Raw genomic sequence first — 72,089 nt, 5'->3', positions numbered from 1 at the left:
GGAGAAGGGCGATCGATCGCGCGAGCCGGTGAACCCTATCTCACGCGCATGCACACGGCAGCTGTCAGCACTGGGAAGCCTCAGCATTGATTGCATCCGAATAAATATTGTATAATTCTGCCAGATTTTATTTTGAATGGAGGACATAATTCCCCAATTACAAGTTGATTTTTCATATCGACGGACAGGTTATGTACTTGGGGCCCAACCTTACGCTTATTGATTGTGTTCCTTGATGATCGCGCGTTATCAAAATCAAAGCAGTTTTACAATGAATTAGTATAAAGCAAATAGGAAAATTATATACATGTATAATTATCTGTTACATACGTGGGTGTTTATATTTGTTTGGGCGTTTGAAGATTTGCGTTAATTGGTTGCCTTTAATTTTAAATTGTTTTGATTTGAAATGATACCTAACTTTAAATATTTTTTTAAAAAGATGGTTAGGGTTTCGCCAGAAAAACCTTCGACAAATAGCTTTCAAAGAGAAAAATCCATATAGAATTCGGGAGCAAAACGAAAAATGTTTTCAAATTGGACTATTTCGTGCCAAAGCCAATTTAGTGTTGCAAAACCATTCCTTACGGCATCGGGTTTGTGGTCTCGTGATATGACCTGACATTTTTTGAGTGGTCTGTGGGTTGCAACAGCCTCTTCCGAGATCATAACGAACTATCTGTATATAGAACAGAGTCAACGGCGGGGGCCTTGCGAAAGGATTAGATAACTTCTCGACATGATGTTAAACAACAAACAAACGAAATTTATTAAACATATTTCTATATTTGTATTATTTTTTTGCATACATTCGCTTTGATTTCAAATTTATAAAAAAAATTCCAGACATTAATAACTTATTTTTATGCTGTCCTCGTTTTCAGTGACATCAAGCGACCCCGGTAAGTTGTTCTCAGTCTCACATGTACAATGCTGATAATGAATCTATATAATTTTCATCTGATCCAGTCTTTCCACAGACATAGGACCAAATTTTTCGAACAACCTCATCAAATTTTTGCACTTCAAATTGATATCTGTCATTTGTGATAATCGTGTTACATTTATTTTAATTTTATCACAGTATATTTACATTTTCCAGTGTCTTTACCTGTGATAACGCTACGTATCGATCTTGTACTATATAACTCATAAAGCCAAATTGAGGCGCCAGCGGGGTTTGCTTATTTATATTTAAATATTTAATCGTACGATGGTTTAAAGTTTTATAAATGTAAGTAATAATGAATCATTCCTTGAATATTATGAGGTGATAATTTTGGTCGGGGCATGATCAAATCTGTCATAAAGCCCTTTGGGCTTTATTGGATTTGATCACGCCCCGACCAAAATTATCACCTCATAATACTCAAAGAATGATTCCTTATTCCTTATATATTCCATATAAACTATATAACTATATAAACTCCTTTGACGTTTACTATTGATGACTCTGGGAGTTTGTGCCAGATTAGTGTTAAATGAACCTCCAATTCAGGCACATAGCTTAATGGGGGGAGGGGCACTTTTTCTCGCGGCAACTAATTTTCTTAGAATTTTAGATTTACCTATAAAAATTGAATTATGATGGGGTTGCCCCCCCCCCCCCACTTTTTGGGAGTATGAAAAAATGGAATGAAAATAAGGAAATGAAGAGTGAAATTCAAGTTATAGATATACTACACTACCCCCCACCCCCCCCCCCCCCCCCCCACTTTAAAAAACGATGCTACGTGTCTGCAATTTTCGACAATCATTGGCGTATGTAAGACAAATAAGATGGAGTTATCATTGGGTAAAATCCAGTTCAACTTAATATAAATGACCAATTTTTTTTATTCTTAAAAATGAATAACGGTATGTAGAGAACTTGAAAACCAACAAATCATTTCATCGACAAAAACGAAAACTAGAAGAAAAATTAAGCTAGATGTTCCTCTTCCAAAAAATAATTATTAGTCTCATATCATTATAGCAATTCTTACAGGCTATCGATCACATCTTAACTAATTTCCCGTTTGTTTTTACCAGACGCCTGGAAGCGACACCTGAAATATGTAATGTACAGTTACTTCATCAATTTCTGTGTGTTCCTCGCCTTGGTCTTCGTCAAACACTGGCACCGCCAGGTCCAGACCGTCACCGGATACAAGCACCACGCGCTCCACAAAGACGACCTGGACAACAACTATACGGAGGAGGGGGGCAGGCCAGACACTAACGTCAATGCTTGGGACCCGGGCGATAGTACGGCGGAACTTAACGAGTCTGACGTCAGTGCCCAAAGTTATTGTGAGCACGTGCACGGGTTCCACGAACTGCCGACGTCGGGTGGTGACGGACAGGCGTTTTACATAAGGCACTATTAGAGGAAAATATTTATTGTGATATTTACGTTGTTTTTTTTGGTCCAGATTGGAAATTATGAACGTAATTAACCTTTAAATAAACTTAAGTTACGTCTGTCTTATTCTTGTTTTTTAAATAATTCATCTGAGCTGGACTGAAGGATATACATGTGGTCTTTTTTATACACACACACACACACACACACACACCGGTATATCGATTGGTCGACACCTTCATCGATCTAAGAAAAATCACAGACTGCACGAAATAATTATGATGATGTCAGACTTGAATTCATATATAGAGGACGATTTAGTTGTTTCTTTAAACTACCGTACTGATGTAATGTACATTAACAATAATTTAGTTAATTATAATTATTTTATGCTATCAATTTATTAAATGTAATTTGTTAAATGAAGGATGTAAATATAAAGAATAAAATGCTTTCTCTGATGATGCATGCGGGTTATGAAGATAGGGACTAGCGATCATTGCAGATAAAATGTACATACCCCGCAATCGCAGATGCAATTTTCGCTACATTCATTACCCGAAAGAATCACCAAAGAAGCATTTCATTGTTTTTTAAAAATGATTTAATCCAGACCCTCCCTCTTTTCAAGTTATGGTGTGGCCGCAACAGGGGATCAGAGTTTTATATAGAAAAATTAACTTATAGGGAACTGTTAATATTGAGCAACACGGGCAGATTTCAAGTGTTGAATTTCTAGCATTACGGTATTTACCATTCCTCTCAATATAAACTTGACTGTATTGTATGACAACAAAAACACAATGGATAAATCTGTTTCTCTATTTAATCGTTGCTATCGGAGTCTAGCTCTATAGCATCAACCATTGAATTTCCCACACCATTAGTCTCACTACATACTCCATTTTCTCCGTTCTCTTGAGAGGAAGGGGAATGACCAATGTACCGTTTTTTTACAACCAAACTCTCTGAACTATGTTCTCCAAAGTCAAGGTCACTGTCATCTGAATCAATTATAACAGGCTTCTTCCTCTTTAATGGCATCTTTTTCTTCTCAGGTACCTTTTCTCTCTCTGTGCTTGGACCAGGCTCACTAGAATTCTGTGACTTCACTATAACAAGTTTAGGTTTTGTGCTGCTGTTCTGTTTTTCACTTTTACTGAGTCCCGTTTTGCTTTGGGGTTTTGAATTGTCCTTCGTGGACTTCTGTCTTTGAATACACTCCAATAAAACTGTCGTGGAATCACACTTCAGTAAACTCCTCTTGTCACCTAAAACATACACAGAATTCAAACTGATATGCTAACCAATGTAGAGTATAGGATACAACATGATCAATCCATTGTGAAACTGATTTTTTTCCAATAGAGAAGTAATATGCGAGCAATTTCATCATGATTATCTTGCAGGGATAAAAATCAACCAAAATAGATCCTTGACAGTTCTTAATGTGAATAGTGATTAATCTCTGCAAGAGTTTTCTCTCTTTTCAGATGGACCTTTTACCATAATCTTTATCTCACAATTGAATTTACTTAGTAAGTAGGATATATCTCAAATATATTTTTCTTTTACAGCTTAATGTGAGCTAGCCCATATGCAGAAAGGCCTTTAAAAGCCAAAAAAGAAAACAAAAACACAAAAATGGAGGCTAGCTCTAAACGCTTTTTCCTCAATGACATTTTGTAATTGTTGGTTCTGGTGCTTATGTCTTCACAAGTATTTATATTCACAGTATATTTTTCTGGTATATCAAGTAGAATTAAAAGCAACAGCCACATGTACCTGGCAGCAGATAGCTGATGGTGGTGTAAGCTGTGAAATGGAAGTCCTCCCTCAGGTAGCCTTTGATCAACATCAGGGCGATGATTCTCTCCAGTACGTCCCTAGTGACCGGAGCCAGGTTGAGGCCACTTGCACGGAATCCCCCCACCTTCTTCCCTTGGTAGGCATCCATTAGTTTGATTGCAGTTAACCTCTCCTCCAATCCAGAAGCCTGATTTAGAATCTCTATCAACTGCTGGCATATCTGTTTGACATTCTTCTTCTCAGTCTCAACTGTGTAGAAGTTGAGAAAAGATAAAAAGATAATTCTACACAATAGCTGGATGTTTTGTGGGAGGAGACTTTTTTTAAGGCTTTCATTATTTAACATTGTTTAATCTCATTTAGTATAGCAGTTTATTTTGGTGGGGTGCTACATTTTGGCAGTAAATACATAATGTAGATTCCTTATTTTACGCAAGTATTTAATTCCGCGATTCAGCTGTTTTCTATCAAATCGCGAGAACATAAAGTTGTGAATGCCGAATTTTTATCATAGTTTCATGTAGTTTAAAATGTTCAAAAATTAAAAGCCAGATTTTTAAATTTGAGAGACACGCTTCTTGCGATTTTACGCAGATATTAATTCCTCTCGCTTAATTAGGAATCTACAGTTAACTTAATTGCCAAATTTAATACTACCAAAATCAAATTACCGACAAGCTTGATATTTTCTCACTGACCTGGATTTTGACAATGGTCACACATTTCTTTGCAGTGAGATCTGTCCCACGATTCTCCGAAGTGTTGTGCAATTACTGATCTCCTACACCTGAAATTTTTTAAATGTGTTAATCAGGTATTTGCATCTACCCGTATTTACATTCAAATGTCAGCTTGAATACAAATTATCCAATAATGTTAGTATCAGAATTTATTTTATGAATATTTAAATTCATATGAATATTTAACAGCATAGTGATAAATATTTCCTGAGAACCTTGTAAGATCTGTACAGTAGGCCATTATTCCATACAGATTATCCAGGCCTGTTTGTTCCGTGAACACCATGCAGCTCTGTCTGAATATGTCTGCCAGTCTGTAATAGACGATGCAGTGGGACTTCTGGTTGTCTCGGCCAGCCCGCCCACTCTCCTGGTACAAATTCTCCATGGACTTGCTCACAGAGTAGTGGATCACAAAGCGGACATTGGGCTTATCAATGCCCATACCAAACGCTGTGGTGGCCACCACTACCTGTCACAAACACATAATGAGTAAAATGTCTAATATTATAAATATATACACTGTCAGGATTAAAAGATGGTTGGCAATGGGTAGTATGCCTACAGTAGGAAGGATATGAAACTGTTTTAAAAATGGGCTTTAACAATATTCCAATTCTTTTTTAATCCGCTCTTTAGCATCCTCATAAGTGTAAACATTGAAGCCTATTGATACAAAGTGGATTAAACATATTAAAATCTTCAAATAATGTCATTTTTATTAGAATTTCAATGCTCTAAGTAACTATGCTTGCATGCTTCCAAAGCTGACTGATCTAATTGATTTTTTTTTATTACAGTATAATTAATCATTGAATGATGCACTAGCTAAGCGAAACTTTGAAAAAAATTATGCAGACATTACAAAATTGATCAAAGAATTGCAAATCATTTCATTCCAAACATAAATCATTATGTTTGTCTTACATGCAAATGAAATTTGTTTTACAGAGGCGTGTTCAGCAGAGCAAGTGCTCACAAGCGCTTGCCAAAATTTGTGTTGCTATTTGCTTTATTTGGAATTTTGGAGAACAGTGTCACAAGTACCTGCCCTGTTGAACAAGCCTCTGTATCCACATTTAAAAAATCTTGTGATGAGAACAGATTTAAGACTCTGGTGCCTCTCTACCTTAATTTGGTCTCTGAGTCACATTTTGTGTACCTTGATTTGGTCTTTGAGCCACAGTTTGTGTACCTTGAATGGTCATTGAGCCAGTGTGTGTACCTTGATTTGGTCTTTGAGCCACAGTTTGTGTACCTTGATTTTGGTCTCTGAGACAGTTTGTGTACCTTGATTTTGGTCTCTGAGACAGTTTGTGTACCTTGATTTTGGTCTCTGAGACAGTTTGTGTACCTTGATTTGGTCTTTGAGCCACAGTTTGTGGACCCGGCTCCTCTCCTGTCCGCTAAGGTCAGCATGATAACACCCAGTCTTTATCCCCCTCTGTTGTAAATCCATGGTAACATCTTGAGATTCTTTGCGGGAAAGGCAATAAATAATTCCTACAAAATGATTTAACAATTTACATTTCAATGCACTCAAATATCAAAACTACCTTTACTTGTCTGACTAATCACATTTTTACCTGATTGATTAATTACCTTTTTACCTGGCTAACTAATTACCTTTTTACCTGACTGTTTTGTGAAGCTCTTACCTGACTGGTTGGTGAACCTCCTCTGGATAAGCTGCTGAATATTATCCATGGCTTCTTTATGTTCAGAGGACTTCTGTTTTATCTAGATCAAATATATCAATTATACATTATAAATGTATACAAAATATTTAAAGAGACAGTACGGCACATCTTATAAAAAAACCGACTTGAAAAATTTTTCCGTATTTTTGTACTACTCATGAATGTATAAACTTTTAGAAAATTACAAAGTTCTCCATGAAATAAATCTAATTATTTCATTATAATTAATAATTACGTATAACCTATACATAATATCATCGCAACGTGTTACAGCGTTCAGCATTCTATACTAATACGCATGCATATTTACTGTAAACAAAACACATGCAGGGCTCGCGATGATGTTTGTCGATATAAATATGTCATTTCTACTTCTCTCAGGTAATAATTGTTCAAAGATTTTAAAAATAACCACAATTATTATTTTGTAAGCATGTATTTTGCGTGTTTATCATAGGAGTTGCTACAACCTAAATTCATTTTTGTAAATGAGGCCCCTTGAGGGGTTATTCAACATATCTATGTCTGTTCATTTTAATATGAACCGAAATTGATAAACCATCAATAAATTATCGTGGGAGTGATGATGTGTTCTGTTTAGAGAGTCCCTTTAACCTCGTATACCATGATGACCGTAGTCGGACGAAGATCTTGTAGTTTTCAGCATGTGTCAATTACTGTCAATCCAAGTCCATGTGGTACAAATAAATGATATACGATTATTCCGGTTTGAACAACCCTTAAATTTCCGGAAGCTCATACATGTAATTATGTTAATTAGGTATGTGAAAGGGATTTTAATGTATTTCAACTATTACAATCAACATTATTTCTTATTTCCTAACGATACAATGGGTAAATCTGAAGTTATTCACACATGTGTTTTCAGCTGTACTATCTGTTTAAATGTGTACACTGACCATTTTAAAAAGACCTTGGACTTTCGTTAAGATGTAACTATCTTTTTCTTAGTCACAACTACCCAAAGACCAAGCTCCTGTTAAAATGGTTCTATCTTAAATCATCTGTTCTCTAATAAGTTTATCCATTATATTCAGCAAGTTCTAAAATGTGAATACACACTTTCAAATTAATAAAATTGATGCTCTCAATTAATGACATGTTGCTTTATGACCTCATAATGACATATCATTACAATGTAATCAGGAGTAATAAAAATCTCATTTTAACAAGATTGTGTAAATACAGATACCTGGTATGTTAATTGAAAAAGAACCCTTTTTGTGTTTACCTCATAAAATAGATTGGGTCTGTTAAAAGATGCTTTGAATAATGTGCAGACAGGAATATTGAGGATTTTTTTCACGTCCTCAATAACATTTTTTGTGGCTGTTGCAGTGAGTCCAAGAATTGGTACTTCTGGAAATTGCCTTTTCATAATGCCCAAAAACTTGTAATCTTAAAAGAAATCAGAAATGACAGAATGCCAGTAGGAGTTTTAGTTTGCAAATACAATTTATAAACAAAGTATTAACAAACAAACCAAATCTATTTTTTTTTTTTAATTTTTGAGTTAATACATTAAATAATCCTTTATGCTAGTAGAACAGACAACATGTACATGCATGTATCAATGCAGATACAAATATTAAAAGATTTGATATGCATTTAATACATAAACAAGATTTGAATATAATTTCTCTTTTTATGTGCAATTCAAATTTTTCTGTGATGCTGGCTTTCCCAAGTTACATTTCATCAATCCCGAAAATCTCCATCAAAGGGTATCAGAAACGTTAATTTTCTACAGAAATCATAAAATACAGCAAACAGATTTGATTACACTATGCATAGCATCTGTTACCTGGTCGAAAGTCATGCCCCCACTGGGAACAGCAATGAACTTCATCTATAACAAGGCGAGAAAATCTGCCCATTGCGTACATCTTCTCTAGCTTTGCCATGAAGCGTTTACTTTTGGCCAGCTTTTCCGGGGTCACATACAGAAGTTTCATGGTCGCTGTTTTATCTGTCATGGCGTTCTGGACTGCCGTCACTCGATTTCTGTCTGTGGAGGCATTCAACATCACCGCATCAACGTTGTAGTTTTCCAGCGCGATAACTTGATCCTCCATGAGTGAAACCAAAGGGGAGACAACCAGTGTCACACCTGGCAAAAGATTTTTTTTTCCAGTTTCAGATTAAAAGTGATACTGATATTTCAGGTGTTTATTTTTATTCTGATGAGAAAATAACTATAAACAAAAAACATGCCCATGTATTGTTTTCTTTGTGACTTATAACCACTGAAAGTTTTATATGCATCTTGAAGACGAGATCTAGGTAAGCATAGAGCTTAAAATCAACAATACATGTATTAAATGGGTATGATTTGTTATACAAAACTCAACTGCAAAACTTTTTTTCAGCTCAGTCTTTGTTTTCAACCAAGCTTTATGAATTTTTATCATAATCATCTAAAATTGGCCCTCAATTTCAAACATTTTTTGATGCTAAATTCTTGTGAATTTATTGATAACCGATTATTGATTATCGATAAGTTATTGTCTTTCTGACAACATTTATCTAATTAATCTACAGAAAGTAATTCGTTTTAGGTTAAGTTCAATAGAAATCTACTGAAGTACATGTTTCAAAACAAGTACCGGTACCGGTAGTCCCTACGCTTTAAGAATAACCAAACAATAATATTGAAAAACCTTTGCTGAGCAGAGCAGGCAATTGGAAACACAAGCTCTTTCCTCCCCCAGTTGGCATGATCAGAATGCAGTCTTTACCGGACATTGTCACATTCATGGTCTGTAGCTGCATGGGTCTCAGTTCACTGATACCAAACACTGACTTCATCTTTTGTTTCAAAGCAGCACTCCACTGAAAATCTGAAAGAGAAGATTTTTTCCTTTTTAAATCATCCATACAAGAATAATGATTATCACCAATCATGAATAACAGGCATCTAGCTACATAATCTAACCAAAGTTAAACATTCAATTTGTTTCAAAATTATGGTGCAAACTCGGAAATGTTCATCTTTCCCTACAATTCTACATTGCTTATGTGATGGTCAGTTAAGTTTAAATACTCCGTTGGTAGAGTATCCGACGTCAGATTCTGGGGGTCCAGGTTAGAATTCTGGTCAGGTTCATCATTATTTATTGCTTCCATCAATTTTTGATGATTTTTAATAAAAGTAAACATACCTGTGAAAGAAATACAATTGAAATCGATAAAAGGGAATATATCCAAGATATCTTCATTGAACAATTATCCCTTTTCACTCATAAAATTTCACAGGAACGAAAACAATTTTCTTACGGAGATTTGTAATGGGAAATGATTACATCTTTTCTCCATTCGGAATACACTCGGAATACATCGCGCAATTTTTTAACATTATCATCCGGGCTTATTAATGGCTGATGCAATGCAAAATCTCCGTAGACTTTCAATTTTTGGATGTGTATTGAAACCTGAAGCGGTAGAGGGGGCGTTTCAAAACAGATAATCTGGACATTTTTCAGTGGATGAACGTAGTTTGAGCACAAAGGTATTTACTATTATTGAAATATCAAGCAAAAAGTGGTGGAAGCAAAAACTCGGGACAGAGTATAGTGAGTGTGGCAGTACTGAGCCAATATTATACACTCTATCAGAATTACTACCTTCTGAGTCCCATCTTTGTGAGTTATCCTGTGACTGTGGGGCTGTGCTGACACTGCTGGTCTGGATCAACGACTCTAGTTGCTCCTTCCTGGCCGCTAGGTCAGACTGGGTCTGTAGAAGAGCCTCAATCTGAATCTCTATGTCATCAAGCTGCTCTTTTATTTCTTCAAGTTCCTTTTTGTGCCCTAAGTCACCATAACGTTAAACAATCAAAATATAGATATATCTCAGTACGTTTCATGTTGTTTGATTTTATACACTGAGTAATAACAGTAAATTAAATCATAAGTCTACGATCAAGATATGCATTATAACAAATTCTGATCTACATCATTCCATAAAATTGGCACCTGTCGAATATAGTTTTCATTAACATGATTAATTTGCTTTCACAATGTATCAAAAATTGAACTTGCCTATTGTATGTCACATAATGTTCTACCTACCTTCCATTGCAACATTAATCAGAAAATTGTCTGTTTTATTTTTTTCTTACAAGGGCGCATCCATGTTAAAATTTCCCGGATTTCTTCTAGACTAAATTTAGGTTTTCTAAGATCGGAATTGTGAATTCCGGATTTCAATGGAATTGATTTAATCATTTTAATAGATACATTGTAGATTTAAAAAGTGATTCTGATATTTCTATACTCTGTGACTGTCCAAATATATATTTGCGTCACATTTTGAATTATTCGATATCAATGCCTCTGTGGTTAAAATCAAATTCAAGAAAGCATAAAAATCACAAGATTTCTCCTTTAACAATTTGCATAAGAAGTCCCTAATGTTACTTACAAGGTTGGCCAAAAATAAAAGTCTACAGAAATTTTGCTTTCATGGAACAAAAAAGTACTAAACCTGGATAATAATATATGCAAAATGTTCTGCACATGTACTTCTGAATAAATACTAGACCTGCATAAATGAAAACCGCAACTGGACATCGATTTCAGGAGGTGATCTGTTTTCCCTCTTGTCAAATTCTCAAGGTGGAAAGAGATGATTTGTCAATGAAAAATCTAATTCGTCGATTTTATATCATTTATTGAAATCAATTGTAGTCCTTTAACCGGTACATGCATGTATATTTCTGGCAAAAATTTTATTTAATTAAATTACAGAACTTTAGATAATTTAAATACATAAATCAAATTAATTATATAGCTTCTTGTTTTCCCTTATCAATAACTTCAAAACATAGAAATTAAAACATATTACTTTCAATATATATTAATTCATTGCAACATTCTGTTGATATAGCTATACAAGCATCTTTCAGTAGAAAATTAGAGTAATCATAAATTATAAAAAAAATTCAATACAATTTACATATTTTAGGTAAATATACATCATTTATTGGATAGTTCTGCAGAAATCATAAAAATAATAAATGTAGTTGATAAATTAAAATTGGATACACCTAACCATGTTAACCTATACTTTGGTCCAAATCATGTTGTAATGGTGAGTATTTTGATGGAGTAAAGGAATTAATCAGTGCACATTCTGAGCCGTACTGTCTTAACGAGGCCGAGTACAGAACGAGTACGCACGCTTTCGCGCAGCGTTTCATTTGTATTGTGACGTCATCTTTTTGCTTGTTTGACGCCATGGCGTGATAGTTTTATCTGCAGATATTCAGCGAAATTTGTTGAAAATGGCTCGTTTAATGCGTAAAATTAATGTTATATTGTGGAATAAACATAACTGTCTCGAAGTATAAGCTATATTTGGGCTCGGGTCGAAAAAGTGAAGAGGGTTCAGCAGGCCAAACCCTCTGTCACGTTTTCTTAACCCGCCTAAATATAGCTTAATTCATATATTTCAAGACAGTAACCATGTATTTTATATTAATGACCCTTAATATGTGATGTTATATATTTTTTTATTACTTAAATATGTCTGAAGGCTTTAATGATACTATGAAGATCACCTTTTCCGCCTTTGTCAAATAAAAAATAGCCATTATCTGACAAATCTGGGAAATTGGGCATACAAAAATCAACTTTGATAAGAACCCTGGAACAAACCAGGAGGTAAAAGGTTTTTTTTATTTGACCATTTGATGTCTGTTAGCAATAACTTTAATATGTAGAAAGGAAAAAGAAATTCCTAGGGCAGAAGTTTAAAAAAATGTGCAAAATTGATACATTTCAAGCAAAATCCCATAGGGTCCTATGTTAAAGATTAACAAACTTTGAGATGACCCCCTAAACAAACGGTGTGGTAAATGTCTTATTTTTTAATCTTAAAATAATAATTATATCAGTAGAAATTCAGGTAAAAAATTTCATTAAAAAATCTAGGGCAGAACTAATTAGACCCGGCCTCGTTAAGTCAGCACTTTACAGCCGAGGGAGCAACAAAGACCTTGATATCCTATATTACATGAAGTAGTAGTTGTCAACATCTTTCCTAGCTATTCTTCCTATAACAGATAAATCAATCACAATATTCTATTGACCTCAAAGGGAATCATATACATGGATCAGTATTTGGGGGGGGGGGGGGGTGAAGGGATTTCGAGGAATGATCTTTATCATTTTCTTTGCCAAGGGGGTCGGGTCAAAGGCCTATTTTATTCATTTACAATTTGAATACAGTGTATAAGAAATTTGAATTTTTCTAGGGATTTGGACACCCCCAGGGAGAATTTTGTCATAATACGGTAACAAGATTGAATCATGCAATCATTCATCTTCTCTAGCCAAGGGTGACGAAGATGACATTCATTTCCTAATGATAAAATTGAGTACTGTTGATGAAAGAAGAGAGAATAAATTAGTATTTGTATAGTTGAACTACAAGTATTTGTTTTACTTCTGAGACAGTGCTCATGCACCTACAGTACTTGAAAACAGTATAAGCTCTCTTGTGCATGGTCCAATAGCAAATCATGATCAAACAACATTTTCTTTAAAATCAGTATAAACACCCAATAAAGTTCACACCCATTTCCTGCATACTGGCTGATTTGAAGATTGTTAGTACATGTACAAGCTATAGTAGATTGTATTTACTACTTGATCAATAAACATAAAGATCAATAAACATATACATAAAAGGACAAATGTTATTGAAAACATGCAGAAAGGGTCTATATACATGTATTGTTAAACATCTCAAGTCAGTAAACAATTCAAGAACAATAACTACTTGTATAATTATATCAATTTGGTACCAGTATAAACATATTAAAATGCTGGAAAAAATATTTCATTTCATTTTAAAATTTAAAAAAAAAAATACACTACAATATTATTCAAACACATGTATTGCAATCTTAGCTTTATTACATATCAAAATTAATGGTGCTTAAAGCTAACATAGGAATTATCTATTTAACACATACACAGTAACATAACACAAGAATCTAGAAATAAAATCTCCTTAGTGCAAAAACAAAGCAGTCCACATTGGGGAACCATTTTGTTACTTTAAAATGAATTCTAGACCCAGCTGTCTAAATGGCAGCTAATTACGCATTTCTGGGATTGTGATCACAGAAGGAAAAGCCAAAATTTGTGAAGGTCATTCTAAGATGAAGAATATAGGAAAGATGAATATCCATTTGTATGTACTCATATGGAGTTGGATACATTTTCAGATATGACACATATTTAGGTTTTACCCTTTATGTATATTGCTTATTGTTGCCAAGTGTTGACAGGAAAGCTGTGACTGAGTTATACAAATGTAGTTGATAACTGGTTCTTGTACTTAATACAGATACTTATGACATTAACATTTAAACTGTCTGACAGTTGACTTTTTATTAATTATAGAAGTGTCATTCTACGGTATTAAAACAAAGAAATACATTTTTTAAGTTTTGTGTACAGAATTGTTCCCTTAAAACATATAGTTTACATCTGAAAGACAGACGTATAAGGTAATCATGTTCTGGAATTCACAAGGTAATTCCTCTCATTTTCTACCATTTAGTGTATGTTCTTATCACAGTGCCAGAGTGGCAGTCTGTTCCTTGAAAATTACATTGAACATAAGTGTGCAAACACTGGACCTAAAATTATCACAGAGTTTGTTGCATCAACATTTGAATGTGCATCAGCTGATGGCCTTGACATTTTCAGTGTCCTTGGCCTCTGTGACCCCAGCAGTGTCCCTCTCTGTATTCTCTGTAATGTCACCGGTCTTCTCATTTGTCTCCATCTCCGACTCCTCAGATGAATCATCACTTGATGGCACCTGTTTTTCATCTAATCGTCTCTTTATTTCATCCAGCCTTTTTTCAATGGATTCATAATTAAAACAGCCTCTCTTTTCCCCAAATGGATCCTTTAAAATATCATATAAAATGGAAAGCTTTTTTTTATTACATGTACTTAGAATTTAAAATGATAATTTAGAGCAAAATACACTCTTAACACACAAAAGAATATACCGATAGTACTTCATCAAAAGTCAACAAAAGTGTTATGACCTTTAATTTGCACTCTCTTTTATAACACAGATTAAAAAAGAATACCTTAAAATAACCTAAAATTCCAATATAATTTAATTGTTTTTTTTTTTCTAAACTAAGTGTCAAATTTGTCTCCCAGAACAAATGTACTTTTATCAATTTCTCTCAGACATTATTCATGTATAAACTATTTCAATTCCTATATTGTTATCTACTTTAGGTACAACACAACTGAACAGACCTGCATTGTTTGACCCTGTAGGTGTCTCTTTGAGGAACACACAGATTTATAGTAGTCATAATACTCCAGAAACGAGGTCTCCATAACCTCTCTGAAAAAAAAAACCCCAACAAATAAACATGGCATTACAAAATTCTAAATAAAAATTCAACAGCAAGTTAATCTATGAAAAGCTAGACAATTATCTTCACATAATCAGTATGTATGACACATTAAAACTAATCTCAAGGCTTGGAAAGCTGCATAAATCACAAAGGAGGAGTTATGCAGGAGAAAATCTTTTTGATATTCAGAAGATAACAATCTTGCAAAATAGACAAGATCCATAACCTCAGTGTATCTGGACAACTGCACCCTCCACCCAACATATCACAGACGGCCACCCTCAGGGTTTCATGTTGAATAATCTCATTGTATAGTTTCACATCCCCAGCCATCCTTTCCTATAACAAAACGATTGAATCATTGCATTGTGATGAAAAATCTGCTACTTGCACTGTTGGTGTACCATATGTGCAAACCATTGAAAATGCATACAAATATTCAATCACTGTTGTTTTGTCTTGAAATGAACCTCTAAGGAAGTAATGTTACCAGTGTATTACATTGGCATGATATTTGACAAGATACACAATTTGCCATACAATTCAACAATAAAAATAGGGGAAAATGCTCTCTCTCTCTCTTACATGTACATGATTTTATATTTATTTATTTGAAGAAAATAATAATTTTTTTGAAAGAAACATCCCTAAAATAAATCCAAAGAAAAAATGCCTACATAAAAAAATTCAGTCATATGATGACACTTTCCAGCACTGTACAAGATTTCCATTGAAGGAATTGATCGCATTTTGACCTATGTCTGATACATGACAGCAATAAGTGTCAATTTGATCAAAATCAGATCCTCAGTGCTCCTGTTTATATGATATAGCGACATATCATATAAACGGGATCATCAAGAATCTGATTTTAATCAGATTGCAATAATTTTACAGTTACCCTTTCGAAACCTGGTTCATTGTGGTATGGTTTTTCATTCATCAAGGATTGGATTGAGATCAGAACGCTGGAAAGACTCTGAGCTGGGCTCCAGGCAGGCCCTGACCAAGTTCTGTGACAAGGAATGAATAGACTCTGAGCATGTTTAAAAGAAATGTCTATCATTTAATATCAAAGCTATACATGACAGTCACTCTTGAAATTTTTATTTATGACATACCCCAATATGCTGAGGCAGACTTTCCCATTTTTGTACAGATTTGGATTAAATCTGACTTGGTTATCCCCTGTTGTCATGAGCTTCACCCGCGGTGCTCTGATTGGATAATCTGGTGGACAGCGAATCACAAAGTAGAAGAATCCTCCCTCATATGGAGTATCAAATGGTCCCGTTATCAAAGCATGGATCTGGAAATCAATTGCCAATCAGCATACAGCGACTCAAACACATGTATGGTACATGTACTTACATGCATGTAAGTTATAATTCATATTAAAAACAATTCAGGAATTATACGGTCTTCAAATACAAAAAAAATTTCAGAAGTACATGGTTATAAGAATGACGAGGAAAGTTGAATGTTCATACAGTAATTTTTAATATGATACATGTATCAATACATGTACACGTTAACAAGTAAAAACTATACCAGCAAAATATTTCTAAATGCAAAAAACTGGAATATAAATGACAGGGACAAGTCAAGGGTTGTTTATTGATAAGTATACAGTGGTGTACATGTATACTCAAAACAAACAAAAAGGAATAAAATCAAAACAGTTTGAGCAAGCACAAGAAGATGAATCATAGTTTCCCTGACAGCATAAGTAGATGACATGGTGTCTTATTCTTTTTATATACTCAACTTTTCCTCAGTCTACTGTATTTATAAAGTGCATGGAACATAATCAAAATGTAGGTCCTACAAAAGAGAAAAGACTAAAACACAAATGAAAGCAAAAACAACTCACCATTGTCATGTCATCTTTGTGTGGCACAATACACATACATGGAGGGGGTTCGTTGTATATTGACATGATGTCTCTGCAAATACATCAAAGAGTTGTTCATTTTTTTCTTGATTACATACATTATCATTTCAAAACAGTACATCAAAGGAACAAGAAAAGTGCTTCTAGGACAATGATTTCTTATTTACCCATTAAACACATTTTAGATTGTAAAGCGTTTTTATTTTTTAACACTGTGTATCCATCTTTGCTAAAATGTTTGATAAATAAGATGAAGCCCTTTATGGCTCTTATGTCACATTCCACTAAATTGATAAACAAACCCTGTCAAACCCCCTAGTACAGAGTCAGCAGTTTTCCTACCGTTTGATTCTTGTTAAACATTGCGGCGTGACTTTTTCTCTTTCCCAGTCGACAGAGTTTGTTGGATCCCACGAAGAACCAATGTTATTGATCACCTCGTCGATAACAAATCCTAAAGTTTCGTTTCCTTCGTCGTCAGCTTCCTCCATGGAGGCTGCCATATTTAAAGATCTGACTAATTGCACGAAAAACTGTGAGAGGCCGTTTACGAATCCTCAATACACAAATGAAAATGGATTTTGAAATTCGAGAAAATTATATCACATAAAGGTGTGTATTTTTACTTTATTTATCTCAATTTTTACATATGGATAGCGACATAAATAACATATAATCTTAAAAGACAAAAGTACTATAAAAACTAATAGCACCGTGCGACCATGTGGTCATGTGTTTCAGATAGTTTATTTTAGTCACAGTCTTTATGTACATCGGTGATAGAAAATGAATATAATTTTATATTGAAATGTCCCTTTTATTGTAATTCAAGAGAAAAAACTTCCTAAGAAGGTTAAATTATTATACGATACTAAACCTTAAATTATTAGTCATTTATTGTCAACACAAAATGTAAAAAAAAAAAACCCCACACAACTGCAATTAAGGTGTACATGTATATACCGTATTAAGAATGATTTGTTGATTTACTGTAAACTGTAAACAATAATTTACAGCATGTAAATTAAAGCGTTAGCCTTTTAAAAGATAACATATGCTACACAAATGTAAACTATAAATTAAGTAACACATAAAATAACCATTTGCATGTTTATTTTACAAAAATGATCTTCAACTTTAAACTACTTTGTGTAATATTAACGAATTTTAATCAATGTTAAGGTTAATCAATGTACAGTTTACCGTTTGTAAAGAAAACTTTAATAAAGACGAATTTATTTACAAAAATGTGATATAAACACAGTTTTACATTTGAAAAACACAGTTTAAGCACAGATCGAGTGTCTGAATAAAAACTATTTTAAAAATACACGTTTTGTTCGTAAATTTAGACCGCTTTATTTTCAATTATTTAAAATTTGAACATTCGAAAAATACGAACAAGAAACGAAGGAACGCCCTCTCGTACATGTAAAGTAAAATAGTTGTATTTGTACTTTAAAATGGCATGATCACGATTTTGGTCAACTTGATTAATTCCGTTTTTCTGTTTTTATGATTTACAATGCTTTAATTTTGGAATTCATTTCTAGTGGTCGAATGACATTTTAAGAGTCAGTCGTAGAGTAATAAGCAAGATACAGGACTCAGAATTCTTTGTCATCTAAACAAGTTTCGTGCCCTTTTTTTGTTCACATAGGTTCAATATACCAGTAAGGAATCTTTTTTCAAGCTGATTGGTCTATCTTTTTATTCATTTTAAACATAATAGTGGGGTGACAAAGATACAAAAAGTCGCCTATTTTTCGAGTTTAATATACCGGCATACCTCACGGCTAAAAGTTATTTTTTTCTTAGAGATATCACCCTCTTCAAAAAATTTTGCCCGGTCGTAGAGTTTTCTCATGTCAATCTTGTTCGATATATGGGGAAAAAATGAAGATTTGAGCGTTTTTAAATGTTTGATTATTTCACAATGTTGTATAACCATTGTTCTTTATTTTTGAAAAGTTAAAATTGAAATATTTTCTAGATATAATAGTAACTGTTGTCTATTAAATGCCCGATGCAAGTACATTTGTATATATTTCTAATATTTGTCATATAAATAAAACAAACATGATCATCTCAAATTCTGGTGTTCATGAATTGTTGAACGTGCACAAGACGGATTATTCATGCGATAGAAGTATATGCATTGTATGCTAAAACTATAATTATTTATAAGGATGAAAAACATCGCATCCACAGATACCTATGCACTCCACTAATGATTCATATATGTTATACAATATGCACAGTGAAGTGATGAAAAACCTATAAAAATATTATTTTTACTTTCGTAAATCGACATAGTGATTGGACTGATTAAAATCAGATCCTTTGATCCGCTCACAAAGATCTTAGTGTAGCGATCTTCGTGAGCGGATCGAAGGATATCTGATTTTAATCAGATTAAATTTTCCTCACACTCCTCCTCGAACAGTTTTGTCCGATTTACAGATTTCTCATCAAATATCAGTCTTATGAGACAATTAAAATGAAGTAATGAGCATATTTCGTATTTTAGATTGCTTGTATAAAGAATTTCTTAAAAAATAAATTATGTCTACTTGTATTTATGATTGATTCACGACAGATTTGAAGGTTTCTAATATAACAACTTAATATATCTTACCATACACGAATAAAAAAAAGCGAATAATACTGTACTCTAAGTTTCATTAAAATATGATAAAATTAAAATCAGTTTGACATATTTTTTTATAGTCTGTAACATTATTATGCAGTTCTTCTTTAAAAAAATTCAGAATATTTGAGTCTCTGCATGTATTATTATATAACTATAAATACTGCATCAACAATTTTAACTCTACTTAGATATGTTTTTTTTTTTACAGAGTTACATGTGCATACAATTATCATTCGTAATTTTCAATTTGATGAAAATTATAAAAAAAAAAAATGAATTAAACAATTACCTTTTACTTTTCAATGTTGCAAAAGTTATTAAATTTCTAGCATATTTCAAAATCACTATACGCAGACTCTAAATAATACATTGCATATTAAAAAGTTATACATTCATTGCTGACCTATTAATTATTGCATGAATTATCCTGCTGGTTCAAAATTGCTTTGTGTCCCATCGGTAAAAAGTCAAGAAAACTGAAAATTCTTATTATTCCATTGACATTTAAAGTCATAATATTTCCAGGTAGTTCATAAGTAGAGACGAACATATGAAAAAAATAATGTATTTCATGCCATTTTTTCTATCAGGTATAACATATCCCTATATGTACTTGGATCACTTTTAAATAAACTCTCGATTTTTTAAGTGTCAATCAAACCTTACAATATATACGGGGTGTCCCAGAATATTATTTACTCTTGCCAGTTATAACTTTTAATTAAATTTATGAAAAAGTTTATCAAAAGAAACTTCGTCTTCTATAGACTTATTAAGATCTACTGGTTCTCAAAGTACAACACAGAACCCACGAAAGTTTGTGACGCTGGAACAAAGAGGTCCATTAGCATTTGACTCTGGGAGCCTTAAGACAATTTTAAACGTCGCAATAATTTTAATTCATGCGCATAAATGCTGTTTATTTTTTATTTCTTTGTATAACGTTCAACATTTATCTGTTTTTATCTCATTTACAAGCTGTTTTCCAATCATGTTTATAACAACAGAAGCAAAATTCTCTCTTACTATCACTCTCTTGCTGTAAAGCTTTTTTTTTTCATTTGGTGGGCAGACAACTTAGGGGATTTACCTTTTACTTTTGTGTTTAGAGGGAACATCTACAAACCCCGTCTCTGGTGTAATTCTAAAACCAGGAAAAATTCAAGCTTATCCGTAAATATCAACAAAAATTCGCTCTACCAAAAGGTATATCTAATCATATTGACAACACATTTTCATATCAGTATTAATATTTTTTATTGATAGAAAAGTATTCTAACCTAATAACACATTCTCTTTTGAGATTATCCCTGAGTGCGCTTTCAGCGAAGGTATTTTTAGTATTTATGAGAGTTCCGCTTAAATAAACTTCTTATGTCTTAGAAGCAAAGGTCATAACAAGTTAAGAATGGAACGTTCAACTTATTGTTTTTAAAGATTTACAACTACGTAAGATCATATTAATACAATTTGGTCAAATTATAGCTTTGTATTACATGCAAAGTTAAATGCAAATCTCATTTTACCCATTACCAATCAAACTTCCTCTTTCGATAGCGAAAATATTATTAAAAACTGGGAAGTTATTCCAAATTCCTATTCCGATACTTTTTCAATATTTTTGAAAAAGACATTGTATTGGATAGATAATTTAAAGGTAATTTTCATTTCAGTTCTGCAAATTTCTAGTTTACTAAGACAAGATCCACACGTGAAAAAGTCAGATGTGTAACCTTGCATGTGTATACGACGTCCGTTTGGAATCCCGAAGTAGAGTAGTCCAGAACATGTATATTGACAAATAACGAATATCATTTTGTAAACAATCCAGTATTGTATATGTCAATAGACTATACTTGATACAACCAATATCAAACAGTTGTGTAGGCGGACCCAATACACACTCGCATTAGGCACACCCATTCACTTGTTGGGTATTTCCAAAGTGATCAGAAAACATGTGTACAATTCTGACAACTAGTTTTTGTTTAAAATTGGACATTGGTTATTCATTGGACGTGGTTACTTACATATGTAATTTTGAAATGTAGTTTCTACCATGTAGTATAGGTGGATTGTAGGTGGAATCATTAATAACCAATTGATTGGCAAGCTGTTTATTACATGTGAATAATAGTTAAATATAACTCTTGTAAACAGAATTTTAATGCTTGACACCACATGTGCATGTAGATGTTACTTTGTTGTTTTATTTTGTACCAAACCCACTGAATAGCAGGTTTGTTTTATGTTTTCTAAACTGATAAGTTTGAGAGACAAATGAATTTATAGTTGAGTTCATTGTGATATATATATATGCAACATTATGTAGTTCTTAGATGAATTAGAAGAAAGATGTTTCCTAGAAAAAAAAATGCTTTATATATCATATCAAATAATGCAGTATGAGTTAAAATGTTTACTTTGTTTTCAACAATTTTGTCTCTGAAAGGTTTTTAACCACGAAAAACTCTACTGGTTTTCAGCTGTGTATATAGTATATGTGTACAGTTGTCCAATCTATAGCAGACTTTGTAGAGAGACTTATGATCTGTTATTGGTTGTCAATCATTTACCAGACCTTTGTACACCACCGTGATCACTAACTTTAATTCTTATATACAGCTAGGAGAGATTTTTACTTATCTGCAGTTGTTATATCTAATCTAGGTTATAATTTTTTAAAAATTGAAATTGCATGTATCATTTTACATTTACCTTAAACTCACAGGGCTGAAGTCTTAAGAATAGCTTCATATTCATTTAAACAAAAAATGTCAATGAATTTTCGCAGGTTTTGGAGGAACCACTTTCATGATATTAATAAAGAAATGCTCTGTGGACTAAGGAATCGGCATTCACTAGAGAACAGAACAAAAGACATTGCCACAGGTATACACTTGTTTTTTAAAAATTAAACATTTTGTCAAGTTTTTATAACTGTAAAATAAATGTAGTAACATTTACACTGTAAATGATTTTTTTTTCATTTGCTTTAGAGTTTAGAAGTCCCAAATACCACCTGTAAAGTCTCTGCTCAAGTACCATTTTTTAGTATAATATGTACCGGTATAACTATCTGAAGAAAAACATATGTTAAAATCGCACTTGAGCAGACCTGCGCTCTATACTTCCGAATGCAAAATATAGATCAAAAATGAGAATATCTTCATTTGTTAGCAAATTTGCGGGAATTAGGTCATTTAAGTAACGTCATAGATAAACAGCGAGTGAGCAATGATGACTAAAATCAAGATTAAAGTTATAGGCATCTTCTATACAATGATTTGTGAAGATTTCATTTTCATACGATACTATTTAAAAATTGGTTGAAATCGGGGGCAGATATTTGACCAAACCGCACATAGTCCTTTAGTCACAGCTAGTGTACAGTGCTGTACAGACGTCATTCTCTTTTAATTGATGTACATGTATGTCTTCAATACATGGAAAACTGCATGGTAAGACCGCGGAACATTAACTGGCAATATTGGAAATATACAGCTTACGTCAGTTTCACTTGTTACAGTCAAAACATTTGAAATGGGCAGGAACAAATTGACACGGACGTCTGAGAAAACATTGGATTGAAACTGTAGTTATAAGAAATGTATTTTCAATTCACCTTAGCATTTCTTACTTGCTAAATGATTTAAAGCGATCAAAAAACATTTTAATTGGTATCAGAAAAGCAGTTGAAAAACATTAATTTTTATTTCATCAATAAGTTTATAATCAGCAAATGTGAAAAGATACCAATTCGGAGATATTATACGCAGGGCAAAGCATTGTCCGATGACTTCTTATATGAAAAATTTTATATATTTCATTATTGGATATAATTTTAATCTAATAAATGGGAACTTTGATTGCTCTTCTCTGTGAATAAACCCCGTTTCAACTATGGCCCCACTTGATTTCAGACTTTCAGATTCTCTGAAGTCATTGGACAATGCCTTGCCTTGCGTATTATCTCTCCCGCATTGAGATCTTCTCATATTTGCTGATTATATACTTATTGGTAAAATGATTTTTTTTCAATCACTCTGCTGATACTAAATATAATGTTTTTGATCGCTTTAACTATTATGTATATGGCAAGTTAGAAATGCTGAGGTGGATTGAAAATACATTTCCTATAACTACATGTATAGTTTCAATCCAATGTTTTCTCAGAGGTCCGTGTCAATTTGTTCCCGCCCACTTCAAATATTTGACTGCAACAAGTGAAATTGACGTAAGCTATATATTTCCAATCTTGCCAGTTAATGTTCCGCGGTCTTAGTACCGGTACTATAAGATTCAGATGTTCATCACAGTTAGTATATTTAAAACATCTATATTGGTCTTTATACTTGGACTGGTACTATCAGTTACTCAATTTAGTATGTACATCATAATAGGTCTTTTTACTCAGACTAGTACAATTAGTTAGGCAGTTGCTTAATCTCAGTACTATACCATGTATACAGACATTTCTATGGGTCTCTACTCTTGAACTGAAACTACCCATATTAAATTAGTTATACCTGAGCCGATCCAATAACTCTACTGCACAGGTATCATCCTATATTATCCATCATTCATTTATTATTAGGAACAAGATCAAATAGCGGCTCAATTATATGGGCATCAACTGGGTCGGTTAGTTTAAGATTCATAAACTGCGAAGCGTTGTATGAAAAGGTGAATTAGGTCTGACCCAGTTGACATGAGTATAAATTTTGAGGCTATTGGGTTTTATTCCTTACAGTTTATTTTTCTACCTTTTGAATAAGTGTAAAGAATTTAAATAAATTGTTATTAAAATGCCATTAAATTGTGTGAAGTTTAAATCTGGGTAAAAGGTATTTCTAAGCAGTGTGAATTTATTTTAGGATCGTCATATTTCATTTTGTGGTGTAGACAAACCACTTTTTCAACTAGAATCAAATTAAAGGAATTTATGTTTAAAAATCTTGGTACACATCATGTTACCAATAGTATGATTTAATTTGAAAAAAGCATCCATTCTGAGCATTGTGCCTTAAAAATATTTTTAAAAAGTATTTAATTCAAACTGAATTATATTCAGTTCTTGTCAGTTTATAACATATACATGATATATATACCAATACATGTATATTTAGTAACAGTTGTAGAGGCTAGTCTGCAAATTTACCGGTATATGATAAAGATTTTCAGTTGAAGGGGATATTGCAGCAAACTTTTGCATAATATGCTAATTTAAATTGATAAAGCTAATCTGTCAGGTGATTTTTTTGTTTTTAAAAATAGTTTCCTACGCATTTTTGAAATTCATTCTTCAAACTATAACCATACTAAACATATTAGGAGATACAAATTCATGTGAGGTTTAATTTCATTTAAAAATTATGTAATCAAACAAATATTTCTGCATCAGTGATTTTTTACAGCCAGTATAGGTCCAAATTTTGGCCCTTTCCCTTGCAAATATCACAGATTTCTTTTTACCAATTTAGCCTGTACTTTTTTCAAATAATTTTATATATTTCCCCACCCTAAAAAAATCCAAGAATTGTTTATTATTTTTAGGAGTTAAAAAAAATCAATTTAATTTACAGTATAGTTTATCCATACATGTATAAACAGTAAGACTAGTTTTTCCCATTTTACCAACACTTCGATTATTTTTCCCAGTCCACTTTTGAAAAACAGAAAAATCACTGCATTTAATATAGTACATGTATAACTGTAAATTCCTTATTAATTGCAAAGAATTAATATCCATGTTAAATTGTCAGAAGCAACTTTCACTGCATATTCCATAAAATAAGAAATTTACAGAAGTGAAAGAAACATTTTCATATACCGGTACAGTCGAACTTTGTTATCTCGAACTAGATGGGACTGTTTAAAAACTTCGAGATATATCCGCGTATTCGAAATATCGAGGATAAAATACTTTTAAAAAAAGGGGTTGGGACTTACAAATCACTTTGACATATCCATTGTATTTGAGATATCAGTGTTCAGTAGTTCAGCTGTAGTTCAACTGTACTGTAAACCCAAATTTTAATTGGTGACAACTTCATTTCCTGATGTACCAGTCTTGAACTGGTTCCAGTGATCCTGGTTATAGATCTCTAAAACAGTTGCAAGAGACACCAAAGAGCTGACTGGCAGCGCAAATTATGTGGGATGAGGTTTCTTCCTCAAAGAATTTTCTTGCATGCCAAATAAATGTTGGTTTTCAGTGATGCAAAACTTTGGTTGGTATTCTTTCTCATGGCCATGAATTGCAATATAACAAAATCTGTGCATGGGTGCACTACACAACCTTATTTTTGAATTTCCTTACATATCACAGTATGTACAAATTGCATGTCCATGTAATTTAATTTGTTTATAGTCAATTTACATGTAGAATCATATTTCAGACTCCTTTCACATGTATAAATATTTGTGCATAACCTATGATAATGACTTAAATCTCATTCATGTAATTGTTTTATTTTACAGAAATCATCCAGGATTGATTTGCCTTCAAATTTACCAACAGAAAGACATTCTTGTTGTGATGATTTAATGGATGAACTTTTGATAAGGTAAACTATCTAAGCATATATTTGTGTTCGTAACAAGAAAGAACTTTCTGTATTGTGACATTTTAAAACAGACACATTTACATGTATTATAGATTACGTTGTTTTTTTTCCACATTTATGTATTGTGGCAGATTAAAAAAAAATATTTTTGGTAATATATCCTTTCCTTTAATAGTTAAAATTCAAATATTTAAGCTACTGTAGAAGAAATAAAATTCTGTCTGCATTTAATTTGGTCATATTGTAATCTCTTTGTATCCATTAATACTTTGGTTAAAAGATTCGTCCTGGATTTAATTTTGTTGATTTGATACTGCCAACGAAAATAACGAAATTATATCCTCAACGAATATTTCTGCTTCTACAGTATTTTCACCCCTCTCCCCACTTTTGTTTAGCATCAAATAATCTTTAAAGTTGGTCATTTTGGTATTTTAAACAGATAACAAGAGATACTAAGCATATTTACCCCCTTCTCCCTTTTGTCACCCTCCCCCCCCCCCCCCCCCCCCCTCCCCCCTGCAAAACTCGAAAGAAACATATCCGAGTAGGAGTAAATCAGTAATTTTAACTGTTGCCTGTATTGAGTGCGATAGGAATATTAACAAACTTTTTTTTTTTTTCAAAGCTGACCTTTACACTGTTGCCTCAAAAATTGAATGGTAAGTCAAATATCATAATTTTTTATTAGGTCTTTCCACCTTTCAGGTGAAAGACCTCTTGTTTTCTTTATGTTTTTTCTTCTTCTTCTTCTTCTTCTTCTTTTTTTCTATTTAGCTCGGGGTGACTTTTTTATTATTAGAGTTATCCAAACAATGTAAACTTTACGTAATTGCACATTAAAAGTTATGGTACCAATTGACCCTGTGTCAAAGAACTCCCAGAACTTGCAGAGTTATTGCCCTTTGAGAAGGAAATGCTTGTTATCGCTACTCCTCTGAAACCATAAGAGATAGAGATTGGAAACTTTTACCAATGTCTTCATTACACTTAGAGGGTTCTTCAATCTATTCATACCAAAAGGATCTGAGCCCCCCTTGTAGTAGTTATTGCCCCTGAAAGTATTTAAATTTCCATAAAATCACTTCCAACTTTTTTATTATTTATCATAGAGACTTCGGACCACTTGGGATGGAAGCGTCTACCTTGGCCAAACAAAATGACATAAAGGTCAAAGATCAAGGTCATTTGAGAAGCTGTTAATTAATGAGTTTTTATATCTCTTTTGTTTAGGGTGGTGGAGAAAAACTTTTTCATGGATGTAGTAGGACATCCTAAGCCATTTTAAAATATAGCCCCTTGGCTCATACCTTTGAATAATTACAGAGTTATAGCCCCTTTTGTACGAAATGCTTGTTATCGCTACTCCTCTGAAACCATAAGAGATAGAGATTGGGAACTTTTACCATTGTCTTCAGTACACTTAGAGGGTTCTTCAATCTATTCATACCGAAAGGATCTGAGGCCCCCTTATAGCAGTTATTGCCCCTGAAAGTATTGAAACTTCCATAAAATCATTTCCAACTTTTTTACTATCTATCATAGAGAGTTCGGACCACTTGGAATAGAAGCGTCTACCTTGGCCGAACAAAATGACATAAAGGTCAAAGGTCAACGTCATTTGGAAGTCTGTTAATTGATGAAATTTCATATTATTTGAAAAACAGAAATATAGTTAGGGTTTCAATAGCTTGCTGGATTGCGCAATAAGGTATTAAATTGGGTCAGCCAGGTATCACATTAAGTCCTGTGGTTACTCAAGTGGAACTTGTTTTTACAGTCAACCCATTCATTTTGTACAAAGACAGCTAGCCTCTAGAACACTCTCTTCTATTGTTAGGTTTACTGTTTATATGATTGTGTAAAGAATATTCACTTGGCTCAGTTTTGTTCATAGTATGTGGAAAAAAATTCAGAAAAGTAATTTAATAAATCTTTACGATATATACAACATGGAATTCTTAAAGAAATGGCTTGATAATAATCTTTAAAAACCATTTATCAATTAATGGCTTCGTGGTTTTCCCATTTTATAGTACAACATGTATCATAGGTATAATAATGTTTTGTATACCTTATTGAGCAATCTAGCAATTCATTAAAAATATTAGGTGGAAAGACCTCTAATTGTTCTCGAACAATTAGCCTACTAGTTATATTATTACTTCATTTGATAAAATGAATAAATAAATGTTATATTCTACCATATTTTTAATATTCTATTTTCCTAAAAATGTTATGATATAAATATTAACTGAAACAATGAATTGCTCTGATATTTTGTTGTTGCTATTTTTAAACTTTCCAAGGTTGATGGCAAAAATTGGAAACAGCAAAAATACACTGTAATCTATATAAAGGTGTGTCTCTGTGTTTGAAGGTCTCTTCTTGCTGACAAACGTTTATTTACAATATGTATAATGCAGACTGTTTGATGAGGACAGTTGCTGTCTACATTAATAGGACCAAGTTAAAAGCATTAACAATTACGGTGATATTTTAGTGTAGAGCAAACAGTTTTTATTTTGATTGATTGACAGTCCAAGAGAATAAAAAAGTAAACATGAAGATAATATCAGACTGACAAACTTGTCTTAAGAGAGAATACAGCAAAGCTGATCTAACCTTAGATTGTCCTGCAGTCTATCATTACGTTACATTGATCACTAGTCTATCATGATGCAAGATGAATCTGCAGTCTACGAAAACTTTATATGGTTTGAGAACCTGCAGTTTTTGATCATTAGTCTATCATAGTGTAATATGAACCTGAAGTCGTATCATGATTTGAGAATCTGCAGTCTATCAAGGCTTATTAGTATATGGATCAGTTGTCTATCAAGGTGTATGGACAAGGGTACTTTTTACCTCTTGTTTAAAATAAAATAGGTTTTAACATTTTTAGTGCCAATCATTTTGCATTTTTACAAAGATATCAGTCTTTTAGACACCAGTCTTTTAGACAAGTCCTTTGTCACTGTGGAAGCTGGCATTGTCCCTCTCTATTTTTTGTTCAAGGCACTTTTAAAATGAAGGCATTTTAAGATTTAAGACTCCTTCACCTAAAACTAGTGAAGTCTGATTGGAGATAACACACTGTACAATCTATCATGCAAGTACATATATTAATTGGTCTGCAATCATCCCACCTGATTTTCTTAAGTTTCTCAAAGAGTATTTCCCAACCAACCAATTTTTTTGTTAATGCAAATCTCTCAAATTTTGCAAATACAAAAGAGACAGTAAACCCTCAAAGGATTATCATAATTTAAATCATGAAATAGACAAAAGAAATAGTTGCATACAGGTAATTATGCAATTTGTTTTAAGAATAGAGAAAAAAAGTTTTCAATTACCGAAAAAAAGTGAAAAAAGAGCAAACTCAATTCCCATGTTCGTGAATTACGTGTCCATTCGCTCACCATTGTGCCGTCAGACTTCTGCAGTAGACTTCGCGCCATATTAGGAAGGCGGGATTGGCAAATTTAGGAGTCTAATTTTCTTTACTAACTGTTCGCAAGAGAGTAATTGAGAGTTTTTATGCCACAAGGATAAAAGAAAAGGACGAATAAGCTTTTTTTACTTGTGTGGCTATCTTTATGATGATGAAATGGTAACTTGAAAAGTAGGGTCAAGGTTAATGCCTGGCAACGTTTAAGGCCATTTATCTACTTCAATGTCGAGTGGTACTGATAGCAGGCATATTGGGGACTCAGCGTTTAACGAACTTTCCTAATTAGATGGAGTTCTGGTTTTTAAACTAGGCCATTTCGAATTCCTGACGGTAATACCTAAAAAATAAATCACCATCACTGCCTGTTTATTTGTGCATACTATATCCCGGAAATGGAAGTTTATCGAGTGTATAATGTACACGCCAATATTAAAGAGGCTGCATTTCATTGGTTGATCCGACCGCTTCCGGGATGCAGCCTCGCGACGTATTTATCAATACTGGATTTGATGATGTGAAGTCTCATTCATGAAACACTGGTTCAATAGTATTTCCCATTGATTATTGTGATATACAAACAGTGGGAAAATCCCAGTGATATCGAGGCTCTTTAGTTGCCTCATAGTGACATACTGTAACAGATGTAGCATGTTAAAGGATGATACACAGAACAAACTATTTAGGTCTCGGATAATGTTTATAAACCATCTAATCATGCTTCTTTTAATTAATCAGAGTAACAAATAAAGAAGACGCGATGCAGTAACTCATTATAGTTATTGATCTACTAGGTTGCATCGTCATATAAGATCCTATATTGGAATGATCTATTTTAAGTTCGTACTTCGCTAGGTGAGCTCGTCACGGATTTAAACCACCCGACAGATAATGTTTGATCTACACGAGGCTTTATATTATGCCAAAAAATTCAGCCAGGACTTATTTACACTTCCTTGTTTTAAAGTAGCAGAGAATTTCACGACTTATTTTGAAGTTCCTGTTCAATAAGCAAGACCGCTTTACAAGCCCAGGATAATAGAGCTTTACCGTGCTTTATGTTTTCAGCTAGGAGAAACGATAGCAAGGATGCATGTACAGAGAAGGGGTTCCAAGAGGACCGTGTATTGCACGTAGTACAAAAAATGACGTCAGAGCGACCTTTGTCGTCTGGTCTCTATGAGTATACCAACGAGCCCCGCCATTCATCTCCCGTCAGTTCCGGAAGCTTTACTTCCGGAGAGGGACTTTCCGGTCGGGAGGAGGGATATGACTTTGATTTCATCATCAGAGACGAAAAGTACGACTGTCCAATTTGTCTCCTTGTTTTGAGGGATCCATTGCAGACGACATGTGGACATCGCTTTTGTAAAAACTGCATCAACAAATGGCTCAAGTAAGTGGATATGTACATCATTAAAATTTCAATCAAAAATTTCAATGCATATTTAAATGTTTCGAGGAAAATCATAAAGCTTGCTGATGAGACGTACTATGTAGTTAAATTTTACTATTTTTGGGTAATCAGTTTTGCATTTCAATGCATCACTTTTTGAGTCGATAATTTCCTCTACGTAAATTCCAATTAAAAATGAAGGACAATTTTGAGAAGGAAATAAATATTTTATTTATGGTGTGTATAAATATACAAACTGTAGTGATGCATTTCCAAAAGAAAGTTTATGAAAAAATATAATGGAGGAAATAAATAATTTTATGTAATGTAAATGAATGTACAAACCGCGTGTGATGCATTATAGTGTTGTTTCATAAAGAGAGAGAGAGAGAGGAGAGAGAGAGAAAGAGGAAAAGTCTTGTCATTTGCTGGCTATATATTTTATTTAAAACCACATCTTCCTGTAATCATCTGATTGGACTCCCCCAATCAGGAAGTGAAATCACAGCTGTACAGGTGCATTCCGCTTTATCTGTCGGATCGGGTGGCGTTCCCCCGAGAACACAAGGCGGAAGTAAATCGCACCAGTTCAGCGAACTGACTCTTTTTTATATTTACACTTAGCTGTCACTCATAATTAGGGAAGTGATTTATTCACATTTCTGCAATGTTGTTTTGTCGCGCTAAAAATGAATACAATGCATTATAGAAATATTTATATTGTAGACGAAGGTGTGTTCTTTGAAGCATGCAGTTAAAATAATTTTAATGGTGTTAAACATGCATTAAATGTATTACAAACGAGACGTGAAAAGAGATGGGAGTTCTTTCCCCACGTTCATTGGTGAATTTGAAGTAGACCTCAATTGTAGATTATGGACTAAGTGCATGCTATGAATATCATGTAACATATGGCTCACTTTAATCTGAGCTCAACATCTTGACCTATGGTCTTGACCTTTGATTTTGACCTTTGATTTGACCTTTGATTTTGATCTTTGATTTGACCCGTGGTTTTGACCTTTGATCTAACCTGTAATTTCTGCTCCTAGGGAGTCCGACCAGAGGTGTCCGATAGACAACATGCCGATCACAGAATCCCAGCTGTTTCCGGACAACTTTGCGAAGCGCGAAATTCTGGGCCTCAGCGTCAAATGCCCCAACTCCAAAGAAGGCTGTCAAGTGATCGAGACTTTGAAAAATATCCAGGTATTGTTCATAGAAAGTGATTAAAAATCTTAATGGAATTAATTGATTTAATTTAATTTGAATTGATTTATTTGATAAAACCATAATGATTTATGAAGGATTTAAAGTTTTTTTTATTGCGTCATGTCAAAGATATTTCAGCTTTACAAAAACCTCTATTTAACACACAAAGCGTTATGAACTAACTTGTAAATATCATGTAAAGAACAGTTTAAAAATCAGAGTGCGAAAAGGTTCGGGGTCTTTCTTCCCTTCGGATATCTTCAAATGAATAGACTTTAAACTTTTTATTTACTCTTTGTTTTTTTCTTTCCTTTTAAATAATATTTTGAATTTAAATGATTTCATTTCATTAAATGATTTAAAAAAATACACTGTATATTATGATAAGCTGCAAAGTATGGGATTATTTTAAGGTAGACCCACTGGCTTTCGTGTCCGGTTCTTTTTTTACACAGCGTGATAAATTTCCGGTTATAGTTTTGGATACATCAATGATGATTTAAAAAGACATGTATTTGATTTAAATTATTGTAACGTGATGTATTGTTTTTTGTACAGAGACACCTTGACGAGTGCCAGTACGTGCCCATACCCTGTCCCAACAGATGCAGCCACATCCTCCTCAGGAGGGACATTCAGGAGCACCTATCCCACATCTGCCACAAAAGAACCCTCATTTGTAACCAGTGCAGCTCGGAGGTGTTAGCCGAGGACATGCAGGTAAAATTCACTTCTTTGATATGAATTCTTTATCTTTTTTCAATGAAATATGTCACAAATAGCTTTACAAAAGTGATTGAAAATTAACTACATGTATATTGTTAGAATACTACGGAACACATTGATATTCCAGGTTACTAATACTTGTTTTCTACAAGAAATGTGTGCTAAAGTTTAACAGAAAATCAGAATATAACAGTGATCATTCGTATGCTAATTTTAACGTGTTATATCTCAATCGCAATAAAAACCTAAGTATGTCGATGGTCCCCGCAAATGCCGCTCCGAGATCCGAACCCCGTGTTCTTAATGTTCTGCATCATCAATTATGGGTTAACGTTTGCCCATTTTGGCTGTTTTTACAATTCACTGGGTCTGTAGGTATTTAATGATTTAGATATTTCTTTCAGGAACACGAAGATGACCAATGCCCCATGGCAATGGTACAGTGTCCGCACTGTGCCATGGAGTTAATGCGTGAACAGGTACGCTCAATTCACTTTTACACATTGTATAAATACTCAGTTCACCAGTGCATATTGTATAAATACTCAGTTCACTAGTACATATTGTATAAATACTCAGTTCACTAGTACATGTTGTATAAATACTCAGTTCATTAGTACATATTGTATAAATACTCAGTTCACCAGTACATTTTTTATAAATACTCAGTTCACCAGTGCATATTGTATAAATACTCAGTTCACCAGTGCATATTGTATAAATACTCAGTTCATTAGTACATATTTGTAAATACTCAGTTCACCAGTACATATACATAATGTAAAAATTTTATCTGAATAACTGCATGAAGCCAGAGCCGTATTCTTGCGTGATTAACTTCTTTTGTAGTAACTTTAATTTCGATTTTTTTACAGCTGCAAAGACACTATGACCACGATTGTATGCGGCGGTCCATAGACTGCGTCTACTCCAAGCTAGGCTGTAGTGTAGGAAAGGTAAGAAACCCGTCTCTGGAAACATCTTTATTATGCTGTCACTTTCCTGAAAGTGATGAAGGATTATAAACATTTGATTTTATCATTCGATGCCCCGCGAAACGTATTGTGGGGATGTTATGTTTTTGACCCGTCCGTCAGTTCTGTTCTTTCAGCGCAACTCATCTTATTGATCTTAAGTCATAAGTTTGGGGAAATTTCGCCATTTTTGAACTTCGATCATAATCGAACATATTACAAAAATAGTTCCTCAGCGCAACTTTGCTGACTCAACTGAATAGAATTTTGCGAAACTTTGTACTTTATATTGACATTATTTGTAGATTTGCATATTTACAGGAAATTTTAATTCTGGTATTTTTCTTGGAAATTTACCACTTTAAAAATTTGGCTATTATTATATAAATATACTAATTAAATAGATTTTGGGCATACCTCCTCTTAAATTGCTGAACAAAATTATATGATTTTTATAGTTGAATAAGATATAGTAAGTAGATGGATAGATATACAGGAAATCTATTTCCTGATTTTTTTTCTGGGAATTCTGTTCCTTTTAAAACAGGAGGTTTGGTCACTATTTAAAATAATATTTGAAACGTTTGTCAACAGAACTTTGACGTTTGTCAACAGAACTAGCTTCTCTTATACTACTGAACTGAATTTCAAGACGTTGCAATTGTAATTGAATTTTAAAGGGCACCTGTGTTGATGTAAATTTTTTACAGGAATTTTTATTTAGTAATTTATAAGGACTTATTTTATTTTTGTGGATTTTATACATGTCTTGCCATTCATTATGTGTAGCATTGTTAAATAATATGGGGACGTACATGAGCTTGCTCACATTAATATCATTTACTTTCATATTTTAATGCGTTTTAATATTTTGTTTTAGATTCCTAGAAGCGAAATGGGCAAACATATACAGGAAAACCTGCACAACCACATGCAGCTTATGTGTCAAGCATTAACGAACATCCACCGGCGGCTAAACATCCCCGCCAATAATCAGCTCACCCACAGCCATTCCTTACCCGACCGAACGGAACCATTCACGCCGGAAGACAGGCGCATGGTCGAGGGCATCGGCAACGGACTAAGCCACGCAGTTAATCTCTTGCATTTATCCGATAATCCATCACTTGCAATACCTCAAGCAGGACCACATTCTCTCGACAGCTTTTGTCCACCGGATACAAGCCTTCGGCAACTGCGCGGTGCCCAGGGAAGTGACGAAAGATTCGGAAGTGAACGAACGCAAATCGATACAGAACTTACTTATACCTCAAATCCGTCTAACAATTTAGAGGGGTTTCCTAGAGTCCCTTTTGATGATGAATTCCAGTCGCTAAAAAGTCAGAACTTATCTCAAGACGAGAGTTTAGCAAGGCACGAGTCGGCACTTCATGACATGAAACACAAGGTGGAGTACCATGAAAAGAATAACGCTGCTCTAATTAAAAGAGTAAAAAGTCTGGAGAACGCCCTCACTGAACTGGAAGGGCGGTGTAGCAATGGTGTATACTTCTGGAGAATCAAAAGTTATTCAAAGTTTAGAAACGAGGCCGAGTCGGGCGAGGTAACGGCAATTCATAGTCCGGCGTTTTATTCTAGTTGTTTTGGATATAAAATATGTATTCGCGCAAACTTAAACGGAGTTGATTCCGCCAGAGGAACACATCTCTCTATATTTGTTCATTTTATGCAAGGTGAATATGACGATATCCTGGAGTGGCCCTTTAGTGGTCGTATAATGTTAAGCGTTCTGGATCAGAACCCGACCTGTGAGTTACGATCGCACGTGATGGAGACTTTGGTCGCCAAGCCAACGCTGGCGGCCTTTCAGCGCCCCACCACCCCTCGTAATCATAAAGGCTTCGGCTACATGGAATTCCTTCCACTAAGTGTCTTGGATAATTCTTCGTACATTAGGAATGATACTTTGATAATCAAAGCTCAGATCATTGGGAGATCGGAGTGAATGTAGGAGTGCGCTTGTAATACCCTGGTAGTATTATTATTATCATAGTGTGATAACTCAGTTTGTGAAACCATTACTTTGTCAATATTTAAGTTGATTGTGTATATCATTAACAGAGAATGCTTGATTAAACCCTGGGATATGTATCAGCCATTTTCCTCACTGTTTCTAGTCCGTGTTGTATTAGTTTTTAATTATCCGGAGTACTAGTATATTATTATTATTATTCAAGAGGTGTATGTACACAATTTGGTTTACGTGGTAAAACCTTGCATAAACAGTGAAAATCGTGAGTTATGAGCTTATACCTTCCATGGTATTTCTTACTAGATATGAAGGTAGCAAGCATTGCAGAAAGATACGTTAATATTAACCAGGATCACCAAACTACGTACCAATAATGGTATTTTGTTATTGCAGCTTTCGCTATAGTCAAAGTACGTATGAACAGCCAAATAAAGCTGTATACTTGTGTATCTGTCCTTGAATATTTCAAAATCATTATGGTAAAGGAGTAAAAATTCTTAAAATTACTGAATATATATATATATATATATATATATATATATATATATATATATATATATATATATATATATATATATATATATATATATATATATATATATATATATATATAGCGATCAGAATGTTCCCAAAACATTTGGCGTCAACCCGCACAGTCCGTTGCTTTCAATGTTACCATATTGTTCGAACCTAAAATAGAGTACAAAAAATAGCCTAAAAAGAATAAAATGAGGCATTGTTTAAAAATGTCAATGTTATAAAAAAAAACAAAACAAAAAAAAACATTTGAATAAACAAGTAATATAAGACGTATTTTTAAAAATGTTTTAAAAAAAATACTTCTTCAAGTATTTTGTAAAGGTTATTCGATCCTCTTTCCGCTTAATTTCAAAGCACTGTTATTGTCTGTCATAATTAAGATTTCAGACATTTTACAAGGTTGTAACATATTTGATGTAAGCTTAAGCTGCAATGAAAAATATATGAAACGAAAAGATATGTATAAAACTTTTGATTGGAGCATCCATCCAACAATCTTCAGTTTACAATTATCTCTGGTCACTGTGACACTGCAAATGGCAACTCTTGGTATAAACATATACATGTATAATGAATTGTCGTGTAACACCATAACACTAAAACGCGTTTTAAAAAATCTTCATTACTGTATATCAGACGGATTAGACTCGGGTTTTTATTTTCGTTTATAGCTTAATCTGGTGGAAATGCAGACATAAAGGTAGCAAACACTGCAAGAAATACATAACCAGCGTAGCGGCTCATTAATCACTTTGGTCTGCAATTTTCTTTACCATAACATCCCGTATTTGTAACCCCAAAGATCAGAGCATGTTTGAGGTTGAGTTGCTCTACAGACTGGGGCCCTCATTGGGACGATGCAGAGGTAATTCCGGCTGTACGTACTTGCAAAAACCAAACGAAGGTCAAATGAACCAATCAGAAACCTCTTGCCATGTCATAGGATGTTGAACTTAAAATATAGCTATTGATCATTAAGTTGAGCCAATGGTGTCCCTGCTATGGAATATCTAAAGGACTCAAGGTCATATGAACCTACAAAAAGTTTTTTTTCCACGCTTTAAGATGATAAAACATCAAAACTAATAGACCTTAGTCATAGATTGAGCCGTTCAATACATCAGTCTTTTAATTATACATCCTGATTTATCTACTAAAAGTCCACTGAATTAAGCTCGAATACAGGATAAAGCAAAATACCCTTAAAAAACACAAATAACCAAAAAAAAAACCCCGAGCATAACAAAACAAAAGTCTCCCACCCAAAAATTCACTCTTTTACCCAAATCAAAAAAAAAAATTAAAAATTTAAAAAAAAATAAAAATTGCCCCCCCCCCCCAAAAAAAAACAACTCTAAGGAGGCTGGATGGTCAACAAATTACCCATCAAATGTGACCTTATATTAAACATAATATTTTGGGCCAAAAAATTATATAAATTATTTGATACTTAAAGCAAAATCCAAATATTTTGGATTTAAAATTTAAATATCTTCATACAGAGTTCTTCATATGAAGGATATTAATTGATTAATATAATCTTAAAATGGCCCAGAAAATCCAACCCTCATGAAATGAATTCACAGTATTGTCGCTGGAAGACTGTGTACGTACTAAAAGATCTACTAGTATCTAGATCTAACGTTTATTATTAAACTAAAGTCTTATCAAATACGATTCGATCATTTTTCGATTCAATTTAAAGGGGCATTGCCACGATTTTGGTCAAAAGATATTTTCTCCGATTTTAATGTTTCCAATGCTTCAGTACTTAAAGGCATTTTTTGAACCTAAATAAAATTTGAGTGTCATTCGTTGAGTTATAAGCGAGTTACAGAGCTTACAAGTCTTTGATATGTAAAAAAGCTTTTGTTTACATTTTGAAGTAAAAATTCCATTTTTTTTACCTAAACATTAGGAACTGCTTAATTATGCTTAAAATGAATAAGAATATAGATATATTAGCTTGAAAAAGATTGTTTACTGGTATATTGAACCAATGTAAACAAAAACAGGACACGAGCCTTGTTTACATGACAAAGAATTGTGAGACTTGTATCTTGCTTACAAATAACTTTACGATTGACTCTCGAATTTCATTTGATCATTAGAAATGCATTCCTATAGCATTCTTAAAAAAGAATAGAATTTGACCAAATTCGTGACCATGTCCCTTTAAAGAGGTGGTCTGGGACACCTCCATGTTGGGACGTACTTCCCATCGAAATAAACAATCAAATCTAGTATAAATTAATATTTTTTTCTTTCTCAACATTGTTACCTAATGGTTTAGCGCAATGGGTTAGAGCGTTAGCTACAAATCAGTAAGTCATGAGTTCGAATCCAGCTGGGTTTTTTATACAAAATTTTACCTTTCCAATTTGAAAACAAATCTTTTGGTCTAATATCGTAAAATTTAAAATTTCCAAAACGTACTTTTATTCACATCAATATCTACAGGTATCCTATACTACCTTAAGTGTTTATTTTTGTTTTTATTTGTATTTTATTTCCACTTATCAAAAGGCAGAAATTCGGAACATACATGTATGTCAAAGTAAAATCTTGTCAATACTCACAACGGCATAGATTGATCACGTTCTTGCTTTCTGACCCCGCCACTGGTCCAAAATGAAGACTTCAATGATCTGATCACTTGTCAATGGTAGTTGGATACGCTTACATGCGCTTTTCTACTCTGGATAAAGCATGCCCGGAGCTACTAAGTTCATAATATGGTAAACTGACCAAAAATCCCGGGACACACGTTCATAAAAAAAACCCTTGAACTTTATTAATATATGAAATAATATGAAATAAAGAGGTTTTTCCGTGTGAAAAGCCCAACATACCAAAGTTACTCCGTAGAAACTTTTTTGCTGTCCGAGCCGGACTTCAGGGGCATTAGAAAAATATCCGGATCCGCTCCTGGCAATATGTGTATTGTTTGTCATACAGCTTAATTAGAGTATATCTCATTCCTTACAAAACTGATTAATGAGACCAATGCTATGTAATGTTCGGGAAATCCTGTTGTTAGTTTTGTTATGAGTTTTTTGACCGATAGTAAACAACGATAATGTGCTTTGACAAAATGAATGAGATCAAGCAATCTTTCATTTCTGACTTTTACTACTTTTTAGAGAGAGAGAGAGAGAGAGAGAGAGAGAGAGAGAGAGAGAGAGAGAGAGAGAGAGAGAGAGAGAGATGTTGAGAGGTTTTTAGGTATGAACTCGTTGCAACTTACAAATAAAGTCACAAAATGTTTCTTTAGTAAACTGTACCCGAGATCAGTTCAAGCACCAGCTTTTACCTATGAATTTTAGGCGTAGATCGAGGGGGTGGTGAGTAGTCTGCATCTAAATCTATATAATAAAGTAAAATTCCTTTGCAAGTTAAGAAGAAGAGTTATACCTGGTAGTTGAAAAAACTGTATGGGTTTCTGGAATTAGGAATAGAGATTGATTTCTGTTGCCAATATGATCGTCAAAATGAATTGAATTCATATTCAAAGCAATTTGAGCTGCATTTCTATGCTGAATTCATTTTTTACGAAAATGTTATTTTTTACTGACATGACAAGAAATATTATAGTTTTAAAATTTCTGTTAGCCATATTTTTGTGGGGAAAGCCTATGAGAATGTTTAATTAATGCAAAATTGAATTATTGTCGTCCTGTACAAAAATTGAAATGCTATATATTCCTTAGAAGAGAAATATTTCTTTTTACAAAATGAATGTTTTTTTTAAACTTAAATATAATAAAAGTTTAAGTTACATGCAGACTTATCATACTAGCATGTTTTTGCAGCAAAATAAAAATTTAAAAAACAATACAGCTCATATTGCTTTAAGTAATACCGGTATATTCATAGGCATGATATCTTCATCTTGTGTTGGATCCAAAGAAGATGTACATCCTGCCTGCCATAAAGGCTCATCAAAATAATCTTTTTGTCCGTTTCCTAACAAACACCAGTTTGTACCGGGTTGTTAAAGGATGACTTCATCAGTCTCTTAATTTAGAAGTTAAGTAAACCTTCCATGACATATTTTTTAGATTATTTTGACATTTACGGCTACATGATAACCGATTCCATTAGGCGATACATAACAAAAAACCCCGATGACTTCCATGTAGATACTGATTTTTATGTTACAAAAGTCATGTTCCTTAATGATACGTATGACATGTACTCTGGCCAAACAAGGTCAGCTTTGTCTTCTCCTTCCTTCTTTAGTGGTCAAATCGGACGCTATAAAAGGGGAGACCCGGTTGTGGCTTGCAGGGACCCGGTCTGAACTGGTCATAGACTGATACTGTCGGCAAAGAATGGAACGGACGCTGTTGGCTCTACTTCTGGTCACTGTTGCCTTCGCCATTGTTGCTGAGGGTAAGCATCGATGTAGCTTTTCTTTCTATCTCTTGTTTTATCAAAAATTTCTCAGCTGAATTTGGTATACTATTTTCAAGAATTGTACGGTATTCTGACTGGAAACACAAGCTTTAGTTTTACTGTAGCTATATATATTGTCTTTATGCTACAGTTGGATTTGAACCATTGGCGTAAAGATTACGTTTTAGCTTGACCTCCTAGAACTGCGCAACAAGTATACAGCATAGACTGAAGATGACCTTTTAGCTTGCCCTCTGAGCACTGCGCAACAAGTACAGCATAAAATGAAGCGTGCTTCCAAGTTGCTTGGAGCACAAGAGACAGACAGACAGACAGACAATGACTAATCCAACGTATTACATGGTTTTTTTTAATTATTAAATAATTTTTACCTATTTATCAATATTTATTTTCATATAGAGTACACCGAATTTAAATTAAAGTTATCAAAGAACGGACTCCATAACAGATGCTTTAAAACAGTGAACGTATTTTGTAATGTTCGTTGCCAAAATCCCTACAAGTCATAGGTTCAACATATTTATATGAATTATTTGTACAATATGAGTATAGACATAAAAATAATCACAAACTTAAACTAGAATGCAGGATATTAATTTATTATTGTTGCATCTTAGTTATTATATAATGGCAATAATGTAATGAATACTATTACATGTAACGAACATTAATTGTAGACGATAGGATAAATTCCTAAAACATAGAAGATTTTTATTCTTATAAAATATTTGCCCAAATAACATTTCATGGTTCTTGAAAATTTTCCGTTGACAACAATTGGACTTTGTAAAATGGACAAACAACTAATCTTTAGACTGTGCTAGCAAACAAAGTTTACAAATCTTTCCTTCTTGAAAATTTTTAAATCTTTCATATATTCATAAAATAAGAATATAGCAAATAATTAGGTAGAATGCAATAGGAACGAAAAATTTGCTTATAACTCTTTCACACAGTTTATTTTTTCCTATTTCTCAAAACCTTGTTCACAAAAATTCATTACTGACGCAATTCTGACCATCCTGGACATTTCTGTAGGCTTCAACAAATATCAGCCCCAGTACTGTCCGTACGGACAATGGCCGAGGGGATATTGCTATAGCAGCTGGGACTGTTACTATGGCTCCTACTGTTTCCGTGGTTACGGCTATGGATATGGTTCCGGTGTGTGCTGCCCCACCGGTAAAGGTCAGTGATTAAGCAAACTTAACACAAATCACATATATCCTGTCTATTTCGTTAGACCTACCATCAATAGAGTACCAGAATTTTCAAAGCCGATGACGGAAGATTTCTCACACAACAGTTAAATCATTAAAAAGTTACAGACAAAATAAAGAGGGAAGATCTAGTTCCAGACTATTGCAATTGAAACTTGCATGTAGGTCTCTGACTGAACGATGAGATTAATACATCTAATTTGAAATCAGTTTCTTTAATTGCTCCTTTTCAGCTAGCTTAATTGTAAGAATAGTCTTAAACTTCTTTTACTTACTTATAGTACAAATAATGTTTGCAACGCAACACTAGTACACTATGAGCAATCTGATATTATAGGTCACAATTAGCGCTATTCTAAAGAAAATTCGATTCAAACAAGCATTGTACATGTTCTTACATTAAACACATTCCTTTCTTTCCTTTATCTTTTAGGAGGTGGATACTACTGAAAACGCAACCAGCACGACCTGCAATGAAGACTGTAAAAGATGACTGTAAAAGATGACGAACCAATAAAATTATCAAACAAGAAGCATTTAGCATTTGTATTGCATACACTTTGTTTTAACGTATACAAACATGTCATCTGGGATAGAGAGCAATAGAGGATATGACCCTCCACTATAGTTGGCAATAGACGTTTTCTGATATTATATGAAACTTCTTTCTGACCTTTCCATGCACTTTGGAGTCGGTATATGGCATAGTATACATGATAATGAGCCTAACCCCTCCCTCCAATGTAATTAAGAATTTGAAATTTCGGAAAAATGTATTTGTGGAGTTTTAAAATTTGATTATTCGGATACTAGTAATCCTGAATAGGTACCCCCCCCTCCCCCCCCCCCCCCAGTTTAATTAAAATGCTATGTGCCTCTCGTTAAAGTACAAGCCAGGGCGTGTTCATTATTTCTGGTATCTGTCCATTTCGCGTCAAAGAGATACCGCTGATTTATGATAATTATTTCCTACATACTTAGATATAAGGAAACAACTACACTGGATTCCTTGATCATGATGTATGGCCGGTAAACCGCGAACCACATTAATGAACCCCAGAACCATCACAGTTCGACCGAATCTTAAAAATCATCAACTTTTTAAAGGATTTAATAAAGATAGTAAAATGATGTTTGATGATAACATTCTTTTAAGAGTTTTTATAGAATAATATGCATATTTTACAGAGCCAATGATACAAGATTTTCTATCTGTACTGCAGAATCACTCATGAAATACTGATATTTGATTTAACATTTGATTTGATTTTATGCAAAATAAGTGATTTTTTTCTTGTTTTCTTTGTCCCAAGACCGTAACATCGTAATTGAAAGTCTGTTCTGTGTTTGTGTGTGATTATCCTATTAAATTTATACATGACTCCAAAACAAGTGGGAAATCAGCTCCTTCTAAGTTCAATTATTTGTATGTGAATTTGAAAAAATTCTGTTGTGAGAAAAAAATAAATGGGGGAGGGGGATACGTGTCAGTAAACACGATTTATTAAAGTTTGTCAATATGGTGTAAACTTGCCAAGTATAGCCATTCATTAGAAAAGAATATTTCACGGCCTAATGTTAAAAACACCACAAAACTTGAATTATATCATTTTGTTTGAAAACCCAGCATATTATCCTGAAGAAAAAAATGGAAGTTGATAGATCAAAATAAAAAAAAAAAAAACCAAAATAATAAAACATAAAAAAAAGGAAATTAAAAAAAATGAATAAAAAAAAACAATAAAACAAAAACACAAGAACATCTGTTATATGTAAAATTTGATATAATTTCTTCAGAGTATTATAAGCTTTAACACCGTGAAAGTCTTGAAAAGTATAAACAGACGAGACCGAAAAACTCAAGGGGGTTTCCAGCTAAGGTATGTATAACGGCGCAATTATTCATAATTGTAGATATACTCTCAATAATGGTCAAAGAATTAACAAAGCGTGTCAGAAATAATCAAGAATTAATGTTCATGTTAAATTGATTATCGTATCAAGCAATTACTCACAAAGACAAACAACATCTATTAGGTTTTTATGCTACACAGAGATAAAGGTTTTACGACAAGACCAAAACAAGAGGTTTGTTTGTATGCTCATCAGACAAAAAGTAGTTCATCATTTTTGACCATAACATTTTCCTCGTGATTTTTTTTTTATGTCGCTATAGAGTGTATATATATGGGGTTATGTGGCCTGACCTAATGTATCGGTAGACACAACCTAGCACCATGCACAAGTTCTACGCATCTGCAGTTGCTCTTCTTGTCCTCTGTAGCTTGTTAGTTGTTGAAGGTAAGTGTAAAATACAATATTCTTCTACAAAAAACTTTATATCCGGTAACCCAACGTAAGTATTTATTTTTTTTTATCGTAACTAGATACCCATTTTAATAATGGATTGTAAGAAAGTCATTCCATAGATATCTCTAAAAAAGCCTTCTTGTTGTCGAATTATCATAAGACGAAAATAAAACACCCATGAATATAATTTATCTATCTTTTAAATATGGTTTATAACATGCGGAATATTTATGAATACATGCAATGACAGATAGCAGTTGACTCTACTTTCGATTTTTATTTTCAAATTAAAACTAAATTTAGCATTAAAACGTATCCCCTCGTATTAAACAGCACAAATCGGCCAGTCGTTTCACGGAGGCGGTGGCGGATGGAGACGGTGCCCGTGGGGCTACCGCCCGCGGGGCACGTGCTATTCTGAATGGGAATGCGGCTATAGAGGCTTCTGCTACAGGGGAAACAACATCGGGTTCGGCCGATACGGAACTTGCTGTGTCAGGAGATGGAGAGGAGGTGAGTTCATGTAAAAACCTCTGTACAGGATTCGTCTTCATACTTTCCAAAATTGCTTACATTACCATTGTTCTATATGACTTCTTTGGACTTAGATTCCAACGCATAGTCTTGTTAATATGTCCCTTGTTTTTAAACATTCTTTGTATAACTAGTATATAATTGCATTCAAACATGTTCGATTCATTGTTCGATACTTTTTCGACAAATTGTGAATGTCAGAGCAGTCAGCCCCAGTATTACAAACGCATGTTGCTTATCCTAGTATGATCTATTTAATGTTTTATAATACAATCGATCTCTGCTTTTTGGTTTACCTGTCCATCCGTCCGTCGGTCTGTCTGTCCCACTTCAGTTTTCCACACTTTTTTTCTTTATGCGTTTGAGGAATCATGTGAAATTTGCTGAACAGCTTCAAAATGTCAAACTATAGAACAAGTTTACACTTTTGTAGCGTCTGGTTGACATATTTTCGAGAAAATTATATTTTTTTATATTCCAATTTTTTAATGCTCGGGTTCGTGTGTATTGAATAAACGAGGAAGGCATGTAGTCAGTAATAATATGTTTCAAACAAATAAGTTCTGTACAATAGTGTCAAGCATTGTGTTGTAAATCTAATCGACAGGGTTTTTTGGTATTATTACAATCGGGTTCGTTATCGGGTTGGTCTGTTGATTCGGGGTACAGAAGACGATAAGAAATGATATTCTGCATAACAGTGCATTGTTTTCACAAATTTCTACAAACCGGTAGGGGACGTGTATTGCTTATGCAATAGTCTTAGAATGCTTGTTTTTTTTTCAATCTAACCAAATTAATTTACTTGTTTACTGTTTACTCCTTTACACATCAACCTACGAATTTTACCTGTTTATTGATTACTATTCTACTTTTCAGGTTGGAACGACAACAACAACATGTGGTGAACAAATCAGAATTTGTCATATTGACAAATAAATCTCTATTTATTTTCAAATTATGTTTCTTATTCTTTCGTCAGGATGAGATTTAATCTAAAATTAAGGAAAACTACAAAAAGCATAAGGTTGCAATGAGATTTAAAAACACATCATCTATTACTAGAATTTCAATTAAGCATTGAATGCTTATTGGGAGTTGATTTTAATCAACTCTCCTATGCACTTACTCGGGCAAAGCGAAAGTGAAAGTGTTTGGACCTCAGCAAAAATCAATACCGCTGACAACACTTAGTTCTTGAAAATAATCGATAAATTCGATGTATTCTGAAGCATTGTTTTTCAAGAAAACATTTTTATAAATACCATGAAAATAATAAGATTTTAAATTGTACAAACAGTTTAAATATTTTTTAAAGTCGTATATATTCCTACGCTAGTCTCGTTCAACCAGACGCTCGGCCGTCTCCGTAAATCGACGACGAGCAGAGAGTTATAGAACCGAGGACATCCAAAAAATAAGCATTCAATCCATGTCTATTTGTATGAAATATGTGTGTTGTCGTTATAAAACCATTACATACGTTCTTAGTCAGGGACATGAAACATACACGGAACAGCCAAATTAACATGTTATTTAGTTCGCTTCCGCGACTATAAATATAGTGCCAGAAACTTTTTAGAGAAAAATCTTCTTCATTTGCGAGTAGATATGATTATTTTTAAGCACATATCAAACTGATTATGTAGGATTTAACGTTTTATTTTATCTTAAAAAAATAAATATGCTCAAAACGTGTGGTGAAGTTAATATTATTTTGTGTTCATGGCGCATGAATAAACTAGTAAGTGTTCGAAGGAAAACATTTACATCTACCAAGTATTATTTCCTCAATTTCTAACTGAAACTTATAGCTAATTCATAGCTCTATAAAAAAAGCCGGACTGAAATCTACACGCCCCATAACTATAAGTTTCAGTAAGAAATTGGGCGAAATCTACAGCGAACTAAGAAAAATCACGGATTGCACGAAATAACCATGATGATGTCAGACTTAAAAGTCTTACAGGAGACGATTTGACTGTTTCTTTTAGCTAATGTACTTATGTACATTAACAGTAATTCATTGAATTGTGCTTATTTTTCATAATCAATTTATTAATAAGTTACAAGAAAGATGTTAATATAAACAATTAGATGCTTTCTTTGATAATTCATGCGGGTTATGAAGGAAGCGATCATTTCAGAAAAAGAATTACTTAAACGGAAAATCTGATGACCTTAGCGATAGACATGATAGAATGAACGCAAGGTATAGAAGTATACATACACGATAAGATATATGGTAAAATTGTAAAAAAAAAAAATGATGGTACTAACACAAAAAGCTCTCACTCATGTTTAATTCCCTTTTTTCTTTTTTTTGACCATTTTCAATGGGAACTAAAAACGTGAGGTCAACATACATGATTGTACGAGTAAATACAAAAACCTGATAAAATGATTAGACAATAAAGTGGTCAATAACTTGAAAGAAATCAACGCGGCCCTGTTCTTGTACATGCAGATGTATGATGTATGATTTATAAAGAAAAACAGAGTGTATAGCTTTACTTCTACTGACTGAAACAGAATCTCAGTTTTAATGTAAATCAATTAAGAAATAAACAGCATGTTGAAAAATTTAACAGCTTAAGAAAATTATGTGAAGAGTAATTATTTTTTTTCAAGTAATTTATTCAGGATAAGTCACCAGTTTACATATATCCAGAAGGCCTCAGTAGAATCCACCTAAAATGAAATTGTTAAATCATTTTTGAGATAATTGTTGATATATAATGATACATCAAATTTGCAGAAGAGTCGTTGAGTCTGGATTAATATACGATGACATTTTTTTTCTGTTTAGTCGCAATTATGTACGAAAACATCTTGCAAGCAGAAACCCCGAATAGAGAACTGCCTAGAGCTTATTCAACAAATTTAAACAACAATACACAAACATATGTCAATCGAGGTTTTATAAAGTGATTTTGAAGCAACAAAATTTAAAAAGAATTAACTTAGTAACTAAAAAATAAATGAATAACAAGCACTGTTCTAACAAAAATTATTCAAACATGATAGCAATGTGTTGAGGCAAAATTTAAAAGAAAAAATATGAATGTTTTCAAAATTTCATGATCAAAAAAGTTTAATTAAAAAAATAAAAATTAATACTTGATACAAAAAGTGTAAAAATTAACTTACGTCCTTTGCAGCACACTCCGTAGCCATTCGGTACTATGGGAATACAGACCCCGAGATTGCACTTATAGTATGGGGGGTAACAAGTACCCACCCGTCTAGTATTTGGGGGGCATTCGTCCAAAGGCGGCATACGAGCTGAAATAAGTTTCATTCGAACATTAAAAACCCCCTTTTGTTCCCTTTTGTGATTTAAACAGACTATTTTAAAGGCAATACAAGTGTTTTTATTTCATATTATCAAAGTCGACTAAAATTAATAATTAAAAATGAATGCAATGAAATAAAAATGAGATGAAACTTGTTGCATTTCGCAGACCTTACCTTCAGATATCAACACTGAACAACTGACTAGGAGGAATACGACAGACAACACAGCTCTCATTGTGAAGGTGACTTAGAAGAAACGATGACATTCCAACTTCAGCGTCGCCCTTCTTTCATTTTATACTAAAAACTAGCAGCAAACGTGACCCCAGCCTGCTGGGACATTTCGTTATGGTTGTGTAGAAGTAGACGATCGCATTTCTGTTAAATGCTTTGTCATGGCGTTGCACTTGTAGATGTTATGTAATCGTTTGATTTACTTTCTTTTTACATTGCATTGTTATCGATTGTCGAATTTTTATAATTTCATTTCAAAAGGAAGCTATCGACCAATAACGACTAAATGTATAAAGTAAATGTATGTAAGGGTATGAGTGTTTTAATTAAGAGAATCTTTGTCGAAATATTTTTAGCATACCATTCATTTTTTGCTTTACTTTCAGAGTAAATGAACACCCTAGAAAAAAAAAAGATTATAAAGCCAATTGATTTTATCGAATGGCATAATGTGTTTTCATACAGTTATATTGCAGTAGGAAATTTCATTTGACATTTGAAAATGGAGAAACGACCCTTGGTTTTTCATATATTGGAGATTAAAAAATTATCAATGCAAAGAATAAATGAGAAGAAGTAGAAATTGTTTTTATATTTGATCATCAATAACAGTATAAGTTTACTTTGACCATTTCATAAAACGCGCCATTATGCTGATTTAAGACGATAAATCCCTGAGTTTCCCTTGGAGTAATTGTCATCTTCCACTTCTCAGAAGCCTTATAAAACGTATGTCCCACTGGGTAACAGTTTTGACTCGGGGGGGGGGGGGGGGGGGGGGGGCAAAATAGTCATAAATTGATCTTGTATATCAATGTTTAAAAACTTCATTTACGCATAAATCCTGTGGGAAAAAGTACCATTACTACATGTACCATTAAATTCTTCATGAATTTACTACTTATTTCACTGTTAACGAATTGCGTTTTTAGAAATAGTATACAACTCTTTTCAAGATATTCCTTAAATAAAATATAGTCAGTAAACAAATTGCGGGAAAATTATTTCCTTTAATGATTAAAAAGGCATGGTTACGATTTTAGTAAAAAAAAAAATCCGATTTTTATATTTACAATGCTTCAGAAAGGCATTTTTAATAGGCAACCGAAATTTGAGTGTCATTTGTTGAGTTACATGTATAAACGAGTAACAGAGCTTGAAATTCTTCGCTTTGTAAACAAAGCGTTTGTTTACATTTTGAACGTTGAAGTAAAAATTTTAGTTTTAAACCTAAAACAAATGTGTTAAACGTAAGGAACTGTGTATATGACAATAAACCATTGAATTTAACCATGCAGTCTAAACAAATGGTTAAAATTAATGTTTTTTGTCTTGTTTAATCGGTTACTGATGTATGTTGTCAAAGTAAAAAGACAATTGTGCAATCAAAGGATGCTGTAATACTACAAAAACAGTACGGAGAATTCACTTGCGCGTTTAATTAAGGTCTTCCGTTTCCAACGGAAGACCTTGTACTGATTCGGTTGGAAATTCTTCATTATTATTTTTCTTCTTCTTTTTCTTCTAGACGTTTCTTTAAACTGTAATATCTCGCTTGTTTGTCATCAGATTTTATTCAAATTTTCAGGGTTTATTGAAAATGACAATAGCTTACTATAGCACAAAATATTGTGAAATCGCTACTTCCGGTTTTGAGTTATTCGCTTTTGAATATTTTTTTAGTGGGTCTCGTGTACCTGCAAAGGCTCTGAGTTGATCCGTAGCAAGTACTTTTAATTTATAAATCTTTAATGTAGACACCTTGAACGTTGTCCTCCTAGTTTTACATGTTTGATTTACCCACGTATACTTCTTAAAAAATTACATCGAAATTTGTGTTTCAAAAAATGTTAAATTTTGCTTATATCTTTGCTCAATAACTTTTTAGTTGTAAATATTTTCTAGACACATATAGAACAAAAGTTGTGCAGAATATTAAGAGCTTCATTTGATACCATAAAAAAGGGGCTAGCCCCTAAAATGAGGGGTCTAGATCCCTTAAAAGTCTTTGCTTAATAACTCTAAAACGGTAAATTTTTCTATATGGGCGTCGCTGCAAAAAATGTTGTTTGTGACTTTATTGAACTCATAAAACTGTTTTTGTGTTCGGGTATTGCATAATATGAGGGTAAATAGTAATACGCGTTGACCAGTACTCGCGGGAATTTGGCCAAGTTAACGAAACTCTCCCTCGCCCGCGGCCGAGAAAATCGGTCACCATGGTCGCGGCTGGGCTACCTAGCGGTCAGCGGTTGTCTAATACACGAAAGTTGCGTCTCTCATATACGAGTTTATTTAGCCGCGAACTCAAGAATTGTTTTAGTTTTGATTACACATAAAAGTTTATGGACTAAACGATTGGGTATCAATTAAGAAATTGTTCAGTTAATTAATAAAAGCAATGTCATTCTCAATCTAAAGCAAAATCAGACATAGCTCAATTGTGGGTTTTAAGTTAAAAATAAAGAACTTCTATTTGATAGAATATGGTCATTATACTGCAAACTTTTCAAATCTTCCTGGGTTCTGAGCTGTGCGTGTCTGTGCGTTGTACCTTAACGTAATCTATCCTTCGTCCACGGCCGAGGAGATTTGCCACGGCTGCACTATCTAGCGGTAAGCGGTTATCTAATACACAAGATTCGCACACCGCGACGCACACTTTGATGAATATGAACGTGTTTGAGTTTATATAGCCGTAAATACAAGAACTGTTTTAATTTTATGTTGTAAAAGTTTGTCCATCTTGTATTTATTTAATTAAACATTTGACTGTAAATGAATATTAATGAACGATATTACTCCAAATCGGAAATATCGTCAGACATAAATTAATGGTTGGTCTGTATATCTAAAAAAATTTAAATCCCCCCCCCCCCCAATATTAAATGATGATTATCCCTCGCACATGACCGAGGAGATCCAGCGGTAGTGAACAAGTGATCCGCGGTCGGCTCGTGTTCTTCTACATGTACCTTATCACGCGTTCATGTTTCATATTTTGCACGGACAGAACTATATTTTATTATGTTTTCAACTGTTATATAGGTTTAAGATGAAAAGATAAATTTATTTTACTTGTACAGTTGATTAAGAATTGATTTAATTATACGATAGCGTACAAGGTAGTTTAAAAATCAAATCAATTTATAATCAAAGTTCTATGTTACATGTTTGCGGTAGGTGCTAGCACGATAAAAGAATGTCCTCAATTTTCCTGAATTGAGGCATTTGATTATTTTAAAGAATATTCACATGAGTTTTAAACAACTTAAGATTAGATTCTATCGGTCACATATTAATCACTCTGTAGTTTTTCTTATATATGGTTGTTCGTTTCAGTGTGGAAGCGAACTCATTGCTGCGTCCCCCTCCTCCCGCCCCGCTGACAAGTACTCGCGCTGGATTTTTTTTAAATTGGCGAAAAGATATCCAGATCTGTCGAAAATCATTTTTGGGGACTTCTTCTTATGTGTAACATTTTCTATTCAACGTGTTTTTACTTTCCCACCCGTTTGTTTATTCGGTCAGTCTGTATTAATTCAAACGCCACGTGCGACCGAAAATCTTGTGTCGCTTTAGCGCACACAACTCAGAACATATGTAATTGAGTAACAGTTGGAAGGGTGCTTTTATAAACAATAAGACTTTTATTTGAAGTCAATCATCTTCACATTAAAGATGTGAAATCGTAACCTGAGAATGTGGCTAATAAATTAACCTGTTGAACACGCTAAACTTCTATAGTTATGAACAGAATAATTCATAATATATTATAATTGAAAGTTGGAAGTCAATGGAAATTTTGTTCTTGGGAAATACGACTACATTATGCAATGCAGTCGATCGCCATAGAAATCATCAAAGTACTGCAAATGTCGACAGACTTCTTATTTCTTTAAAAGACCATGATAGTTCACTTGACTTGCAGACTATAATATAGCGACATATCTGCCTCCCAAAAATATATGCGCTTCACAAAGTTACACTTAAGTGCGTTATTGGGGATTTTATTTATTGCTAATTGTATGCAAATTGATAAAAAAAACACCTTTTAATTGAAGTTGTGTACTATGAGGTTGTTATGCAACTTCATTTACTTACAAGGTTAGCTACAGCCAGTGGAATACTAATTTTAGGTGAACAATGAATACCCAATATATCAGAATACAAGATAAATAGTTTCCAGAACTATAATACTATGCATGTGTATATGAAGGTTGCACCCTCATTTGTATGGCTGTAGGTGAGGAGGTAAAGGTGTATCGATGTACATACAGTGTTTGACTGCACATACGGATTCCGGACCGTGGCTACTGATGATACTCATGATAGTCTATTAATACATCAATGCGCAGTTTGATCTAGAAACTGACCTGTTTCATAACTTCTTCGAATTTATCTAACACGGACTGTCTAATTCCTTCCCAGAATTCCAATTTACGCAAGCGCAATTGAAGTTTTTTTTTCAATTAAATTAGTCAACCCACTGGCATAAAAATAAGGATTTTGCACATTATTACATCGTCGAGAGAAGTAATATTCATTTCTGTTAATAAGGTTTTTTAATTCACGTTACATAGCGGTGTCTCTATGAAACAGCACGTGTAAAATTTAGATGGTCGCTTTTGCATAAATTCTCCCGCTGATCTTTTTTTTCTAGCTGATTATATATTATTTTGAATGTCCAAGTCTACTCGTATCATATATATAATAACAATGCTTGCTACCCTTTGAAAATTTAACTCGCCATTAATATAAACATCTCATGTTTTAAAAAATTTTTGAAACGATTACACAAACTGTGTTCGACAAATAGTTTTCCTAAAACATTTTCTTCCTTTCTTTTTTAAAACACGTTTTATATACAGGCTTTCAATTACAACACGTTTTTATTACAAAAGCAGAACTGAAAGTTTAGTCATTATAATCGTTTGACACCATATCACATATATTTTCAACCCGCAGCAACAACGGAAGACCTACTCGTGGCTTTGCCACGAGCTCTGCTCTAGTTGTAGCATCTTTTTCCTTGTGTGTGTGTGTGTGTGGGGGGGGGGGGTGTAGCGTAGAACTTCGATTTCACTATTTATTTCCTTCTTTTCACAGATTCACTTCAATTCTCCCATGATGCTTCCCAAAATTTGGTTGGGGGAGGGTGAACTTCATGTTTATTAACTTTTTTTTATGTAAACTTATGAAAACTATCTGCTGCAAGAAGAGGTGGGGAGGGGGCTCCCCTGCCCCCTCCTTTTCCTTGATGCTACGCGCCTGCCATCTACCTATAATTAATGCAGTTGCTGGCGGTGAGTGCGTGGTTTTAGCCAGCTGATACATGTGCATTATTTTTCTCAGTAGACATATGCAAAACAATTATAAAGACATTTCTGTCCACCTCTCTAAAAAATATTTTATTTTATCAGTAGGTCGAAGTACATAGTTAGGCATTATACTGTACGTACGTATCTGCACTGATCATTGGCGGACATTACTATACTTCCACTTGATGGATTTCATTTGGATTAATTAATGACTAATTTCAATTTTATCATGGGGATTTAAGAGATATTGGATGAAAACATTTGCAACCTAGCTTTTGCATGATTTTTCGCATATAACTTACAATCATGTTTTCATTTAAAGTGCTTATCGAATTTGATCGACAACATTCATGTTTATATTTATAAATACTTCATTCCATTGTTAAATTTTCATGAAATGTTTATTCCGAAACATTGTTTTTTATGTGCATGGCTAATTGATATTAATTTTGATCTCTTGCATTTCTTTTTAGATTAAACTTTAATATTCTCTCACGCTTTACCATATATTTGTTTGCTATAGATGGTACGTAAATAAAGTACAACTCAATTATATGAAGGGCGCTATGATAAATGATAAAAGTAATAAAGTAACTAAAAGTAAAACGAACAAACTAAAAAAATATCGTGCAGGTATACCTTAATTGAAGACCTTCGGTACCTGTTTAGATAATAATAATCATTACGTATACGTCTGTACATGTTTCATGAATGCATTTCGAACAAGTATGCATCTCAACAAGCTAGCGCAAAAATCGTATTTTGAAAGTGTGTGTGCGTGGGAGGAGGGGCAGACCGACCTAGAATCTTGACGAAAAACAATTTTAAAAATTAAAATCAATAAGTAGTTCACAAATTCCCAAAATCCAAGTCCTGTTGGGGGGGGGGGGGTTCTCATAAAAAAGATAGGGACAATTCGTTAGGACTTTATATTTCTATATTTGATTTCTAGAAAAAAGTTGATTTTCAATTCCAGCCCTTTTTAAAATTCATAGCATCTTTTATTTCTGCGTATCAGGTGGGGATGTTTTATTAGAGATATCACTAAACCACCATCCACCCGTTAGCTCTATTAGGTACTAGCTCTAAAATTGACAAAAGGAGTAATAATGTTTCAAAAGTATGAATCAAAATGTCTTTCATTCACAATGTTTCCCGATTGATCAAAACATGTATATCACGTTATAAATGTTATTGATTGTAATCAAACGCATTCTTTGCTTTCTTATGATATGCTGACTTAATTTTTTTTTTGAATTTTAATTAACTGTTGATATTTTCTGTTTTCAAACAATATCAAATGTTTTTTCAGATGAAAACTCGTATTTGTAAACTTCCGCACTACTTACTAATCTTTGATTACCCGGAAGTAATGCATGCCTGCTATAAGGGGAAGATAACTCTTTCAGTAACGATAACTCTAGTTTATGGGAAGACGGAATAGGACACAGACCACAATTATTTTTCCCTCTTATTCCTTTATACAAAAATAAATCATATTAAAAATTCCACCGGCTCAAATGAGTTCAAATACAGCATACCTATAGAATGACACTAGTCCAACAACATATCCAAACTACAGGAAAATCAATCGAGAGGGGACTGAGATATGGCCCCTAAAATAACCCCTACCATGAAAAATTCACTTTCACTTTGGAATTTGTGTAAACATTGGCCTCTTTACACCCTTTCTATTGCGCCTGTAAAGATAATTTTTCTAAATTTTTTCCTGCCTGTATTTTTTTTCAAACCTTCTTCTTTCCATCCATGCCATAAAAGGAACCAAATTCGACCATTTGGTACCCCTAGGAATTTTTGAAATAATACATACATTTTTAGAATGGAACTACTTGCGTGGTCAATGAGCACGGGGTAAAAATAGTGGTATGTGACCAATAGGAAATAAGACAACTACTGCATTGGTAAGAAATATCAAATGAGAAACTACAAAGAACAGACTGAGACCAAGCTACACGTACTCAAGAAACCCCGATCATCCCTTTTCTCCCTGGTGCACTGTTATTTCATCGCACATGCGCTGTAGAAGATCTTGCGATAGCTACACGAACTTAAAAAAACCAAGAGTGTTTATTTGTAAACACTGATACTCGTAAATGTTACTCTCTTGGATTTAAAATCGCTTATTTATAATGTTTGATGTAGAACAGGAGTCTACAATATGAAGCAAATGGTATGCACTTTGTATGAATGACACACGTGTTCGATGTACCCCTAACTGCGCAAGAAAATTCGGACACCTATGGAGTTCATGGATGTTTTTAAGAAAGGAATGTTGGTGTTATTTAATCAAGCTACATAATTTATAAACTTTCTGAAAATTATACACGTAATTCAAAGGCCTTAAAAGTTTTAAATAATTATAATTTCAAAATACCTTTTAACATTCCGGTTCGGAGGTTTGAAATATTCATTATTACATGAAGTCGAAAGGTTATGTTATATAAACAAAAATTCATCGCAAAAGAGTGGTCGGCATGTTTGTAATGGGCTAGCGTATTGGAAAACGAAAGAAAATATACGGAGACATAAGTAATGTTTTGAGTCGAAGGACCAAAGCAATAATATTGACTTTCTCTTTTACTTATTCTCTGATCAGGTATGAAAATGGTGGTCTTTATGTTTATTGATAGCGTTAACATTTATTTTTTAAAAGAAAATTAACGAAGTCCTGAATAGATGTTTTCGTCTCGTCATTAAAGTATATGACACGGGGATGTAAGGTATTTGACAGGAACAGCATGAAGAGGGGAAGGATCCAAGGCATATCACCGCCTCAGCTTTTTTATTCGATTTTAAGTTTGAATATTCCAGTGTCGATATCTGCGCATGGCAAGAAAAAATATAATTGGAATGACTTATTAAATAATTTAATTTCGACCTCATTTTTTTGTTGTGCAAAATAAACTGATAACAAGAATTTTTTTCTTTTGCTGGTATTCATGAGTGATATCTCATCAAAATGTGTTTTTCGAACTTGGACTATCAACGACACCTTTCACTTATTGCAATAACAAGACGAACCTTTGACATACACTTTGAGTATTTCTTACAGTATAGATTGGATTCTTCTGTTAATTCGTTGTTTAATGTTAATTTTCTCTGGAACCAGCTGATATTTCATTAAACAATAAAAATAAAATCAGTAAAAGTAAAAAGAACACATGTGACGTTTATTTTTATTATTCATCAAAGTACGTGTTGTACATGTAATAAAAGATCTGCCGTGCGTCTTTCTATCTCCCATACCTGTAGTATCCAGCTAAAACAAAACAACAACATATAAATTAATAATATAAATACACAATCTTCTGCAAGTATAAAACCTCCTTAAAGTACTTGCAAAAAAGGTGTTATATGATTGAAATGAAATGAATGATTAGATGCAAAACTTGATGACATGGCTTCTTTTCCATGCAAGGGTTCTTTTCTATGAAAGGTCATACCCTTAGGTATTATATTACAAATATGTATGGCTGTACCTTAAAGATGTTAGTGGCTTATTGCTTTGCTCATTTTTGATAGCATCAACCATTGCTTGACTACTTAACTATTTGAGTAGATATTCTCTTGTGTACATTGATATCTGACTAACAATACTGATTATACTTACGTCTTACACAACATAGACCACTGAACATGCTTTCTGGGTGTGGTTCGTAACAGTTACCCACGGCACATCCTCCAAACGGAAATGAACATTCTCCCACGAAAACTAAACCCGGTGGACAGCCGCCGCTTGAAGGCACAAGGCGGGCTGTAGTAAACAAAGTGAACGTTGTTTGCAAAAAACAACAACAACAACAACAAAAATATTCCCTTTTCACATAAATATTAATCATTTATCTAATTCATGATTACATACATCGATCAATCTAGGTCGATCACAAGAAGTTAGGAAATTGTAAATCATATTTTCGGATAACAAAACGGAACAACTTGCAAAGATAAACAACAGAGTGATCGCTAATTTAAATCGATGACAAGAAAAAAAGCATTCTAAACTATACCTTCGGTTAACAAAACGGAGCAGCTTGCCAAAAAAACCCCCACGATGAATAGAGACTTCATTTTGAGGTTTCCAAGATTATAGACGTTTTCCTTATTTATATAAAAATGTAGCAGCGAACGTGTTGCAGTCTTGTCGGAACTTGATGTTAAAGTTGCAGAAGGTTATTCCAAAAATATGTTTTCTCAAATGTTTTCTTCTGTCATCGTGTAATTCATGCACTGATGAGTCAACTAACACTCTTCAGACACAAAAAGTACTCAGACTTTAACAAATTTTTAATGGCCATTTGAGATAACATTCAAGTAAAGAACATTTACTAAGAAATGGAGATTAAATGTATTCAATACAACAGCAAAGAGACGAGGGAATATTAAATATGTATATACAGATTTGTTAAGCTTTTATAAGAATTACTTAAAATGCATTTAAGTTAAGAAACATTACAGAAACAACATAACTGATGTAAAAGTCTCATGTACCTTTTGTTTTTGTTTTTAACCTTCGTAAACCAACAATTAGTCCAATTAGTCAAACTGCAAAGGTAATGGAATATTTTTCATGAACATTTAGTTACATGTATCATTAAAGTAAAGTTTTCATTGTTTACTTGATGTTTAACAGGATAATGCAAACATTTCAAAATTATGTTTACGCAATTACACAATGACATCTGGCTCCACCGTCACCAAAGTTTTCAAATTCCTCAACTCATTCCTCAACTCAAATCCTTTAAAGAAAAGTGCATAAATTTGAGGTCAAATCTCAGATTTGAGGCTGAGTATTGACTTGAGGAAAGTTGGTGACGGCGGGGCCAGATAGGTTAACCACAAATTTACATAATAATACACACACGTATTAAAAGAGTTTCCTCAGTTCTTTATTCTAGATGAACACTTATAAACTTAAGCGACTTTTAGTACATAATACTATTGTTGATTTTTAAAATATCGCGGTCAAATTTGAAGTGTAAAGAAGGGAGAAATATGTTTACTTTTTGAATTAATTAATTGATTTTTTACTGTTTTTATCAAAAAATATGTTTATTTTGAAAATTCTTTCTGGGAATAATAGATTCAAATATAGTTTTGAAATCATTAAAATAATAGTAAACCAATGAATAAAAAACTCATCTAGATCAAATAGATCATATTAAGTACTACTTTAAATCAAGCTAGCATATTTCATTTTTGTATATGAATATCACGTAACAATAATCTTATATTTGAAATCAACTTTCTACTTTACATTAGTCTAATAGGTGTCTCTAAGTGGACTTGGAACCAAAATATCCAAGTATACCAGTTTAAAATTTTTGTTTAAAAACAACATATCGTAAAGTATTTTGCTTAACAATTAACCAATGTTTCGCTCAATAATTTTTGGGAGTTGATTTTAATCAACTCTCCTATGCCCTTACTCGGGCAAACCGAAAGTGAAACAGTGTTTGGACCCATGCACAAATCATCACCGCTGACAACACTTAGTTCCTGAAAATAATCGATAAATTCAGATGTAAAGTATTCTGAAGCATTGTTTTTCAAGAAAACCTATTTATTAATACCATGAAAATAGTAAGATTTTAAAATGGTACAATCAGTTAAGATATTTTCTAAAGTCGTATTTATTCATACGCTAGACTTCAATGTACTAGTCTCGTTCAACCAGACGCTCGGCTGTCTCCGTTAATATCCGACAAAACAGAGAGTCTCTCTTGCTTGTCGGAGATAAACGGAGACAGTCGAGCGTGTGGTTGAACAAAACTAGAGTTCAATATTGCCTGGATCCATACAATTTCTCATAAATACGATTACTGATACTACTTACCATGCAAAATCACATATCGCTGATTTTAAAATAAATGATAATCGATAAAATCAACTCCCGCCAGTACTTTGATTGGGTTTTGTTATCCTTTCATTTTTTATTAATTACAATTACTTCTATTGATCAACAATCTTGATGTATAAATACCAGATGCAAAAAAATTGATTCAATAATCTTAATTAATTAACCATAATATCTTTTCAATATTTTGTAAAACAATAAAAAAAAATAAATAAAAGATAAACTACATAATCATTTGCTCATTTTAGGCTGAATTTTTCTTTCAGACAAAAGGCGCTGTACAAAGCTATAGAAAAATACTGTGGAATCATTTATATTTGTAGGGGCCAATTTTCGTGGATTGTGGGTTTTTTGCTTATTTGTGGGGATGTAAATTCGTAGATGCATCGTTTTTCAGTTTCAATAAGAAAACTTACCTTTCAAAATTGGTTTTTGTCAAGGATGTAAATTCGTGGGGGAAGGCTACGCACGAAAACCACGAAAATTGAGCCACCACGAATTCTAATGATTTCACAGTATTCAAATTTTAAAACTGTTATTTGAATTTGTTCTCTACTTAATATTAGTTTATGTCCAACAGTTATACTTTATCTAAAACACTTAAGTCTGATTTGACGAACGATTTGTTGACAATTTAATCTCCTTAATCTTTTTGATAGAAAAGATTTAAACAAAACACTGCTTTATTTCTATTTTAAACAACCACGTGATATATTATAGGTATGAACGAACTGTACGTTATAGACACTTAGTGTTGTGGAGGATAACAATACTATAACCACCCTCCCAAAGTAAATTTCCTAACCATCATGATTTCATAGGTGATTTATGCTGATAAGGAGGCAACAAACAGTGCATAAAATCTTACCTGGCTATATTCTTCGGCTCAATAAAGCTACTTAATTCGCATTTTAAAGAATAACCATAGGTTGCGTCATTGTGAGAAAATCTATTCGAAATTTTATTTTTAAAGAAAAATTCGTTATGATATCGATATATTTCATATTTTCATATATAATTTGATTGCTTAAAGGAATTTAGATTAAATATTTTTAAAATGTAAATAACAGTGCAAATAAAACTTCAAATATAAACCTGGACACTATACAGGACTTATTCAAGAACTGATTATACTAATGCACAGTTATATCATTCATATTGATGACGAAACAGTTAAAAACAACATTGTTCAATATTTGGTTGGTTTGCCAAAGCACACAACTCGAACAGATAAGTTAATTATGCCACACGAACACATATATACTCTTATATTCTCAAGCATGCTTACAAATCCACGTATTGGCAAATACTAATGAATACTTTGTTTCACTTTATATTTAAGAAATTTTAAATTATGGCGTTAATGTAATATGAAATTAATTTCGCTTATTTTTATTCAAAACATTAATCCTTTGCATCGACGAACAGAAACAAAACCTTTTTATTTTGACCAGCCAAAGTCTCATTTTTAATGTAAAGAAAACAATACATGAGGCAAAGTACCATTTATTTTAATTAAACAATCCCGATGTTGTAATGATAGATCTGTCATAAGTCTTACTATCTCCCGTAGTATCCAGTGCGGAAACAAAAAAATTAAATAAATGCTATCCAATTGTCGGTACCTTTAACATCAGATTGAATATGACAAGATGGTGCTATGAACAAATGAAATTAATGATATTGCGCAATACAAAATGGCTGAAGTTTTATTCCTAGGAATGTCACAAAGCGCACCGTACTTTTCACATACATGTAATTATTCGTACCGAGGAAAACGCGTGCAAGATAATTTATGCAAGACCCGCCCCCCAAAAAAGACCACAAAAGCGTACCACACCGTACAAAAAGCGTGCAACTTCCATATACAGCTTATTGACCAATGTCGTTTGATGATTACGGATGGAGATTATCGCTGATCAGATAAGTCCTTTTTTTTGCTAGATTTTTTTTTTGTACGGGATTAGATAACACATACTTTAATCTCACCCTGTTATATTTAAACCGGCTCAAAAAGGGGGTGGGTGTGTATCTGACATCATAACTCGGTAAAATGAAAGATGACCTGTGTTTTTTTTTGTCTTTATTGTATTCTTCAAAGATCCATTTTGATAAGTAAATGAAAAAAATCACAATCAGTTTATACTTTAAATTAGTGGATATATATGTATGAAGAAAAAACTATTTATTTTGTTTTTTAATTTTTTACAAAAATGTGAATCTTTTTCTTCATTCTGCAAGTGTATTTTTTTTAAAGCATGAATTGTGTATTAAATGAATGCAACATTGTATTCAAGTTAAAATATATTAGTTATTATGTGAATTTTGTTTGTATTGATTCAAATTATTTCTTAAACTAGATTTAGTGTTGATTTGTTTTTGAAATATGGGGGTACATGTGTTTCTCGAACATTATTTACATGCAGGCTAAAGGAAAGATAACCTATGCATTGTTTGTGTTAATCAGGTCTTTTATGCATAAATACCTATAAATCGATTGAAAATTATAAGGTATACCCAAACATAAAGCGAATGGTGTCCGACCTTAATTTTATGTTTTCTTAAATCCATATTAAGAGAGCGTTTCTTTTTTAAATTATTCAGCAATCACTTCCCTTCAACTTCGTGATTTTGTCTCATGTACTTATAGTCAGACGATCATAGTCCATTTTTCTCGCTATCGTATTTTTTTTGTTACTAGATAAAGTCTTAATATATTTATTACTTTTAACATTGCTGATTATCGAGTATTTTTCTGTGTGACGTTTACGACAATTATGGACGTTAAAAAGTACATAAAATATGAAAAAAAACCTTTCCAGCATTTAAATTGTCTGCTAAATCACATGCTTACAGTGAAGAGCGGCCACTTGTCTCTGCTAAATCACATGCATACAGTGAAGAGCGGCCACTTGTCCCATAAAATGATAAATATCACCATTAAAAGCTATTGGCTTATTGTGTATACCTAATTGTGTACATTTCGGGATATATGTTCCGTGTACATGTATAGTTTTATTGAATAACAAAAACTAAGAGTCATATTTTGACTTTACACACATAAAATCAATATTTGAATGAATAAAAATCAGTGTCGAATAACTAAATCAAAATCAAAACTATCCTTCGTTGCCCGGTATTCAATGAGTAAACGTTTATTATTTTTATCAAATTGAAATACATATCTATACGTATTATGTCATACGAATAAAGAAAAAAATGCTTATCATAATTTATACCATCTTGCTGAAGTCAATCGGGCAGAAATTAAACAAAACTGTAACGGAAATACCAGAACGTTCAGGCCACGCCTTCCTCATCAATAAAACGCACTAACTGTGCAGATATCTTTGGCAAAGCGTACAATGTACCGTGCAAGAAACGAACCGTATCGTACACAAAACGAACCGTACCGTTCACAAAGTGAACCGCATCGTTTAAAGCGTACCAAACTGAAACGTGCAGCAGATGTAGTAGCACGTTTCAGAATCTGTAACAAATCAAAAGATTTTGAAATATTGAAAAAAAAAACAATAAAGGTACGTAAAGTAACTTTATTTTGATTCACAAATGTAGATGCTGTAATAATGGATCTGTCGTTAAGTCTAATTATCCACTTCTATAATAGGATCCAGCTGAAACAAGACAACAACATTTAAATTAATGCTATATATTACACATGCAACGTTAACATCTACTTGAGTATGACAAGACGACGTAACGATATATATGGTATGAATGATTTAGTGCAATGCAAGGTGGTCGATATTTGTTCCATTGGAATCATAGAATATTTATTGCAAAATGTTTAACACAGTTTATAGTTTGACGTATATTGGAAGAAAGACTACTCACTAACACTTTCTAATAAACTGTTTTGTTGACTGCCAAGTGCAATAATTACAGCACTACAACTAACCATTAATTAAATGCCTCCTAGCTATATTAAGCAGTAATTAACTAAACTGACTACTAACTTCGGATGCAGCATACGCCCACGAATGCTTCCGGTATCTTGAATGGATCTTGATGACAGAAACCTATGCTGCATTTATTATTCGGATATAAACATACTCCTACGCCAACGAACCCCGTTGGACATCCGGATTCGTATGCAGGAGCAACACGGGCTGTAGTACACAAAGAGAAAGCTCTGTTAATGGTCGTGTTTAGATTGAAGTTTTGCAATTAGTAGACAAAATATTTTAATAACTTAACTACGAATCGTTTATTATCGATATGAATAAATTAATCAAAACTAATCAGAAACAGAATAGTAAAGCAGCCCTACCTTTGGATAACAAAACGGAACAGCTCGTAAAGACGAAAACCACAATGAACAGAGTCTTCATCTTGAGTTTTTCAAGATTATTGACGTTTTGATATTTATACCAAAATCAACCAGCGATCGTGATGTAGTCTTGTAAGAACTTGACTTTACAGTTGCAGAAGGTCATCCTAGAAATATGTTTTCTTTAATGCATTTGTTCGAAAAGGTGTTATGCAGTGTGTGACATAATACACTTCAAACGCAAACTAAAGCAAATATTTATATGGCCTTTAGAGATAAAACTTAAGTAAAGGAAATTTTGATATTCAACCAATTTAATTTTTTAAGATTATTTCTATAAAACGATATTTTGTAAAGTTATTACTATTATCATACATTTAAGCAAATATTCATTACTTAGAATAATCTGCCAAGTCAAGTAATTTTTACCTTCCCAGCCCGTAATATCAACAATAAATCAATGAATCCTAATACCTGTATCAATTTGCCAACATAACAGAAATTGAAAAATCAGCTTAATGAACACCTTGTAATCAATTACGGAAAAATTACTACTTTTTGTTGTTTTAGGTGTTATGCATGGTTTTAAGCAATGAAAATACTCATTTTAAGCGTAATCGAGAATGTGATGCTATCCAGTTCTTATAGAATAGATTCATCTTTACATTGGTTCAAATCAGTTCTATATTTCGTGAGGCGAAAAGAATCAATCAGTGTTACAAGTGTAAAATTTGTGTAATTCTAGTCGATATTGGACTATTTAAAAATCATTCTATAGTTAGACACAACTGCATTTATTTAATTGCATTCAAAAATGAAGTGGAAAGGCAAGGGACGTTGCCCCCCCCCCCCCTTTTTTAAAATCCCCTTTTCATTATCATTACACTTAGAAATTATTTCTTGATAGGGCTGTGTTTATAAAATATAATTGGACAAATGAATTAAAAATGACACTCTTTCTCTATCTCATATTAATTACATTTCTCACTACTCTTTGTTGAATTTTTTTTTATACCTTTCCTTTTTAATCTTATATTCTCATTTGAAAATAACCCTAAACGTGATTGACTTACAAGTTTAAAGGTTTTAAACAAGTCTTATACAAAATCAACCACACAAACTTTGTGAATATAAATATTCCGCGATCCAAATTTATCAGAAAGAACGTTGCAAGAAGAATAATTAATAAAATCTTATTGTCCACAGGGATTACCAATCTAAGCTTAGAAATGAAGACATTTTGCCAATAAACTACAAAGTAATATCTTACACCTTTAGTATTTCAATACTCAGTCAGACACTCTGTCAATGCGTGCCAATCTTGCTGCTCGTTTTTTTCAAACTGTATGATTTTTCTACCCCATTCTAAAACATGCATCAATTGTTTCCATTCACATAGTTTTGATGTCAGGAAAATGTTTTGGAAAACGCACAAAAAGGCCCATTATTCTCGTACTGCAAGAGATGTATATGTCAATTAACAATCTACATAGTTCATCTATTATCTATTCTATTTCCTATTCTGTCTTTGTTTCTATATTTCTATTGTGAAATTGAAGCTTCCATATTTTTTTTAACATGATATCAAGTTTTATGTTTCACAAGCTTAATGCAATTAAATTATTTTAAATTAAAACATATATACTGTACTAAAGTCTTCATAAAAAAAAAACAAAGGTCAAAAACAGAAGGGAAAAACAAAAACGTTTTGTTTATCTCAAAATCTTTATTTCTGAATCTTTAATACAATAACCACTCTGTTCGGACTACTAGTAGTAACCACCATCTACAAATACCAAAGAAATATATGCATCAATAAATCTGTTTAAATCCTGGAGACTACTCACACAAAATCATGAAAACAACAAAATATTTGTGAGCCAATGCTCAATGGTGATACCCCTGCCCTGATGTGAATATACAAAATAAGCAAAGTCGACTTTTAACAGGAACTGACATCGAATTTGTTCAAAAATAAATTGCACCATATTTCATGCATTAACAAAGTGTTTGGTAAAATTTAAAACAGTTGCAATTTATAGCTGCTGAGAAAACCAATGTCGTCATTTAACAGGACGTTGACGTGATTGATACATCCTACTTTATGGACAGAAAGACACTCAGACAGACTTAAGGCATACAAACAGACAAACACATGTAGGGTAAAATAGTGTATCCCCTTAACTTTCGAGGCGGGGGTATAATGAACGAATTATATGATAAAAAATAGACTTATTATACCCGTTAATCTTGATTAATCTCGAAATAATATTTAATGTGAATCAAATTGGTTTGCAGTAAACCATGGTTATCTGGAAGTAAAAAATGATAAAGAATCTTACGGGAGAACCATTTACAGCAGACACCAAAACCGCTGTTTACAGGATAACAATTTCCGACAGAGCACCGCCACCATGTATGGGGACCGCAGTAACCGACTTGTGTTTGTCCATGGGGGCAATGGGGAAGAATAAGAGCTGTAACATAATCCATGTAATAGCTCATAATACATTATTTTGAGGATAAAAATTCTTAAACATAAAAGCGTAGTTTTAATCAATTTCCTTTCTAATAGCAGTATAATGTGCGCCTAAAAATTGAAAAAAAATAATGATGATTTATTATATCAATTATTTTAATGTCGGAATTGGCAAGCAAATACAACACTGATACGAAATCAGTGTTGTATTTGCTTGCCAATTCCGACATTAAAATAATTGATATAATTGTTTATCATTCAAGTTCATTTGGAGAGAGAAGGATAGAGATACTCACCCTCAGAGGCCAATGCAAGACAGCACACAAGGAGGAGAACGGCTACAAACTTTCCCACCATGTTTGGTTTCACTATCGCTCAGTGGTCAACAGTCAACAGACGGAGTGATAATCTCAAGCATGTACGGCGTTAGATATACCTAAATAAGACGGAGACATCCAATCATATTTTGCCTTAAAAAAAAAACCAAAAAAAGTTTTAACAAGCATACTGTCAACTCTTGATTAAACATTGTTTTAATCAAAAGTGCTATTTCTGGAAAATTCACGGTGACGATGCATTGTTTGGTTTTATCCACAATTTGATCACATGTTTAATTTCCATACTTTCAAAATAAGGACATTCAATCACCACTCATTAATCATTGCATGTCAGACAAATCATTAAAATTATGCAATAGTAAAAGAAAAAAAAACTTCAAGGTAATTAAGGTAAAAAACAATCAATCTATGTTACTCTTACATTCTTCAATTGTCATGAAATTGTCACGAAACTAGAGTAGGTCCTATATGGAAACTAGCAAAACGTACCTACTGAACGCGTAGAATATATTGAATTTTTAAAAAAAATCTACTAATTTACTATAATTATAAAACATATTTCTATAAAAAATCTGTTTTCGTCGGTCGTCGTGCGAAGCATCTCTAAGGTAAGAAGAATCTAAATTGTAAAATTCATGGCTCTACTAATTCAACCCCACAGCGCCACCGGTGAGGCCAAATATGCAAAAAAGGCAACTTTTCAAAAATCTTCTTCTCTGCTCCCACAGATGTAAGGAAAAAACCGATTGTATGGATATGATGTCCATGAAGTCCTCTACCAAAATTGTGTGAAATTCATGCATGGCCCCTTGATTAGAGGTTCAGGATCTAGGGTGGGGTCAATATGGCCATATAGTAAAATTGTATAAAATGTTAGAAAACTTTTTCACTAGTCCCATTTATATCCGAGAAAATCTAATTGCATGGCTATGATGTCCATGAAGTTCTCTACCTAAATTGTGAAAATCATGACCCCCTAGGTCTGGAGTTTAGGATCTAGGGCGGGGCCAATACGGCCATATAGTAAAAATGTATTAACTGTTAGAGAATCTTCTTCTCCATTCCCATTTATATTTGAGATAATCTAAATGCATGGCTATGATGTCCATGAAGTTCTCTACCTAAATTGTGAAAATCATGACCCCATGATCTGTAGTTTAGGATCTAGGGCGGGGCCAATACGGCCATATAGTAAAAATGTATTAACTGTTAGAGAATCTTCTTCTCCATTTTCTCCTCTACTCTCACACATCTGTAAGAAATGCTAACTTCATAATTATGTTAATTAGGAAATTCTATGCTAAAATTGAAATTTTCATGTCCCCTGGCGTAAGGGTTTTGTCTTTAGGGAGGGGCCAAAATGGATGTTTAGTGTTGATGCGTTTGCAAATATTGTTTAAAACTGATCTTCTTTACTCTACACCTGTAAGGAAAACCAAATTCATAATTTTGTAGTCTAAGTGGCTATGTACCAAAATTAAAAATTCCATGTCAACCGACATAGGGGTTCTGACTCTAGGGCGGGGCCAAAATAATCTTATAATGTTAAAGCATTTAATATAAAAAAAAATTGTCTTCATTACTTCTACTGACACTGAATTAAAACTGACTGCATATGAAGGAAGACTTCCAATGTAGAGATTTGAATCTAGGGCAGGGCCAAAACACTCATATAGTGTATAGGGTGTGGTCAAAATGGTCATTTAGTGTTAAATTGTAAATGTATAATATTTATTATGGGAAATGTTTACATCTTTTCTCCATTCGGAAGTACTCGGGATACCTCGCGCAATTTTTCAACGTTATCATCCGGGCTTATTAATGGCTGATGCAATGCAAAATCTCCGTAGACTTTCTATTTTTGGATGTGTATTGAAACCTGAAGCGATAGACGGGACGTTTCAAAACGGATAATCTGGACATTTATCATATTAGTTAATAAACGAAGTCGGAGTACAAAGGTATTTACGATTATTGAAATATCAAGCAAAAAGTGGTGGAAAAACAAGAGGCCAATTGGCCTTAACGGTCACCTGAGTAGCATATATCCAAAACACAAACTTGTCATGGAGTCTCATATATGCATCTAATTAATTAGGTTTAATAATGGAGTAGAAAAATTATAAATTTGTAATGACAACCACATTTAATTCAAAAAGAACTGTGAAACCTATAATTTTGGTGAAAAACTAAAAGATCTGGTCTACAAAATAATGAATTTAGTTTTCCTTTCAGGTGTGTGGGAGTAAAGAAGATATTTTTTTAACGTTATATGCATTAGCATCTATACATCCATTTTGGCCCTGCCCTAGAGTCAAAACCCATACCCCAGGGGACATGAAAATTAAAATTTCAGTAAAGGACTTCCTGGTAAACATAATTATTAGTCGGTTTTTTTATACAGATGTGCGAGAATAGAGAAGAAGATTTTTAAACATTATATGCATTAACACTTTATTGCCATATTGCCCCCCCCCCCCCCCTCATGTCCTGAACCCCTGACCCAGGGGCCATGAATTTCACAATTTAGGTAAAGGAGATTGTGGATATCATAACCATGTATTCAGTTTTTTGCCCACATGTGTGGGAGTAGAGAAGAAGATTTTCTAAGATTTAATACATTTTTACTATATGGCCATATTGGCCCCACCCTAGAGCATGAACACCTAACAAAGGGGTCATGAATTTCACAATTTTAGTAGAGAGCCTCATGGACATCATAATCATGCATTTAGTTTTTAACAAATATATATGGGAGTAGAGAAGAAGATTTTCTAAGATTTAATACATTTTTACTACATGGCCATATTGGCCCCACCCTAGAGCCTGAACCCCTGACCGAGGAGTCATGAATTTCACAATTAAAGTAGAGGGCTCCATGGACATCATAACCATGCATTTAGTTTTTAACAAATATATATGGGAGTAGAGAAGAAGATTTTCTAAGATTTAATACATTTTTACTATATGGCCATATTGGCCCCACCCTAGAGCCTGAACCCCTGACCCAGGGGTCATGAATTTCACAATTAAGGTAGAGGGCTTCATGGACATCATAATCATGCATTTAGTATTTAACAAATATATATGAGAGTAGAGAAGAAGATTTTCTAAGATTTAATACATTTTTACTACATGGCCATATTGGCCCCACCCTAAAGCCTGAACCCCTGACCGAGGGGTCATGAATTTCACAATTTAGGTTGAGGGCTTCATGGACATCATTATCATGCATTTAGTTTTTAACAAATATATATGATAGTAGAGAAGAAGATTTTCTAAGATTTAATACATTTTTACTATTTGGCCATATTGGCCCCACCCTAGAGCATGAACACCTAACAAAGGGGTCATGAATTTCACAATTTTAGTAGAGGGCTTCATGGACATTATAACCATGCATTTAGTTTTTAACAAATATATATGGGAGTAGAGAAGAAGATTTTCTAAGATTTAATACATTTTTACTATATGGCCATATTGGCCCCACCCTAGAGCCAGAACCCCTGACCCAGGGGCCATAAATTTCACAATTTTGGTAGAAGGCCTCATGGACATCATAACCATGCATTCAGTTTTTTCCTCACTTGTGTGGAAGTAGAGAAGAAGATTTTTGAAAATTTGGCTTTTTTTGCATATTTGGCCCCGCCTGTGGCACCCCAGGGGTGGTAGAGCCATAAATTTCACAATTTAGATTCTTCTTACCATAGAGATGCTTCACACCAAAAATGGTAACGATTGGCCTGGTAGTTTTCAAGAAGAAGTTAAAAATGTAAAATTGTTAACGCACGACGCACAACGCACGACGACGGACGAAGACCAATTGCAATAGGTCACCTGAGTGACTCAGGTGACCTAAAAAGCTCGGGACAGAGTATAGTGATATTTTACGCCTGTGAATTTTTTAATTTGGACCAGAGATAAAGTTAAAGTTGACAGGTTTCTTGAGTAAAATATGACATCATGCTGCTTATTATGACGCCATATCGATCGGAGGACTTTTTACTCAATCAATCGCTGAGAGTTGCCTTATCAAACCCGCGTCTTTCCTCGCTTCTTTATAATGGAGTTATCTTCCTCTGTTTGTTCATATTTAGTAAATTGCTTTTATTCCTGTACAACGAGGAATAAAAGAACAAAATAAAATAATTATTGATTGAAAACAATAAATCTTTGTTGTTCATGTTTAAACGTCGGTACGAAACACGATTAGGTTTATAGAGGTGCTACAACAAATGTCCTTAAAAATAGAAGTCCCTCAATGTAGATGCTCTTGAACAATGTAAGAAAGTGAGCGCACAAGATTGTAAGTTTGCAGGAATCCTCGACACGAATCAATTGGGATTTAAATGTCTATAACCTCGAAAGGCTATGTACAGGTTTCAACAAAAATATATTATGTTGAGAGTGGAAGTACATGGCTATTCCGGTTATTAAAAAACTCACAAAGCTTTCAAAAAATGGCAATGAGAGGTAAACCGATAACTAGTTGGAAATGTTAATGAAAACATTATTTAATGAAGTTATATTGTGTTATCCTAAAAAACTAGTAATAAGAAAAGAATTTTTTTATAGTGTTCATACAGCAGATCTAGAAATCAATAAAAACAAATTAAAATATACCGGTATATTATAATTCAACATCATGTTATAATAACATACATTTAAAACAAAATTTAATTTTTTTTAAAAAGACCACCAGTTGGATTTGAACCCAAAACACTGATTGTGTATATTCACTAAATCCAGGACGAAACCACTGAGCCACGGAGACTTGTCAATATATGCTCTATAAAGTACTGTTTGAAGCACCACTGTCATATCAATGGACTTTGTTTTTTATCCTTCAAAAAATAATTTGAAAAGTACATAATTAGTCATCTCTGGGTCATCTCTCCATCTTTTTTTAAAATGCGACATTTTTAATGTTGAAATATGTTATCTTTACACGTTTCAAATTTGTGGAGAGAAGACCCAGAGACAACAAAATCATTTAAAAACAGTTGTAAATAAGTAGGATTTTGCATGAATTGCATCGTGTTGTTATATTTAGACCCATATTATAATAAAACCTTTTGCATTTCAAATATTTTTCCACTCATTCCACATCCAACAGAAACCAAATAACGGTTATAATTCGAAAAATATTCAAAATTAATTGATGAAATTTTCACTCTCTTTGTGCGCCCAGATTCCTGCCGAATCTACATCTTAAGCGCCCACATTCTTTGTCTTGCTGATAACATTTTCTTTTTAAAACAGATCAAACAATGAGTTCTCGTTATTTGGCTCTGCATACTACAGTAAAGCTTGTTAGGTACGAACACGAATATACCGAAATATCCCATATA

The 72,089-nt window shown here is 33.3% G+C and overlaps 5 protein-coding genes and 5 long non-coding RNA genes across 17 annotated transcripts in view; 3 read left to right on the top strand and 7 right to left on the bottom strand.

Annotated features, from left to right (window-relative positions):
* Window positions 1-41, bottom strand: part of LOC105342444 (uncharacterized) — a 2,929-nt gene extending 2,888 nt beyond the window's left edge. Inside the window, exon 1 of the long non-coding RNA XR_010713835.1 lies at window positions 1-41. This exon is cut by the window's left edge and continues 155 nt beyond it. This is a non-coding gene — a long non-coding RNA (uncharacterized lncRNA).
* The window catches only part of LOC105342445 (uncharacterized), a 16,675-nt gene extending 14,210 nt beyond the window's left edge, over window positions 1-2,465 (top strand). For all 3 annotated transcript variants that reach the window (XM_034480968.2, XM_034480959.2, XM_011449389.4), the window contains 2 exons: window positions 885-902; window positions 2,032-2,465. In XM_034480968.2, coding sequence (XP_034336859.2) covers window positions 885-902; window positions 2,032-2,369 — 356 coding nt within the window. In that variant the 3' untranslated portion in view covers window positions 2,370-2,465. The remainder of the gene's footprint in view (window positions 1-884; window positions 903-2,031) is intronic.
* Window positions 2,466-3,152: 687 nt separating this feature from the next.
* On the bottom strand, window positions 3,153-10,796 carry LOC105342443 (ATP-dependent DNA helicase Q1). The gene is made up of 11 exons (XM_034480936.2): window positions 10,685-10,796; window positions 10,238-10,423; window positions 9,275-9,454; window positions 8,419-8,724; window positions 7,846-8,012; window positions 6,552-6,633; window positions 6,248-6,396; window positions 5,109-5,365; window positions 4,852-4,940; window positions 4,130-4,402; window positions 3,153-3,615 (listed from the first exon to the last, which is right to left on the bottom strand). The coding sequence occupies exons 1-11, from the start codon at window positions 10,689-10,691 to the stop codon at window positions 3,170-3,172; spliced, it is 2,142 nt and encodes a 713-aa protein (XP_034336827.2). The 5' UTR covers window positions 10,692-10,796; the 3' UTR covers window positions 3,153-3,169.
* A 3,371-nt stretch (window positions 10,797-14,167) lies between these two features.
* On the bottom strand, window positions 14,168-17,435 carry LOC105348658 (ubiquitin-conjugating enzyme E2 Z). Its single transcript, XM_011458195.4, has 7 exons — window positions 17,249-17,435; window positions 16,886-16,958; window positions 16,134-16,321; window positions 15,914-16,025; window positions 15,239-15,351; window positions 14,909-14,999; window positions 14,168-14,540 (listed from the first exon to the last, which is right to left on the bottom strand). Exons 1-7 carry the CDS (start codon window positions 17,407-17,409, stop codon window positions 14,310-14,312), a joined length of 969 nt encoding a protein of 322 aa, XP_011456497.3. The 5' UTR covers window positions 17,410-17,435; the 3' UTR covers window positions 14,168-14,309.
* Window positions 17,436-21,089: 3,654 nt separating this feature from the next.
* LOC105348659 (TNF receptor-associated factor 6) lies at window positions 21,090-36,002 on the top strand. 6 transcript variants are annotated; one of them, XM_066083853.1, is made up of 10 exons: window positions 21,090-21,216; window positions 22,354-22,451; window positions 26,043-26,128; window positions 26,757-26,790; window positions 30,648-30,975; window positions 32,028-32,184; window positions 32,746-32,907; window positions 33,318-33,392; window positions 33,789-33,869; window positions 34,768-36,002. In XM_066083853.1, exons 5-10 carry the CDS (start codon window positions 30,725-30,727, stop codon window positions 35,851-35,853), a joined length of 1,812 nt encoding a protein of 603 aa, XP_065939925.1. In that variant the 5' UTR covers window positions 21,090-21,216; window positions 22,354-22,451; window positions 26,043-26,128; window positions 26,757-26,790; window positions 30,648-30,724; the 3' UTR covers window positions 35,854-36,002. The 6 variants fall into 6 exon arrangements, with proteins under 6 accessions (XP_065939925.1, XP_065939926.1, XP_065939928.1 ...); XM_066083854.1 differs by having other exon boundaries at window positions 26,757-26,794; window positions 30,652-30,975; XM_066083856.1 differs by lacking the exon at window positions 21,090-21,216 and adding an exon at window positions 21,526-21,685.
* A 4,659-nt stretch (window positions 36,003-40,661) lies between these two features.
* On the top strand, window positions 40,662-42,592 carry LOC105348660 (uncharacterized). The gene is made up of 3 exons (XM_011458199.4): window positions 40,662-40,815; window positions 41,878-42,027; window positions 42,493-42,592. Exons 1-3 carry the CDS (start codon window positions 40,755-40,757, stop codon window positions 42,507-42,509), a joined length of 228 nt encoding a protein of 75 aa, XP_011456501.1. The 5' UTR covers window positions 40,662-40,754; the 3' UTR covers window positions 42,510-42,592.
* A 4,824-nt stretch (window positions 42,593-47,416) lies between these two features.
* LOC105348661 (uncharacterized) lies at window positions 47,417-48,581 on the bottom strand. Its single transcript, XR_903614.4, has 3 exons — window positions 48,375-48,581; window positions 48,054-48,188; window positions 47,417-47,594 (listed from the first exon to the last, which is right to left on the bottom strand). It is a non-coding gene; the product is annotated as an uncharacterized lncRNA (long non-coding RNA).
* An 8,359-nt stretch (window positions 48,582-56,940) lies between these two features.
* LOC117692568 (uncharacterized) lies at window positions 56,941-58,012 on the bottom strand. The gene is made up of 3 exons (XR_010713926.1): window positions 57,784-58,012; window positions 57,387-57,530; window positions 56,941-57,035 (listed from the first exon to the last, which is right to left on the bottom strand). It is a non-coding gene; the product is annotated as an uncharacterized lncRNA (long non-coding RNA).
* A 5,160-nt stretch (window positions 58,013-63,172) lies between these two features.
* Window positions 63,173-64,294, bottom strand: LOC105348662 (uncharacterized). Its single transcript, XR_903615.4, has 3 exons — window positions 63,922-64,294; window positions 63,608-63,760; window positions 63,173-63,265 (listed from the first exon to the last, which is right to left on the bottom strand). It is a non-coding gene; the product is annotated as an uncharacterized lncRNA (long non-coding RNA).
* A 1,333-nt stretch (window positions 64,295-65,627) lies between these two features.
* Window positions 65,628-66,856, bottom strand: LOC109617159 (uncharacterized). Its single transcript, XR_002198311.3, has 3 exons — window positions 66,697-66,856; window positions 66,264-66,398; window positions 65,628-65,707 (listed from the first exon to the last, which is right to left on the bottom strand). It is a non-coding gene; the product is annotated as an uncharacterized lncRNA (long non-coding RNA).
* Between the last annotated feature and the right edge of the window lie 5,233 nt (window positions 66,857-72,089).

This window comes from Magallana gigas, chromosome 5 (genome assembly GCF_963853765.1).
Source record: "Magallana gigas chromosome 5, xbMagGiga1.1, whole genome shotgun sequence".
Classification (NCBI taxonomy): Eukaryota; Metazoa; Mollusca; class Bivalvia; order Ostreida; family Ostreidae; genus Magallana; species Magallana gigas.
The sequence above is the reverse complement of the archived record's forward strand: the minus strand, read 5'-3'. Positions and strand labels throughout refer to the sequence as shown.

Bases quoted from the DNA above. Each gene is read 5' to 3' on its own strand.
- LOC105342443 (XM_034480936.2), bottom strand. The intron at 8,013-8,418 runs GTAACAGATGCT...ATTTCTTTTAAG, and splicing joins GGGGCATGACTTTCGACCAG to ATTACAAGTTTTTGGGCATT. The intron at 6,397-6,551 runs GTAAGAGCTTCA...ATCATTTTGTAG, and splicing joins GAGGTTCACCAACCAGTCAG to GAATTATTTATTGCCTTTCC.
- LOC105348658 (XM_011458195.4), bottom strand. From the start codon at position 17,409: ATGGCAGCCTCCATGGAGGAAGCTGACGACGAAGGAAACGAAACTTTA. The intron at 15,352-15,913 runs GTAACTGTAAAA...GTTTTGTTATAG, and splicing joins ATGAACCAGGTTTCGAAAGG to GAAAGGATGGCTGGGGATGT. The intron at 15,000-15,238 runs GTTATGGATCTT...TTTTTTTTTCAG, and splicing joins AGTTGTCCAGATACACTGAG to AGAGGTTATGGAGACCTCGT.
- LOC105348659 (XM_011458197.4), top strand. From the start codon at position 30,241: ATGATACACAGAACAAACTATTTAG. The intron at 32,185-32,745 runs GTATTGTTCATA...TTTTTTGTACAG, and splicing joins AGACTTTGAAAAATATCCAG to AGACACCTTGACGAGTGCCA. The intron at 33,870-34,767 runs GTAAGAAACCCG...ATTTTGTTTTAG, and splicing joins TAGGCTGTAGTGTAGGAAAG to ATTCCTAGAAGCGAAATGGG.
- LOC105348660 (XM_011458199.4), top strand. From the start codon at position 40,755: ATGGAACGGACGCTGTTGGCTCTACTTCTGGTCACTGTTGCCTTCGCC. The intron at 40,816-41,877 runs GTAAGCATCGAT...ACATTTCTGTAG, and splicing joins CTTCGCCATTGTTGCTGAGG to GCTTCAACAAATATCAGCCC.